This window comes from Saimiri boliviensis, chromosome 12 (assembly GCF_048565385.1).
Source record: "Saimiri boliviensis isolate mSaiBol1 chromosome 12, mSaiBol1.pri, whole genome shotgun sequence".
Taxonomy (NCBI): Eukaryota; Metazoa; Chordata; class Mammalia; order Primates; family Cebidae; genus Saimiri; species Saimiri boliviensis.
Window position 1 is genome coordinate 117,319,994 of NC_133460.1, and position 71,778 is coordinate 117,391,771.

The 71,778-nt window shown below is 44.6% G+C and overlaps 1 protein-coding gene across 2 annotated transcripts; it reads left to right on the forward strand.

Moving 5' to 3' along the window:
- The first annotated feature begins 4,262 nt into the window (after positions 1-4,262).
- Positions 4,263-51,663, forward strand: LOC141580672 (phospholipid phosphatase 2-like). Of its 2 annotated transcripts, XR_012512985.1 has the most exons (3): positions 4,263-6,915; positions 7,468-9,603; positions 49,255-51,663. XR_012512985.1 is itself a non-coding variant. In XM_074383160.1 (2 exons), exons 1-2 carry the CDS (start codon positions 6,613-6,615, stop codon positions 7,747-7,749), a joined length of 585 nt encoding a protein of 194 aa, XP_074239261.1. In that variant the 5' UTR covers positions 4,263-6,612; the 3' UTR covers positions 7,750-12,856. The 2 variants fall into 2 exon arrangements, 1 of the variants encoding a protein (XP_074239261.1); XM_074383160.1 differs by lacking the exon at positions 49,255-51,663 and having other exon boundaries at positions 7,468-12,856.
- Positions 51,664-71,778: the final 20,115 nt, after the last annotated feature.

The following is a 71,778-nucleotide window of genomic DNA, read 5'->3' on the forward strand; positions in this document are numbered from 1 at the left end:
CTCTCCTTTTGGGGGCAATGTCAGGGGATTTCCAGGATCTGGGAGTGGGCACCGAGCATGTGGCTGAGAATCCTGGACAGCTGCAACATCCAGATGTACTTAGCAGAGGAATCCGGGATGTGCCTGACTGGGGTATCAAAAAAGCCGTCAATTCCAGCTGGCTGTGGATGTTGTTGCTATACATCCTGTATATGAATTCTCCCATCAGAAGCTCTATCTAGTTAGAAATGCAAATAAGAAAGAAAATCATGCTCCCGTTCCCCAAAGGAAAGGGCAGGGAGGCGGGAAGGTGGAAGGGAACTTCCTGGTGTTGTGGCCTGAATCTCCACTTGTGCTGCTGTCTTCCCCACTAGACTCTGTACTTCGAGAAGGGGCTGGAGATGGGCACAATGTGAGCCCCTCCCTTCTCTTCAGAAGTGTTCCGCAACCCTGACATTCACAGTAATTGCTTCTTTCTGTTCGTCTTTTTTTTGAGGCAGGTTCTTGCTCAGTCACCCAGGCTGGAGTGCAGTGGTGTGATCATGGCTCACTGCAGCCTTGACCTCTTGGGCTCAAGTGATCGTCTCCCCTCAGCCTCCTGAGTAGCTGGGACTATAGGCATGCACCACCATTCCTGGTTAATTTTAAAAAAGCTTTTTTTTTTTTTTTTTTTTTTCCCTGTAGACACAGGGTCTTACTATGTTGCCAGGCTGGTCCCAAACTCCTGGGCACAAGCGATCCTCCCTTCTCGGCCTCCCAAAGTGTTTGGTGTTACAGGTGTGAGCCACCACACGTGGTGTCTTTGTGTTTCTTTAGAGTAGATGTCCTAGTATGCATCTCTAGCCCATAACTGTTCCCCAGCATTGTTATGTCTTTTAAGCCTCTTTCAATCTCCCAAGTTTGTTGGCTGGGTGAGTCCTCACACCTGTAATCCTGAAGTGATAGGATCATTTACGTTCAGAGGTTTGAAACCAACCTGGACAACACAGGGAGACTTCTGTCTCTACAAAACCTAATTTTCTTCTTTTTTTTTTTTTTTTTTTTTTTTTTTTTGAGATGGAGTTTCGCTCGTTACCCAGGCTAGAGTGCAATGGCGCGATTTCGGCTCACCGCAACCTCCGCCTCCTGGGTTCAAGCAATTCTCCTGCCTCAGCCTCCTGAGTAGCTGGAATTACAGGCATGTGCCACCATGCCCAGCTAATTTTTTTGTGTTTTTAGTAGAGACAGGGTTTCACCATGTTGACCAGGATGGTCTCAATCTCTCGACCTCGTGATCCACCCGCCTCAGCCTCCCAAAGTGCTGGGATTACAGGCTTGAGCCACCGCACCCGGCTTCTTTTTTTTTTTTAACTCTACCCAGGCTGCAGTACAGTGGTGTGATCTCACCTCACTGCAACCTTCGCCTCCTGGGTTCAAGTCATTCTTCTGTTTCATCCTCCCAAGTAGCTGAGATTACAGGCACATGGGACCATGCCCAGCATTTTTGTACTTTTAATAGAGCCGGGGTTTCACCATGTTGGCCTGGCTGTCCTCAAACTCCTGACCTCAGGTGATCTGCCCACCTCAGTCTCTCAAAGTGCAAAGATTGGGATCACAGGTGTGAACAACCGTGCTTGGCCAAAAACTAAAATTTTAAAAAAGACAAAATCTACAAGTTTCTCCTCTATTCCTTTTCCATTTTTTTTTTTTTTGAGACAGTCTTGCTCTGTCACCCAGGCCAGAGTGCAATGGCACAATCTCAGTTCACTGCAACCTCCGACTCCCAGGTTCAAGTGATTCTCTTGCTTCAGCCTCCTGAATAGCTGGTATTACAGGCATGTGCTACCACACCTGGCTAATTTTGGTATTTTTGGTAAAGATGGGGTTTCTCCATGTTGTCTGGCTGGTCTCAAACTCCTGACCTTGTGATCTGCCCACCTTGGCCTCCCAAAGTGCTGGGATTACAGGCGTGAGCCTCCTTGCCTGGCCTATCCCTTTTCTTTTCTATGGATTTTGGAAGACTCCACACTGTTGAGCCTGTAACATTTCTCAAAGTCTGGATTTCCCTGGTGCAGGTGAACCCATTTTCTGTCTTTTGTATTTGTGGCATATTTGCAGCTGGATTTATGCTCACCCCATTAGATTAGAGTTTGATCATGTTAGCAATATTCAGTGGGTGATGTGATTGATCTCTTATTGGTGATGAATACTATCCTATTGTCTCTCTTATTTTGTTAATTTTTTAAATTAGTTTTTTAGAAATAGGGGCCTCATTTTGTCACCCAGTCTGGAGTGCAGTGACTCCACCATAGCTCCCTGAAGCCTCAAATTTCTGGGCTCAAGTGATCTGCACACTGCAGCCTCCTAAGTAGCTGAGACCACACACCACCACACCCAACTTTTTTTCTTTTTTGAGATGAAGTCTTGCTCTGTCGCCCAGGCTGGAGTACAGTGGCATGATCTCAGCTCATTGCAAACTCTGCCTCCCAGGTTAATGCAATTCTCCTGCCTCAGCACTCTGAGTAGGTGGAATTATAGGCATCTGCCACCACACCCAGCTAATTTTCATATTTTTAGTAGAGATGGGCTTTCACCATGTAGGTCAGGCTGGTCTGGAACTCCTGACCTCAAGTGATCTGCCTGCCACAGCAGGCAGATGTGTGCCATCACACTGCACCTGGCCAATGCCCAGCATTTTCGTTTTTTAGACTGAGTGTTGTTTTGTCACCCAGGCTGGAGTGCAGTGGCGCAATCTCGGCTCACTGCAATCTCCACCTCCTGGGTTCGAATGATTCTGCTGCCTCAGCCTCCTGAGTAGCTGGAATTAGAAGCACCCACCACCAGGCCCAGCTAATTTTTGTAGTTTTAGTAGAGATGGGGTTTCACCATATTGGCCAGGCTGGTCTTGAACTGACCTAGTGATCCACCCACCTCAGCCTCCCAAAGTGCTGGGATTCCAGGCGTGAGCCACCACGCCTGGTACCTAATTCCTATCCACTGGTCATGGATGGGAGCTATGGAACCTTTCCCCAGAATACATGCTGGCCCCATCAGAACTTCAGGGTTCAGTCTCCTAAGAGATGTTCCTCTGTTTGTGCTACACACCCAAATAATCCATCTCAGTCCACTGTCAGACAACTTCCAGGAATGACAGTGGCTGTAGTCTAGCTGAAGAAACACTGAAGTAGGAGTCAGCAGACCCCAGGACTCTTTTGACTCAGCCGCTGACAACTTAATGTGGCCTTGGGAAAAAAAAAAAAGTTGGAGCGACCATGCCTGTAATCCCAGCACCTTGGGAGGTCGATGTGGGAGGATTGCTTGAGCCCAGGAGTTTGAGAGCAGCCTGGGCAACATAACAAGACCCCGTCTCTAAAAAAAATTTCAAAAATTTTTCCAGGTGTGGCAGCGTCCTCCTGTAGTCCCAGCTACTCAGGAGGCTAAAGTGGGAGGATCACTTGAGTCCTGGAGGTCAAGACTGCAGTGAGCCAAGGTCATGCCACTCAAGCTTGGGCTTCAAAGTGAGACACCGTCTCAGAAAAAAAAAAAAAGCTGGAGGTTTTGTTTCACATTTGTAAAAGGTAAATGATATTATCTCCTTTATGGAGTTACTGTGAGGATGGAAATGCAATTATTTCTTTTCCCTCTCCTTTTAGAAATACAATGAGATAGGCATAGTGGACAGGTGAGGTGGCTCATGCCTGTAATCCCAGCACTTTGGGAGGCTGAGGCGGGTGGATCACTTGAGGTCAGGAGTTCAAGACCAGCCTGACCAACATGCAGAAACCACACCTCTACTAAAAATACAAAATTAGACAAACATGGTGGCATGTGCCTACAATCTCAGCTACTTGGGAGGCCGAGGCAGAAGAATTGCTTCAACCTGGGAAGCAGAGGTTGCAGTGAGCTGAGATTGCACTCCAGCATGGACAACGAGAAGGAAACTCTGTCTCAAAAGTAATATAATAAATAGATAGGCATAGGCCCAGTGCGTCGGTGGGATTCGAACCCCTGCACCTTGGGCGGGGGAGTCACTTGGAGAGAAAAGCTGAGTCCCGGGCTTCGGGACCTCGGGAGTCCGAAACCTGTCCTGTGGGTTATTGGGCCAGATGGGGGAAGCAGCGCCCCAAGGCCTCCCGCCAGGGTCCCGGAAACAAAGGCCAAGTGTTTGCTCTGTGGCTGAAGGGACAATGGCCTCGCGGATCTGTCACCGTGGGGGGGGGGCGGGGGGGCGCTCCTCCTCAGCGCGTTTCCTGGTTCTCTGGCCAAGCCCTCTGAACTCCGAAGTAGACCCCTGTTGGGGGGGCTAAGGGACAGCACGAGGTCTCCGTGGGGTGTCTGTCAGCCCTGGGTGCCATGTCCTGAGCAGCTGTGCTGTCAGGTACTTAAACATGTGTGTGGCACTTTCTGGCAGCCAGGCCCTCAGCAGCATGCAGATAACCGAAACGGTTCCGTAAACGGCCTGTGAGGGAGGTGCAGCCTCACAGAGTCGCCTGCTGGAGGCCGCACAGCCGGGAGGTGCCGCCGGGGCGGGGTTGGGTGTGGCTGCTGCGTGCCAGGGGTGGTGGCCAGGCCGAGGGCATCTCCATCTGGAAGCTGCGGCCCGTCACAGTGCAGACCACAGGTTCCAGATGGGGCTGTGCGGGCAGTGTGAGGGCGGGAAGGCTCCCGGGGGTCAAAGGAAGAGAAGGTGCCTGTTCCGGGGACCCCAGGGTGAGCTTTCCAGGCAGAGGCAAGCCCGGGGCCGGTTGTCATGGGGGTGTCTGAGTATCTAGCTGGAGTTACTGGGGCAGGGAGGTCGGAAACGGAGGCCAACCGGTGTGAGCCTCCGCCTGCTGAGAGCTGCGGGGAGGGGCTGGTGTTCGCTGTCAGCGGCCTGTGACCCCAGCCGTCCACTGCGGTGCAATTGCAGGAGCCTCCTCCCTGGTCTCTGCCGTCACTCACAGCGGCGCCAGCCACGCCTGCGCCCCAGCAAAAGCCGGGCTCTTACAGCGCAGCCCCCTCTGCCCCAGCGCTCGCTTCTCCAGGCACCGTCCCGGCTCTGGGCACCTGCGCTGCCCGTTCTGTTCTGCATTCCCTCCGCCTTTTCTGCCCTGTGAGGCAGACCTCTGCTGTCTTCACTGCTTTATTTTTCCAGACTCAGCCAGCATCGAATGTGTGCTGTGTCCTAGGACCCTTGCAGCTGGCATGCAGAGAGGAGTGTGAGGCTCCCTGTCCCTCCTCAGACTCTCAGAATTCAGAAGAGCCACCCTTTTTTGTCCTTGCCCTGCTGGGCCAAAGACGCCCTGCCTTCGTTATTCTCTGGGGTAGACACCCTGTGCTTTTGCTGTGCAGCTGCTGCGTGGAACAGGGAGCTGCCCCGACCCCTGCCCTCTGTAGCTGACTCCGGCTTCCCTGGCCACCCTCAGCTCAGCAGGGCCCCGGGAGCCCCAGTGCTATGTGACACCTTCCGCAAGTGTGGAATTGACAAGAATGTGCCTTTTGTCCCTGAGTCACCGTGTGGCTGGCATGTGCCCTGGCACGAGGGTCAGTGGCGGGCAGGGGTGAGCATGAAGGCACCTCTGCTGTGCCCCTGCTTTTGCCTTTTCCTGACTTCTCTGGCCAGCTCTTAGGTTGAAATTAGTCCTGCCTGTTTTAACAGATGTTTATTAAACATCTGCCCTGGCCAGGCTCTGAGCAGCCTCCAGGGTCTCTGTCCTGAACACGATAGACTTCTGGTGCTGGCAGGTGGAGGCAGGGAGATTAAGTCCAGTGTCCCACAGGTGACTGCGTAATTCCACATGGGGCAATAGGGAGAAAGAGCAGACCTTCCCTTTTATTTTTATTTATTTATTTATTTATTTTCGTTTAATAAATTGAGACAGAGTCTCGCTCTGTTGCCAGGCTGGAGTGTAGTGGCACGATCCTGGCTCACTGCAACTTCCATTTTCCGGTTTCAAGCAATTTTTCTGCCTCAGCCTCCCAAGTAGCTGGATTACAGGCACGTGCCACCATGCACGGCTAAACAGACCTTTCCTTTTGTGAGAGGGACGCTGGTGGGGACAGCCGGGAGGGGAGATGAAACTGAGTGGAAGTGGGAGTCACTTTGGTGCCTGGCACGTTGTCTCACACCTGTAATCTCGGCACTTTGGGAGGCTGAGGCTGGGGGTCGCTCTAGCCTGGGAGTTTGTGACTGGCATCAGACCCCTGTCTCTACTTTTAAAAATAAAAATAAGATATTTTGGGCAGAGAGAAGTCCCTGTGCAAAGGCCCAGAGGTGAGTGTTTGCCTGTTTTTTTCTTTTCTTTTTTTTTTTTTGAGATGGAGTTTTGCTCTTGTTCCCCAGGCTGGAGTGCAATGGCAGGGTCTCTGCTCACTGTAACCTCCGCCTCCTGGGTTCAGGCAATTCTTCTGCCTCAGCCTCCTGAGTAGATGGGATTACAGGCACGCGCCACCATGCCCAGCTGATTTTTTTGTGTTTTTAGTCGAGATGAGGTTTCACCATGTTGACCAGGATGGTCTTGATCTCTTGACCTTGTGATCCACCCGCCTCGGCCTCCCAAAGTGCTGGGATTACAGGCTTGAGCCACCGCGCCCGGCCTTGCCCAGTTTTTTCAAGGAGCAGAGGGAGGGTGTGACGGGGAGAGGGCCTGGGGAGTTCGTGCTCATCTGAGGGTGATGGGAAAGGAGTGTCACTTGGGCCTCCCACGTGCTGTGAGAAAAGCTCTTCCTTGTTGGTGGGAGGCCTCGAGGCCAAGGCGGGTGTGGGGGCCCCATGGCCCAGCTGGTTTGAGAACCTCACAGCTCCCAGGCCCTTCTCCCCCTCCAGCCTTTCTGTCCTTCGCTGTCCTGTCGCTGGTGAACACCCTGTATAACCGAGGATTTGACTGTGGGGATGACTCCATCCGGTACCCCTGTCATCCAGACACCATCACCCTTGGGCTCATGGCTGGGGTCACCATCATGGCCACCATCATCCTTGTAAGGCAGGAGGGGTTCAGAGGGACAGGGAGGGAGGCGGGATGGGGCAGCCTAACCCTGGGTTCCTGATGGGGGTGGCCTGGAGGTCTGTAGGGGGCTGGGGGACACAGCCTTGCCCTGAGTGGTACTTGTGGGTAATAGGAACCCCCTTTTGTGTTTTGAGACGGAGTTTTGCTCTTGTTGCCCAGGCTGGAGTGCAATGGCAGGATCTCCGTTCACTGTAACCTCCGCCTCCTGGGTTCAAGTGATTCTCTTGCCTCACTCTCCCCAGTAGCTGGGACTACAAGCTGCTAATTTTCGTATTTTTAGTAGACACAGGTTTCACCATGTTGGTCAGGCTGGTCTTTAATGCCTGGCCTCAGGTGATCCTCCCGCCTCAGCCTCCCACAGTGCTGGGCTGGCAGGTGTGAGCCACCGAGCCCAGCTAGGGCACCTTTAGAGTCTCCAGCTCTGCAGCAGCCTTGGGGAGGCCCGTGGGGAGGACTGAGGCCCACTAAGGGCCCATGGGCTGACCAGGACCCCCTCTGGTCACTGTGGCTGCCCCACACGCAGGTCTCGGCAGGAGAAGCCTACCTGGTGCCCACAGACTGGCTCTATTCCTGCTCTGACTTCAATAATTACGTGGCTGCCGTGTACAAGGTGCTGGGAACCTTCCTCTTCGGGGCGGCTGTGAGCCAGTCTCTGACGGACCTGGCCAAGTACACGATCGGCCACCTGCACCCCAACTTCCTGGCCATCTGTGACCCCGAGTGGAGCTGGGTCAAGTGCTCGGTCTACGTGCAGCTGGAGAGCGTGTGCAGGGGAAACGCTGCTGGCATCACCGAGGCCAGGTGAGTGTGGACAAGCAGCCTTCACTCTGGGGGCAGTGGGAGCTGAAGAAGCCGGAGAAGCCAGATGGTTAGCAGCCAGCAGGCAGGTGGTCAGGCAGGAGCGAGGCCTCAGGGCTCCAGGCGCCCCGCAGATGGCAGGAGGCCGTGGGGAGCGTGCTGTCTCCCTTGAGTCTCAGCCCTGCCCTCTTCTGCACTGTCTTCTTCTTTTTTTTTTTTTTTTTAAAGATGGGTTTTCACCATGGTGGCCAGGCTGGTCTTGAATTCCTGACCACAGGTGATCCACCCACCTTGGCCTCCCAAAGGGCTAGGATTACAGGCGTGAGCCTCCGCGCCCAGCCATGCGCTGTCTTCTTACCATTTCTACTGATAGGTCCTTAAACGTTTCAACTCATCGTTGTCCTTTTAAAAAAAATCAAAATATTGACTGACAAGCCTAGGGTAATGTCAGACCAGAATAAATAAATAAATAAATCAAAATATAATTTGTATAAGTCACCATTTCTTCCATTTTAATGTGTACAGTTCATTTTTAGTACATTCACAATGCTGTACAGCCATCTCCTCTACCTAATTCCAGAATATTTTCATCTCATCAGAAGGAAACCCCGCAGCATTGGCAATATGGCAAAACCCCATGTCTACGACAAATCAAAAAATTAGGCCGAGCTAGGTGGCTCATGCCCATAATCCCCGCACTTTGGGAGGCTGGGGCGGGCAGATTACCTGAGGTTGGGAGTTCGAGACCAGCCTGGCCAACATGGAGAAATCCTGTCTCTACTAAAAATACAAAATTAGCCAGGCATGGTGGCACACGCTTGTAATCCCAGCGAATACCACACCATGAGCAAGAGAACCCTGCAGTGCTCTAGTTGCCATCACGGGAGTGTTGCCAGGACACTATGGGCAAGAGGGTCTTGCAGTGCCCCAGCGGCCAGCCGGGGGCGTGACCCCACTACACCGAGAGTAAGAGTGCCCAGCAGCACAGGCACCACACTGTGAGCAAGAGGATGTAGCACTGCCCTGTTTGCCAGCAGCGGGCATATTGCCACTATACTGAGCAAGAGGGCCCTGCAGGGCTCCAGCTGCCAGCAGGTGATGCCGGTCACCACACTGTCAGAGGGCCCTGCAGTGGACCTAGCCAGAAGGGGGCGTGGGCACAGCATCGTGAGCAAGAGGGCCCTGCAGTGCAGGCCCCCAGTAGGGGCCCCCACACCCACCTTTCAGATTCTTGAGGCTCCTCCACCGGTGTGCATCGTGTCACACCACCAGCGTGCATTGAGTCACAGCGGTCTGCAGAGGTGCGTTCTCCTCCTTATAGAACTGGGGGGCATTGTGAGGGTGGAACTGCGTCCTCCTCAGCACACACCTTGGGGCGGGGTTCTTACAGCAAGAGGGGCTTGTGGTGGCCCCAGCTGCCATCAGGGGGGTGCAGACACAGGACCATGAGCAAGAGGGCTCCCACCGCCTGGCCACCAGCCGGGGGCGCCCGAGCGTGCCTTTTCAGTGGGCGTCAGGTCGCCGGCGTGCATCGCGTCACGGCAATCTGCAGAGCTGCGTTCTCCATGGCACAGATGCAGTGGGCACAGCCTCGGTTTGGGACAACTCTGGGCCATGTCCAGGGTGAGTAAAATCCTTCCTGTTTGCATTCCTGACTGCTGAGGGTCAGAGACTAGTACGAAGAGCTCTGTGTGGGAAACTGGACACGAAAAGCCCCTCTGAACCCTGCGCACCTGGGTTCTCCCACCCAAGGCCAGGCGGCTGCGGTGTGAGGTGCACCCAGCAGCCTCAGAAGACAAATGGAGCGTTCCTGAGGCAGATATGGCCTCTGAAATACGGATACAATAAGCCCAGTGCTCAGGTAGGAAACACCTAATGCTAATGCAAGGCCTCAGTCCAAACATGTTACTATAAAATCCGCACTAGTCATGCGGCCCTGCCAGTACCGCAGTTTCAATACTCAACATGGACATATCAGTGCAAACGTAGAAACCAACGTATGGTTAGGGTTTAGGGTGAGGATTAGGGCTAGCGGATAGGGTTAGAGTTTGGGGTTACCAGTTAGGGGTTAGGATACAGGGGTTAGAAAAATTTTAGGCAAACTTGAAGGAAGGAATGATGCATGAATCACACCTGAAGCACCAGAACGGAAAACAGGGCTTGGGGCTTCGAGCTCTTAGCGGAGACAGCTGAGTGAGGTTTCTCATGGGCTCCAGCTGGGCGACCGCCGGTTGTGGGGATGGTTCCCTCAGTGTAAATAGTCATACAGCCAGCTGGCCGCTGGGCTTTTGGTTATTGACTAATTGGTTTATTCATGTTTTTAAGTCAGTTTGCATGCCTCGAAGTTTGGTTTCTGTTTGCTTAGGCAAGACCTCAGGCTAACGGCTTCCTCCTTTTTTGCTTTAACATATCAAAACCATAATTCATTTTCATTTTATTTTCCTGGCATTAATAAAAGTAAGTTCACATTTTTGTTGTCATTCAGAAAGTCAGTTTAATTGGCAGCCTATTTGTGATGTTGCATAAAATAATGTCTGTTAATTATTAGCATCTTAGATTAGATGAAATATGTTAACTCTATTAAGCTTTGTTATGAAACCATCACAGGAGTTCAGTTGCTTTTTTTTTCCTCCTAGGCTTTAACCAATTAAAATACACTCAAGTATCTCCTAACAATGTGGATACTGTCTGAGAAATGTGTCCTTAGTGATTTCATCTTTGTGCAAACACCATCGAGTGTCCTTATAAAACCTGGATGGTGTAGCCCCCTTCACACATAAGTGATATGGTATAGCTTCTTGCTTTCAGACTACATACCATACCTGTATAGCTCATCTCTGTACTGAATGCTGTAGTCAAATGTCACACCATGGTGATTGTGGATTGTGATCCCAAAATATCTGAGTCAGGTCTCAGTCAAGTAGAAAGCTTATTTCGCCAAGGTTAAGGACATGCCCATGACACAGCCTCAGGAGGTCCTGACAACATGGGCCCAAGGTGGTCAGGGTAGAGCTTGCTTTTATATATTTTAGAGAGACAAGAGACACCAATCAATATGTGCAAGATGTAAAGTCATTTGGTTCAGTGAGGTGGAACAACTGGAAGTAGGAACGCGGGGTAGGGGGTGGTTCTAGGTCAGAAGTAGATAAAACAAAAGTTGCATTCTTCTGAATTTTTTGATCAGCCTTCCACTGAATACAATTTAGTCTGGTTCAGTGAAGTTGCATTTTTACATAGACAGTAGGGCAGAGGAATGGTGTGATCTTGGCCCAGCACACCCGCCTCCTCCCTGGTTTAAGCGATTGTCTTGCCGCATCCTCCCCAGTAGCTGGGATTACCGGCAGGCACCACCAAGCCTGGGTAATTTTTGTATTTTTAGTAGAGATGGGGTTTCTCCGTGTTTGTCAGGCGGGTCTGGAGCTCCCGACCTCTGGTGATCCACCTGCTTTGGCCTCTCAAAGTCTTGGGATTACAGGCATGAGCCACCATGCCTGGTCAGGAAACTTATTTTGATTCTGATATTGTCAACTGTATTTCAGGTATAACTTGTTTTCCTTGGAGCGTTAAATACTGCATTGGTATTGTATTACACAAATAAAACAGAGATCCCTTTTTATCACATTCATTGCTAGTGATATTGACAACTAAATTTAGATACATTCCAGAGTCTGGGCTTCCAGTAATTCTTAGCGATCCTCTAAAGGTAAATTACTTTTTCTCACAAGACACGGTGACATCTAAAGTCGCATTGATTGTCCTGCCACTTTTGTTTCTCTAGTTTCATCGATTTCTTCAAAGCATCTTTGGGGGAATAACTTTGACTATCCCTTTAAATTTTTCAGTATTAGAAAGCATTGTCATGAAACATTGAATAATTGTGGTCACAAATTCCCTTTACAGTCTTCCTTTGAATATTTTTTTCCAATGGCAAATATTTGCTTTTGTTGTATTGTAGCTAAAAGAAATGCTGGGAAACAAAACAAAGAGAAGCATTCATTATAATAAGTGATTCAGTCACAATCAATTGCTATTTTAATTTTTTTTATTTAATATATATAAATTAAATTAATAAACCGGTCGCCCCTCATTGGGCCACCCATGGAGGTAGGTGCTCAGGGACACCTGGGAAAGGGAGGGGTGGTCTTTGGCAAGAGGAGGAAAACCAGACGCGCCCCTTACCCTGCGCGGGAGGGGCACACCTTGCTTGACCACCTCGACGACCCCCCCCTGACGAGCTGAGCTCCTCCTCAGGACCCACACGCAGACCCCATGGCAGCAACCGGAGGAGGGGGCCCCAGGGGCTGGAACAGCACCACCGCTCGGCCTCGGGCACCTGAGGGACAGCCCGGAGCGCTCCAGGGGCACCGCAAAGGCCCAAGCGGAGCCAACGCTCACACCACCCCGGCAAGGGCAGCACTGGGGGCTGGCGGGACAGCCCCCCACCGCCGCGGAGAGGGGCCCGCCCCCGCAAGGCAACAACCACAGGAGGCAAGAGCGAGGGATGCCTGCCGCGTCAGATGACCCCGCTGCCCCCGCCCCCGCCAGGCAGAGGATCGGGGAAGCACAGCGAGGTCAAGCCGGATTCTGTACCCCTACGCCTCTCCCAAGGCAAACCCTACAGGCAGGGAGAAGAGAGGCAAGGGGCCCGCGCGGGCAGGGCGAGAAGAGCGGTCCCATTCACCATGAATGGCCTTCCCTCGCCCGCCACGGATCGGTCACGGCCCGGGAGAGCATGACGTCACCACATCGATTGGAAGAAATTTTTTTTTTTAAAGTTGTATTTTTGAAAACGTCCTGCTGTAATTGAAATAGTCTCCAAAATCTGAATTCTTTCCTTGGTTCTAAGGTGACCAGATTTCCTAGAGAGTGAACCATACCACAAGAAAAAAGATACGATAGGGCCGGGCGCGGTGGCTCAAGCCTGTAATCCCAGCACTTTGGGAGGCCGAGGTGGGTGGATCATGAGGTCGAGAGATCGAGACCATCCTGGTCAACATGGTGAAACACCGTCTCTACTAAAAAAAATACAAAAAATTAGCTGGGCATGGTGGTGCGTGCCTGTAATCCCAGCTACTCAGGAGGCTGAGGCAGGAGAATTGCCTGAACCCAGGAGGCGGAGGTTGCGGTGAGCCGAGATCGTGCCATTGCACTCCAGCCTGGGTAACAAGAGCGAAACTCCGCCTCAAAAAAAAAAAAAAAAAAGAAAAAAGATACGATAAATATGTTTACATGGATGTGTTATTTTAACATAAATCTTGTAAAATAGGTATTTCATTGAAATTATATATGTTTGCATAAATTACTTTGCAGCATCATGAATGCCCTTGTTTTGAAAAGTAGTAGTTAGTGTCAATTACTACTTATTATTAGTACAAATAAGTAAGCAGATATTTAAAAAAATTTATAATTTTTAAATAATGGTTTTATTTTAAATTGGTTTTAGATTCACACTGAAATTGGGAGGAAAATGCAGATTTCCTGTGTAGACCCAAACTAGTTTCCCCTCGTATTAACATATCAACATGTGTCAGATATGTTATTAACATTTTTTTTTTTGAGATGGAGTCTTTCTTGCTCTGTAACCTAGGTTGGAGTGCAATGGCACGACACTGGCTCATTGCACCCTCTAGCTCCCATGTTTAAGTGATTCTCCTGCTTCAGCCTCCCAAGTAGCTGGGATTACAGGTGCCCACCAGCACGCTTGGCTAATTTTTTGTATTTTTAGTAAAGATGGGGTTTCGCCATGTTGGCCAGGCTGGTCTGGAACTCCTGACCTCAGATTATTTACCCATCTAAGCCTTCGAAAGTTGCGGGATGACAGGCATGAGCCACCATGCCCAGCCTACTATCGGTATATTTGCTTTGGTTAGGTATCTGTTCAGATATTTACCCAGTTTTAAAATCACGTATGTATTTTGTAATTATCTTCTCACATCTCTCTTGTCTTTTTGTTCTCTGAATAGTTTTGCACGGTAGAATACTTAGTTTTATAAAGTCTGTGTTATCAATATTTTCATGAATTGGCATTTGATGTTTTATGTTACAAGTCAACACCAAACTCAATGTCATATAGATTTTCTTTTAGATTTTTTATAGTTTTGCATTTAAAATTACAGTCTCTGGGCCGGGCGCGGTGGCTCAAGCCTGTAATCCCAGCACTTTGGGAGGCCGAGGTGGGTGGATCACGAGGTGGAGAGATCGAGACCAACCTGGTCAACATGGTGAAACCCCGTCTCTACTAAAAATACAAAAAATTAGCTGGGCATGGTGGTGCGTGCCTATAATCCCAGCTACTCAGGAGGCTGAGGCAGGAGAATTGCCTGAACCCAGGAGGCGGAGGTTGCGGTGAGCCGAGATAGCACCATTGTACTCCAGCCTGGGTAACAAGAGTGAAACTCCGTCTCAAAAAAAAAAAAAAAATTACAGTCTCTGGACTATTTTGAGTAGGTTTTTGTTTTTCTTAATTTGTGTGTTTATTCATTTTATTCTACATGGCTTCCAAAGTCTTCCATCACCGTCTTTGGGAAGGAATGGCTATAGCGGGCTTCATTTTGGTTTGAATTTCTAAAATTATTACATTGTGTAAACTCAATATTGAATTTTATAGGTATTTCAGGACAGCCAGGTGGGGTTGCACGTCCACCTAGAAACTGAGCAAGAGTGTCTGTGCTGAGCTCTGGCATCACCAGAGGGTGCACAAACCCACCCCTGACCAACTTCCCTCTGAGGTGCTAGAAGTGGCAAGGAGCTTTATCTTCCTCAGGGCAGCATGAAGGTCGTGTCAACTTGGTGTTATTCATTGGTGAGTAACAAACTTCCTGTCCAAAGCCCTGACTGCAGAGGAGAGAGTCTTTAGAGAGTACTCAGCAGAGGAAGGAATTCAGCTAGACAAAGGAAACCATCAAATCCACTGTTTTGACTACACTCTGATCTTGTCAGTGTCCAAGACACAGTGGCTGCTAATAAGTATTCTCACAGTGGTCTGTAATATAGTAATCACACCGTGCCCTAACACCAGTATAATATTCACACGATGTCCTAACACTAATATCCATATCATGCCATAACACTAATATATCCACACAGTAGCTTCTAATACTAGTAAATACAGTAGTATCTACTAAGTGGACTCTGTTGACATGGAGACTTTTATAAGGATTTCACAGCTTTGGTTGAACTATAGCCTCTATAATGGATTTTGATGAGGTCTTTGCTTTCCTGGCATGGTATTGATATGGTTGTTCTAAAAAGTAGTTTGCTTTCCAATAATGTCATACTTCTAAGAATCTTCCAATAGCAGTACAAAGTATAACCTGTTTCTTCTCTTAGATTTTGCAGCAGTTGTTGCTGTACCAGATTTACAATGTCCCAGAAAATACTTCAGTATATTTTGCCCAAAGTACACTCTCCCAGGTAACCACCACATAACCCCTAGATCAGGAAATCAGCACGGTTTCTACATGATAATTCAGTCTACAAACTCATTTCACTTTTACCTTCTGCACCACCTGGGAGTATGATGTGTTTTTCATTGTTCTGATCCAGTTTTCTTTTCCTGGCACTGTGACCCAGACTTTCCTGCATATTTGTCACCTTGACACACTTAAAGAGCATACAAGTTTTTGTTTGAACACCTGTCTTCAGTTCTTTACAGTATATGCCGAGGAATGGAATCATTGAGTCATATGGCAAATCTATTTGCAAGTGTTTGAAGAAACACCAAATGATTTTACACATAGGCTGGACTGTTTAATACTGTCAGAAGCAGTGTTTATGGGTTCAAGTTTCTGCACATCTTTGTCAACTCTTTGTTTTGTTTTTTAGTATAACTATTCTAGTGTGAAATTATTTGAATTTTTTTTTTTTTTTTAGACGGAGACTTTCTCTGTCACCCAGGCTGGAGTGCAGTAGCACCACCTCAGCTCACTGCAAACTTCACCTCCCAGGTTGAAGTGATCTTCCTTCCTCATCCAGCTGAGGAGCTGGGATTATAGGCACATGCCACTATGCCCAGCTAATTTTTTTATTTTCCATAGAGACAGGTGTTCTTCATGTTGGTCAGGCTGGTCTTGAACTGCTAATGTCAGGTGCTCTGCTCGCCTCAGCCTCCCAAATTGCTGGGATTACAGAAGTGAGCCACTGCACCCTGCCACTCCCAGACATTTTGGTTTTCTTTCTTTTTTTCTTTTCCAGATGGAATCTTGCCGTTTCAGCCAGGCTGGTGTGCAGTGGCTCGATATCAGCTTACTGCAGCCTCCACCTTTTGGGTTCAAGCAGTTCTTCTGCCTCAGCCTCCCAAGTAGCTAGGATTCCAAGTGCATGCTAGCAGGCCCGGGTAATTTTTGTATTTTTAGTAGAGACAGGGTTTTGCCACATTGGCCAAGCTGGTCTAGAACTCCTAACCTCAGGTGATCTGTCTGCCTCGGCTTCCGAGGTGGGTGGATTACGAGGTCGAGAGATCGAGACCATCCTGGTCAACATGGTGAAACCCTGTCTCTACTAAAAACACAAAAAATTAGCTGGGCATGGTGGCACGTGCCTGTAATCCCAGCTACTCAGGAGGCTGAGGCAGGAGAATTGCCTGAACCCAGGAGGCGGAGGCTGCGGTGAGCCGAGATCGCGCCATTGCACTTCAGCCTGGGTAACAAGAGTGAAACTCCACCTCAAAAAAAAAAAAAAATTCAAGTATAACTTAATCCGTTATTACTAAAAGAATGCTCAACTCAAGGGGACACAGGTCACTCATGTTGACTTTATCAGCTGTGGCACTTACAGACAACTTTTTGAAAATACACAGCTTAAACTGTCCGTGCTTTAAGTGCTAGATAAGTTTTTAAGAATACACAGCTAAAATGGTCCCCGCTTTAAGTGCTTTAGGAAAATGGATTTCAGGCAAGGCCAGGCACGTCGATTTCAGAAAAGTCGATTTCAGACAAGGCACGTCGATTCCAGAGAAATTGATTTCAGGCAAGGCCAAGCAAGTCGATTCCCAAAAAAATCTATTTCAGGCAAGGAAAGTCAATTCCAGAAAAATCGATTTCAGACAAGGGGAGGCAAGCAGATTTCAGAAAAATCGATTACAGGCAAGGCTAGGCAAGTCCATTTCAGAAAAATCGATTTCCGACCAGACAAGTGGATTCCAGAAAAGTCGATTTCAAAAAAAAGGCAAGGCAAGTCAAATCCAGGAAAATGGATTCCAGGCAAGGCCAAACAAGTCGATTCCAGAAAAATCAATTTCAGGCAAGACAGGTCGATTTCAGAAAAGTCGATTTCAGACAAGGCACGTCGATTCCAGAGACATCGATTTCAGGCAAGGCAGGTCGATTCCAGAAAAGTCGATGTCAGGCAAGGCCAGGCAAGTCGATTTCAGACCAGAGAAGTAAATTTCAGAAAAACGGATTTCACTCAAGGCCAGGCAAGTTGATTCCAGAAAAGTCGATTTCAAAAAAGGCAAGGCAAGTCGAATCCAGGAAAATGGATTTCAGGCAAGGCCAAACAAGTTGATTTCAGAACAATCGATTTCAGGCAAGGCCTGGCAAGTCGATTTCAGACCAGAGAAGTAAATTTCAGAAAAATCGATTGCAGGCAAGGCCAGGCAAGTCGATTTCGGAAAAGTCGATTTCAGATCAAGTAAGTAGATTCCAGAAAAATCGATTTCAGACAAGACATGTCGATTCCAGAGAAATGGATTTCAGGCAAGATCAAACAAGTCCTTCCAAAAAAAAAATCGATTTCAGGCAAGGCAAGGAAAGTCAATTCCAGAAAAATCGATTTAAGACAAGGGGAGGCAAGCTGATTTCAGAAAAGTCGATTTCAGGCAAGGCCAAACAAGTCGATTCCAAAAAAAAAAAAAAAAAATTGATTTCAGGCAAGGCCAGGCAAGTCAATTTCAGAAAAGGTCGATTTCAGACCAAACAAGTAGATTTCAGAAAAATCGATTTCAGACAAGGCAAGTCAATTCCAGAAAAGTCGATTTGAGACAAGGCCAGGCAAGTCGATTCCAGAGAAGTCGATTTCAGACAAGGCCAAACAAGTTGATTCCAGAAAAGTCAATTTGAGAAAAGGCCAGGCAAGTTGATTCCAGAAAAGTCGATTTCAAAAAATGGTTAGGGTTAGGGTTAGGGTTCGGGTTCGGGTTCGGGATTAGGGTTAGGTTTAGGGCTAGGGCTAGGGCTAGGGCTAGGACTATAGCACTTAAAGCAGGAACAGTTTTAGCTGTGTATTTTGAAAAAGTTGTGTGCTCTACAAAGAAAAAACAACTTTTGTTGTTCCTTTTGGTCCCCAGGAGAAATGGGAGTCTTTTTCAGAGAGCACAGGTGACACGTGAGTCCTTTGCAGTCCTCTTGTCTGCCTCTAAGGGTGAAATGAGAGTGTGAAGCACTTTGGGAGGTGGCCAGGCACACAGCTTGGATGGCTGCAGAGCAGAGCTTCTCCCTGGAGGCGTGGTCCCAGTCATCATGAGCCATGTCTGAAAGAATTAATCACATTTTATATGCAAGCATGCTCTCCATTTGACTGTGCTGTTATTTTTAATGAGAGCATCATTGACAATGCTTTAACCTGATAGCCCTGCCTAATTTTGTTCTACGTAGTAATGAGTGGGCTTGAGGGGGAGGCAGCATTGGGGGAGAAGGAGGGAGAATGGACATGTGAATTAGGGAAAGGTGTCTTTTCCTTTGCAGCATGGATGACTTCAAAGCCCTCCTCATACTGCTAAGTATCTGGCAAGTATCTGGCTGGACACTACCAGTTGTGTGTTTAGACTGTGTGTGTGTGTGTGTGTGTGTGTGTGTGTGTGTGTGTGTCTGTGTGTCTGTGTGTCTGTCTTCAGGAGTGAACAGCATCTCCTTCCTGTGGTAGCATGTTACTCAGAATCTTGGATAACCCCCAGCCCTCCGAAAAACACAATACATGTATGTTTTAAGAAATTTTATCTTGATGATTAGTGAGAGGGTGGTAATTGAAACGAGCTCATTTCCTATTGACCACTGAGGTCAGCTCACCTTTGCTGAAAATGGTTCTTGACTCTTACTTTGTAGCAGTAACTCCTAAGTTAATCAATTCTTTTCAAGAGTTTCAGGCTGAAAGTCCAGATCTCTCAGGTTAGACCCAGTGTTAAAATATTACCTGGGCAAATTCTCGTTAGAGACAAGGGGCCAAAGACTGTTCCGATGTCTTTTAATGTTGACTTCAATCCAGTAAAGCCCTTGTTAAGCTATTTACCTGTGAAACTGGGCCTTGGGGAGGCAGTGCACCCTTTGAAATTAGAGGTCAGGAGATTTGGATTTGATTTCCAGCCCTCTGCTAGTCAGTCAGCCACTCACTTTCAAGTGACAAGCCTTAGGTGAGTCCCTTTCTGTCTCTGTTTCTCGATTTCTGTGCAGGGATTTATGTGGGCCGGAAAAGATCCCTCTTCCAGCTCAGTGCCTGGTTTGTTGAGTATACTTGTCAATCTGGACTTTAATACACCTATGGTTTTGGATTAACTCTATTACCTCTGCTAGAAATTAAGAATGAGAGTCAGTTCTAAAGAATTCAAATAGAACTTAATCCTTTATTACTAAAAGAAAGCTCAACTCAAGTAGACACAGATCACTCATTCTAATTTCATCAGCTATAGCACTTAGAGACAACTTTTTCAAAATACACAGCTAAAACCGTAGCAGCCCCCCAGGCCACCCTGGCTGCTAGGGATTCCTTGGCTAGGAGGCTGTGCCCACACACAGCCCCTGGCCTACCCTGGCTACTAGGGACCCCCTGGCTAGGAGGCTGTGCCCGCACCCCTCGCCAGAGGGCCCATAGCAGCCCCTGGCCCACCCTGGCTATTAGGGACCTCCTGGCTAGGGGGCTGTGCCCACAGCCCCATCCAGAGTGCCCGTAGCAGCCCCCCGGCCCACCCTGGCTCCTAGGGACCATCTGTTTTGAAAATGTTGTGTAATATGATACTCAGAACCATATCATAGGGAAATCATAATGTTATTCTGGTTTTTTTTTTTTAATATTAAGCACAATAACACTAGTTCTAGTTACATCTCTTTGATATTGACAAAAATGTCATCCTTACCTTCCCCTTGACATTAGGATTGACAGCACAGGGGGTTTTCACCCCTTGCAATGTTTAATTCAATATAATTTTTTTTTTGTGGACATTAGTGACCGTATCAGAGCTTGATGTACACCTCTTGCCATACAGAGAGTATTTCTCTATGGGCAGTAACATCATCCTCTCCTTCCCTGGATATTAGGAACAACATCACAGGACGGGTGTACAGCCCCAGTCACATTGTGAGTATTATTATCTGTAATCCCTTAGTTATTAGGAACAATATCACTGGGGGTTTGTGCGCTTCCTGAGATACTTGGAGTAATATCCTCTCCGTTTTTGGATGTGTTAGAAACAATATTACAGTGGTGGTGTACACTTCCTGTGATATTCAGGGTACTCTCCCCAGGATATTAGTAACTACATCACAGAAGCATTGTACACCGCCTGTGATAATGGAACAGTCACAGAGTGTACACTTGCTTTCACAATGAGAGTAATACCTACTTAGGATATGATGGATAATATCACAAGATATACACACATGGGTGTATACCCACCCTGATACTAGGAATAATTTTTTATCTAATATACTAAAAATAATATCCCAGAATATACTCATAATGTGTACGTTTATTGGGATATTACAATAAATGTATATAATATGTACCATATGTACCTTTACTGTGATGTACATATGTGTACACAAGACATATGTACAATAAATGTACATAATCTGTACAATATGTACATTTATATGCACATGTGTATGATATATACATTATTGTAATATCACAATGATATATGTAATTACAATTATATATACAATATGTAATATCATGGTAAATATACAGATTGTACACATTATGTACTTTTTATTTTGGTATTACAATATGTAACCGTGTACATAATGTACATATGTACTATATGTACATGTGTACATATGTGTGCACATTATGTACATTATGTACAGCTGTACAATATATACACGTTTACATAATGTGCACATTATGTACGGATGTGCAATATGTACACATATGCGTAATGTACACATTTTCACGTATACATAATGTACACATTATGTGCATATGTACTATATATACACTGTACCTAATGTGCACATTAGGTAGAGATGTACAGTATGTGCACATTTACATAATGTTTACATTATGTACAGATGTACAGTATGTATGCATGTACATATAGGCGCACATTGTGTACATATGCACAGCCCCCTAGCTCAGTGAGCCAGAGGATGCTGCATTGCCCTAGTTGCCAGCAGGGAGCATGTTGCCACTGCAGTGTGAGCAAGAGGGCCCTGCATCGGTCTGCCGCCAGGAGAGGGTGCCCAAGCCCACCTTTTCAGAGTCCTGAGGCTCCGCCCCCCGAGGTGCATCATCGCCGCCCACGTGGTCTCAGAGTTGTGTTCTCCTCAGTGTTGACCTGGGGGCACTTGGAGGTGGAGCTCCGACCTCCTCAGCACAGACCCCGGGGCTCCGGTCTCACTGTGGGAGGGCCCGCAGTGGCCCTCGTCGCCGGAAGAGGGCGCAGGCACATCACCGGGAGCGAGAGGGCCCCGCACTGCCCGGCGGCCGCCAGCAGGGGGCGCCCGAGCCGCCTTTTCGGACGGCGTCACAGTCCCGGCGTGCCTTGCGTCATGGCGGCCTGCAGAGTTCCGTTGTCCTCAGTGCAGACCTGCGGGGCCCCGTGAGGGCGGAGCTGCGTTCTCCACAGCACAGACCTAGCGGGCACAGCCTCACCTGGGGACCACTCTGGGCCGCGTCCACAGTGAGTAAAATCCTTCCTGTTTGCAGCCTGACTGCTTAGGGTCGGAGACTAGTAGGAAGATCTCGGTGTGGAAACCTGGACACCAAAAGCCCCTCGGAGTCCTGCGCGCCGAGGTTCTCCCGAGCCAAGGCCACGTGGCGGCAGTGCGAGGTGCACACCGCAGCCTCGGAACGCAGTGGCGCGTTCCTAAGGCAGCTGTGACATCCGGAATGTGAATACGACACCTGCAGTGCTCGTGTAGAAAACAGCTGTGATGCTGATGCAAGGCCTCCGTCCGCACGTTACTGTAAAGTCCGCGCTGCTCCTGCGGCCGCCATACAGCAGTTTGAATCATCAACAGTGACGTATCAGTGCAAACGCAGAAACCAATGTATGCTCAGGGCTTTGGGTGAGGATCAGGGTTAGGGTTAGAGTTTGGGGTTACCGGTTAGTTGTTAGGATTTAGGGGTTAGAGAATTTTAGGCAAAATAAATTTAGTTTATTTAAGCAAAGAATGATTCGTGCATCACACCTGAAGCACCAGAACGGAAAACAGGGCTTGGAACTTCGAGCTGTTAGTGGTGGCAGCTAAGTGAGGTTTCTCCTTGGCTCCAGCTAGGCGACTGCCTGTTGTGGGGATGGTTCCCTCAGCATCAATAGTCATAAAGCCAACTAGCAGCTGGGTTTATTGTCATTGACTGGTTGGTTTGCTCATGTTTTAAAGTCAGTTTTAATGCCTCCAATTCGGTTTCCATTTGCTTTGCAAGACCTCAGGCTAACGGCTTCCTCCTGTTTTGCTTTAACATGTCAAAACTGTAATTCATTTTCATTTTACTTTACTGGCATGAATAGCAGTAAATTCACATTTTTGTTGTTATTCAGAAAGTCAGTTTAATTGGCAACCTATTTGTGATGGTGCATAAAATAATGTTTGTTAATCATTAGCATCTTAGATTAGATGAAATATGTTAACTCTATTATGCTTTGTTATTAAACCAAAACAGGAGTTGACTTTCTATTTTTTTCTTCTAGGCCTTAACCATTTAAAATACACTCAAGCATCTTCTATTGATGTGAATTCTTTCTGAGAAATTTGTCCTTGGTGATTTCATCCTTGTCTGAACACCATAGAGTGTCTTTTTAAATCCTAGATGGTATAGCCCACTCCACACATAAGTTATATGGTATAGCCTATTGCTCCCATGCTACAAACCTGTATAGCACGTCTCTGTACTGAATGCTGTAGTCAACTGTCACACCATGGTGACTGTGGATTGTGATCCCAAAATATCTGAGTCAGGTCTCAGTCAAGTAGAAATCTTATTTCACCAAGCTTAAGGACACGCCCATGACACAGCCTCAGGAGGTCCTGACAACATGGGCCCAAGGTGGTCAGGGTAGAGCTTGCTCTTATACATTTTAGAGAGACAGGAGACACCAATCAATATGCATAAGATGTACAGTCATTTGGTTCAGTGAGGAGGAACAACTGGAAGTAGGAAGTGGGGGTGCTTCTAGGTCAGAAGTAGATAAAACACAAGGTTTCATTCTTTTGAATCCTTGATCAGCCTTCCAGTGAATGCAATTTAGTCTGGTTCAGTGAATCTGCATTTTTACATATACAGTAGGGCAGAGGAATAGTGTGATCTTGGCCCACCACAACCTCCGCCTCCAAGGTTCAAGCGATTGTCTTGCCTCAGCCTCCCGAGCAGCTAGGATTACAGGCATGCACCACCATGCCTGGGTAGTTTTTGCATTTTTAGTAGAGATGGGCATCCACCATGCCCAGCCTACTATCGGTATATTTGCTGTGGTTGAGTATCTGTTCAGATATTTAACCAGTTTTAAAATCACCTATGTATTGTGTAAATATCTTCTCACATCTGTCTTGTCTTTTTATTCTCTGAATACAATTTTCCACAGTAGAATATTTAGCTTTATAAAGTCTGTTATCAATATTTTCATGAATTGGCATTTGATGTTGTGTGTTAAAACTCAACACCAAACCCCATGTCATCTAGATTTTCTTTTAGATTTTTTATAGTTTTGCATTTCATATTACCATCTCTGGACTATTTTGAGTAGGTTTTTTGTTTTTTTTTTTTAATTTTGTGTATATATTCATTTCATTCTACATGGCTTCCAAAGTCTTCCATCACTATTTTTGGGAAGGATATGGCTACAGTGGGCTTCATTTTGGCTTGAGTTTCCAAAATTATTACATTGAATAAACTGAATATTGAATTTTATAGGTATTTCAGGACAGCCAGGCGGGGGTGAACATCTGCTGAGAAACTGAGTAAGAGTGTCTGTGCTGAGTTCTGGCGCCACCAGAGGGTGCGTGAACCCCCCCCGACCAACTTCCCTCTGAGGTGCCAGGGCAGCACGAGGGTTGTGTCAACTTAGTCTTGTTCATTGATGAGTAAAAAGCTTCCTTTCCATGGCCCTGAGTGCAGAGAAGAGAGTCTTTAGAGTACTCAGCAAAGGAAGAAATTCATCTAGAAAAATGAAATCCCCAAATCTCATCATTATGACTACACCCTGATATCATTGTCAATATCCAGACACAGTGGCTGCTAAGATATGTTCTCACAGTGGCCTCTAATATAATAATCACACCGTGCCCTAACATTACTATGATATCCATACCGTGCCCTAACACCAATATATTCACACCATACCCTAACGCTAATCTGATATCCACACCATTGCTTCTAATACTAATGTAATACTATCCACATGGTTCCCTGATGTTAATGTAATATCTGCACTGTTCGCCAACACCAATATAGTATGTACACCATGTCCTAACACTAATATCCACACTGTGCCGTAACACTAATGTATCCACACGGTAGCCTCTAATACTAATAAGTATAATAATATCTACTAAGTGGAGTCTGTTGATGTTGAGGCTTTTATAAGGGTTCACAGCTTTGGATGAAGCATAGCCTCTATAGTGGATTTTGGTGATGTCTCTGCTTTTCTGGCGTAGTATTGATATGGTTGTTTTAAAAAGTAATTTACTTTTTTTTTTGTTTTTTTTTTTTTTTTTTTGAGATGGAGTTTCGCTCTTGTTACCCAGGCTGGAGTGCAATGGCGCGATCTCGGCTCACCGCAACCTCCGCCTCCTGGGTTCAGGCAATTCTCCTGCCTCAGCCTTCTGAGTAGCTGGGATTACAGGCACATGCCACCATGCCCAGCTAATTTTTTGTATTTTTAGTAGAGATGGGGTTTCACCATGTTGACCAGGGTGGTCTCGATCTCTTGACTTCGTGATCCACCCGCTTTGGCCTCCCAAAGTGCTGGGATTACAGGCTTGAGCTACCATGCCTGGCAGTAATTTACTTTTTAATAATGTGATACTTCTAGGAAACTTCCAGTAGCAGTGCAAAATATGTTTCTTTTCTTAGAGTCCCCAGCAGTTATCACTGTACTAGATTTGCAGCGTCCCACAAAATAGTCCGATATACTTTATCCAGAGCATGGAAACTCTCCTAGGTTACCACCACATAACCCCTAGATCAGGAAATCAGCATGGTTCCTACGTGATAATTCAGTTCACAAACTCATTTCACTTTTACCTCCTGCCCCGCTTGGGAGTATAATGTGTTTTTTCATTTTGATCCAGTTTTCCTGTCAGTGTTCCCAAGACTTTCCTGCATGTTTATGATCTTGACACATTTAAAGAGCATACGAGTTTTTGTTTGAACACCTGTTTTCAGGTCTTTGGGGTATATAGCTAGGAATGGAATCACTGAGTCATATGGTAAATCTACTTGCAACTGTTTGAAGAAACTCCAAATTATTTGACACATATGCTGCACCATTTCATATTGTCACAAGCAGTGTTAAATAGTTCACGTTTCCGCACATATTTGTCAACACTTGTTTTTTTTTTTAGTATGATTATTTTAGTATGAGTTAAGGGGTATCTGTTTCTGGTTTGAATTAGGACTAATGTTAAGCATCTCTCAAGTGCTTGCTGGTGAAGTGTGTATTAAAGTGCTTCATTAGTTTTTAGATTGGATTGTCTTTGTTGTTGAATTGTAAAAGTTATTTATACATTCTGGATAACAGACGCTTATGAAGAATCTACTGTGCAGATTTTTTCTTCCATTCTGTGGGTTACTGGAACATAATAAGAGTTTGTGTGTGGTCTCTGCCCCAGTGTCCTGAGTGTAATGTATGAAATGATGTGTCTTTTGTATGCTAATGAGACGACTGATGGCTGGGGGCACCTGGACAGCCTCAGTGGGGCTGGTTGCCAAAGAAACCAACCTTGCCATTAGAAGATTTGAAATTTCAGCCTCCCTCCCATCTCTGTGAAAGTTAGAGGTGCTGATGGTTGAGTAGAATACCTGAGGCACTGTTGGGAACATGCTAACACAGTGGTCTGCAAGCTTTTTGGCACCAGGGACTGGTTTTCTGGAAGACAGTTTTTCTATGGCCCAGGGTGGGGTGCATGGATTTGGGATGATTCAAACACATTACGTTTATTGTACATTTATTACACTGTAACATGTAATGAAATAATGATTTCAGATTGTCTTCTTGCAACTGGACGGTCCCATCTGGGGGTGATGGAAGACAGTGACAGATCATCAGACATGAGATTCTCATAAGGAGCATGCAGCCCAGATATCCCACATGTGCAGTTCACAATAGGGTTCATGATTCTATGAGAATCTAATGCCACTGCTGATCTGTCAGGAGGCGGAGATCAAGTGGGGACGCATGTGATATGGAATGGATATGAACACAGGTGACACAATGCTCGCCTTTCCTCCTCTCACCTCCTGCTGTATGGTCCAGTTCCTGAGGCTGCAGACTGGTACCAGTCTGTGAGCTGGGGGTTGGGGGGACTCCTCTTCGAACAGACCAGGTCTTGTCCTCATGCAGAAAGTCCAAGATTATAAGCATGGCAACATTTTGGTCAAGCTAGAAAAAAGTATCACTGCAAGCTCAGCACGGTGACTCATGCTTGTCATCCCAGCACTTTGGGAGGCCGAGGTGGCTAGATCATGAGGTCAGGAGTTTGAGACCAGCCTGGCCAAACTAAAATACAAGCATTAGCCAGGTGTGATAGCGTGCACTATAATCCCAGCTACTCAGGAGGCTGAGGCAGAATAATCACTTGAAGCTGGGAGGCGCAGGTTGCAGTAATCCAAGACCATGCCACTGCACTCCAGCCTGTGCTACAGAGTGAGATTCCATCTCAGAAAAAAAAAAAAGAAAGAAAGAAAGGAGAAAAGAAAATAGCATCATTGCAAGCATTATTGCATGATGAGACTCTCCAAACTCAAGTTACTCGGGCTTGCCCCTCCAGCCCATCCTTTCGTCACCCCACAGACCAAGCCACCCTCCCCCTTGTTGTACTGAAGCAACTGGGCAAACCGTGTACCTGAAAAACACTCACCTAGTGGTAAAAACCTAGCCGATGGCATTGGACTGCCCAGGTCCAAATCCCAGCCCCAGCACTGACTAGCTGGTTGATCCTGACAAGTAGATCATCTCTCTCAGCCTCTGTGTTTCCATCTGCAAAATGGGCATATTGATCATCACAGCAGCTGGTTGTGAGAATGGATTTAATGGGTCTGGGCTGAGCCATGAGAGCTTTGATTTTTAGAAAATCTTTCAGGAGATTCTATTTGTTAAGGATCAAGAACCACTAATCTAATTACACTTGTCACAGTGAAATATTTATTACCGATTATAATGGTTATGATAATTATTGTAGTTATGTAATTAAAAATAAATATATAATATATATTCTAATAAGTATTTGCTATTATTTGAGATGGAGTCTCGCTCTGTCTTCCAGGCTGGAGTGCGGTGAATGGTGCAATCTTGGCTCACTGCAACCTCCCGGGTTCGAGCAATTCTCCTGCCTTAGCTTCTTGAGTAGCTGTGATTACAGGCACCCACCACCACACCTGGCTACTTTTCATACTTTTTGGTAGAGATGGGGTTTTGCCAAGTTACCAGGCTGGTCTGCAACTCCTGGTCTCAAGTGATCCACCCACCTCAGCTTCCCAAAGTGCTGAGATTACAGGTGTGAGACACGTGCCCTACCCCTGCAGGGTCACACAGGAGCCAGCGAACAGCAGGATGGTTTGTTCAGTAGGAGAGATTTCCTGTTGCTGCTTCTGCCTCTGGCCTCCCCGATGCAGAGGCTGGCCAGGTCAGGGGGCTTCTGTAACTGGCCTCTTGTGCCCTGCAGCTGCCAAAAAGGATTGCATCATGATACACGGTGCTACCTCTGCCTGGTTCCAGGAAAGCCCTCCCTGCCTCCACAGCTACAGAATGACACCCATGGAAACCAGCCTCATGTTTTTAGGGAGAAGCTGTGTAGGGCTCCAGCTGACTTCCACCTGAGGGGTGGTGCAGGTTTCCAGCCTGGGATGGGAGGGTAGGTTAGGTTGGGCTGGTTCTCTGCCAGGAAGATTCCCAGGATGCTCCTGTACCTCCTGCAGGTGGGGACCTGGACAGCATAGACCTGCACTTCCTGCAGATGGGGACAATGGCATTTGCTTAATCGGCTTTGCTCAATTCTGTGCCACATATATCAGTCCCAGATCATTATCATCTACAGCCCCCAATTCCATGGCTTGGTCTTTGTGGCCAAAAAATCTCAGCCAGGCCTGAAACTCCATAAGAAGGGAGAGAATATGTCCTGGGCAGTATTTGCATTGGCTGTCACTCACTCACTTCATTGATGGAGCACTAGCTCTGGGCCATGCTCTGTTCTAGGTACTGGGGATTGGGTGAAAGAAACAGACAAGGGCCCTGCTCTCTTGGGGTGATGTGCTGGTAGAGGTGAGGCCCAAACAGGAATCCAGGGCAAGGGGACAGAGCACGATGGCATGCCTAGTGAGGGAAGGCTTGGCATTCAAGCTGAGACCATAAGGAAAGACAGTGAGCCGTGCAGGTGTCTGGGAGAACAGTTTTGGATTTTTTTTGGAAACAGTCTTGCTCTGTCACCCAGGCTGGGGTGCAATGGCATGATCTTGGCTCACTGCAACTTCCACCTTTGGGGTTTAAGCAATTCTCTTGCTTCAGCCTCCCAAGTAGCTGGGATTACAGGTGTGCCCCACCACACCCAGCTCATTTTTGTATTTTTAGTAGAGATGGGGTTTCACTATGTTGGCTGTGCTGGTCTCCAACTCCCAACTTCAAGTGATCCACCTGCCTCATCTCCCATAGTGCTGGGATTACAGGCATAAGCCACCATGGCTGGCATGGGAGAAGAGCCTTCTAGGCAGTGGGAATGGCATATGCAAAGGCCCTGGGTCAGGACTATGCCTGGACTTGGGTTTTCCAACCTCAGCATGGTTGATATTTTGGGCTGAAACTTCATTGTTGGGTTCTGTCCTGTGCATTATGGGATGTTTAGCAGACTCCCAGTCTCTACCCACTAGATGCCAGCAGCACCCCCTACCAGTTGTGACATCCAAAAATATCTAGAACTTGCCAAATGACTCTTGGGGGATGCAGTAATCCGCAGTTGAGAACCACTGACCTATTTTGTTCAAGAAACAGCAAGGAGGTCAGCATGGCCAAGAAAGAGCAGCTGAGGCACAGAGTGGACGGAGACAGGATGTCGTTCATGATCATCAGGACTTTAGCTTTGACCCTGAGTGAAATGGGAGTGCTGACGGGTTTACCTGGGAAGTGTTAAGAGCTGACTTGCGTTTTTTGTTTGTTTGTTTTTTGAGATGGAGTCTCTGTTGCCAGGCTGGAATGAAGTGGTGTGATCTGAGCTCACTGCAACCTCCACCTCCTGGTTCAAGCAATTCTCCTGCCTCAGCCTCCCAAGTAGCTGGGACTACAGGCATCCACCACCACACCCAGCTAATTTTTGTATTTTTTAGTAGAGATGAAATTCCTCCATATTGGTCAGGTTGCTCTCAGACTCCCAACCTCAGGTGATCCACTCACCGCAGCCTCCCAAAGTCCTGGGATTACAGGCATGAGCCACTGCCGACTTGGGTTTTAACAGATCCCTCTGGTCACAGGGTGGAGGATGGGCTGTGGGACATGGACAGGAGTGGGGCAGGACCAAGAGCAGGGGCAGGAAGGGGAGGAAAGAGCCTATTTATTGCAGGAGCCAAGGCAGGAGGCCAGGCTGGTGAAACCCTCAGGCGACTGCCAACTCTGTGCACGTGGGTGGACATGCATGCATGTGTGTGCATGGTGTGAGTGTGTGCACAGATGTATGCATGTGAGCATGGATTGCTTGAGTATGCTCATGTGCTTGTGTGTGTAGATGTGTGCCTACATTGTGTGTATTGCTGTGCATGCTAACATGCTTGTATGAGTGTGCAAATGAGTGTACATGCATGTGTACACACTTTGTATGTGTGTATGCGTGTGCACATGCACAGATGTGCACAGGATGGTTGCTCAAATAGCCAGACAAGGACTGGGAAAGGAACAGCCCCACAGGTGCTCTTAGAGTCCTGGAGCAGGAAAGCTCATCTCCATCTGAGGCTCACCCTTCCTCAAAGATGAGGGCTGGGCCCTAACCAATGTCATGTCTCCTTTCTTGCACTCAAAGAATAAACCTAACCATGCCCCAGGGCTGTTTCCTGGCTTTAGTCAGTTCAGTGGGGACAGGGAAGTCCTCCCTGCTGTCCATCCTCTTTGGGGCGCTGTCAAAGGTGGAGGGGTTTGTGAGCATCACAGTAAGGCCACCCCCTTCCTGTGCGCTAGGATGTCCCCATCATCCTGAAAGTCCCCCTTCCTCACTGCCTTTCACCCCTCCCCATCTCAGCCAAGCTCACTTTCATTCTCTCAACCACCCACCCACCCACCGAGAGCCCAGCTCCCACTGCTCCTCAAAACCTGTCATAAGTCTTTCCCCATCATCCTTCTGTGACCAAAGTAAGTTGTGTTTTAGTGTTCAGTGGCCTACATGCTCCAGGAGGCCTGGGTGCAGAACACCTCTGTGGTGGAGAAAGTGTGCCTCAGGCAGTAGCTGGACCCAGCCTGGCTGGGGAGAGCCCTAGAAGTCTGTGCCCTGTGGGCCAGATGTGGATAGCTTTCCTGGGGGAGTCCACACTTCAATTAGGGAGCAGGTGAGAGCCTCAGGGTCTTTTGGGTCAGGGAGGCATTGCAGTTAGGGGTCATTTGGATCTCTGATTCATCATGGGCACTATGATGGAGAAATGCAGGGAGTGGTCAGGGAAGTGGGAAAGAAGAAGGGCTGAGCTCATGGTCAAGCACATACTAGGTGCTCAGTGAATAATCACTAATCAATAAATAGAAATGGACCCAAAGAGAGACTCAAGGAGTCGTGGTAGGGATTGGCTGTGAGGGTCTGTTCAACAACTGAGAGTGAGATGACTAGAGTCCTGTCTTACTCTGCCCTGCCTTGCTGGGTGATGTTGATCTAATTGCTTCCCCTCTCTGGGCCTCACCAAAGGGTCTGGACAGAGATGTCCAAGACACAGAATATATGCATCTGGAGCTATGGCTTGGGCAGGAGCTGGCAAACTGTGACCCCCAGGCCAAATCCACTCCTCCACTTTTGTGTGCGTGTGCGTGTGTGTGTGTGTGTGTGTGTTTGAGATGGAGTCTCACTCTGTTGCACAGGCTGGGGTGGTGCAATCTTGGCTCACTGCAACCTCCCCCTCCCACATTCAAGAAATTCTCCCGCCTCAGCTTCTTGAGTAGCTGGGATTATAGGCGCATGCCACCACACTTGGCTAATTTTTACATTTTTAGTAGAGACAGTGTTTCACCATGTTGGCCAGGCTCATCTCGAACTCCTGACCTCAGGTCATCTTCCCATTTTCCTCAGAGTCAAAGCCCAAGTCGTGATGATCCCTGGCAAGGTCCCTGTCACCTTGCTCTGGTATCTGTCATCCCCATCTTCCTTCATCATCTGGCTTCACTCCAGCCTCCAGAGTCTGTGATGTTCCCTGATCCCCTGCAGCACACTCTGTCCCCAGGGTCTTTACAACTGCTGTTCCCACTGTGGGAAATCTCTCCCCAGGAGTTCCCAGGACTCATCCCTCACTTCTGTCACATTCGCAGAGAAGGCTTCCCAGATTACCTTATCCACCTCCACCACTGCAACCCTGCTCATGCTAGTGTGCCTTACACCCACACCTGCTTTTCCTTTCCTTTTTCCTTTCCTTTCCCCTTTCCTTTCCTTTCCTTTCCTTTCCCTTCCCTTCCCTTCCCTTCCTTCCCTTCCTTCCCTCCCCTCCCCTTCCCCCTCCCCTCCCCTCCCCTCCCCTCTCCCCTCCCCTCCCCTCCCCTTCCCCCTCCCCTCCCCTCCCCTCCCCTCTCCCCTCCCCTCCCCTCCCCTTCCCTCCCCTCTCCCCTCCCCTCCCCTCCCCTCCCCTCCCCTCTCCTCTCCTTTCTTCTTGAGACAGAGTCTTGCTGTCTTCCCCAGGCTGGAGTGCAGTTGTGCAATCTCGGCTCACTGCAACCTCTGCCTCTCAAGTTCAAGCAATACTCCCGCCTGAGTAACTAGGATTAAAGGCAGGTGCCACTATTTTTGTACTTTTAGTAAAAATGGGGTTTCACCATGTTGGTCAGGCTGATCTCGAACTCCTAATCTCAAGCGATCCACTCACCTTGGCCTCCCAAGGTGCTGAGATTACAGGCATGAGCCACCGCACCTGGCTGCACCTACTTTAGTATTTATTCTTCATAGAGCTTTCCACTTAATGTGCTGTCTGTCTTACTGGTTTGTTTGTGGATTGCCTGTCTTTCTCCCTCTCATTAGAGTGATGGATCCATTCAGATAGCAGAAACTTTGTTTCATTCACTGCTGTTTCCCCAAAGACTAGATCCCTGACAGGGATATGATAACCAGGCAGTAGTTCTTAATGGAATAAATTAATGTAAGAATGAATGAATGTGTCATCTGAGTCTAGATTACAGAGAGAAAAAAAAAGAATGAATGAATGGCCGGTTGCAGTGGCTCATGCCTGTAGTCCCAGCACTTGGGGAGGCTGAGGTGGGCAGATTGCTTGAAGTCAGGAGTTCAAGACCAGCCTGACCATCTCTACTAAAAATACAAAAATTGGCCAGGCATGGTGGCACACCTGTAATCCCAGCTACACAGGAGGCTGAGGCAGGGGAATCGATTGAACCCAGGAGGTGGAGGTTGGAGTGAGTTGAGATCATGCCACTGCACTCCAGCATGGATGGAAGAGCGAGACTGTCTCAAAAATAAATAAAAATAATTTTAAAAAGCAATGCATGAAAGACAAGAAGTCCTAGATAGAAGGAATAAGTGATAGTAATCAATACTACACAAGGGAAATCATAGTGAATGAGAATTTATTTGTAAATTTCAAGATAGCTAGAAGACAAGGATTGTGGTGTACTCAATTCAGAAGATAAATATTTGAGGTGATGACTATCTCAGTTACCCTGATATGATCATTACATACTCTCTACATCAGGGGTCCCCACACCCTCTGGCCACGAATCAGTACCAGTCTGAGGCCGGTTAGGAACTGGTCAGGCAGCACAGCAGTTGAGTAGGGGGCAGGTGTGTGAGGCTTCATCTGTGTTTACAGCCACTCCTTATTGTTTGCATCACCACTTAAGCTCCACCTCTAGATCAGTGGCAGTGTTAGATTCTCATAAGAGCACAAACCCTAGTGTAAAGAGCACATGTGAGGAATCTCGGCTGCGTGCTTCTTCTTCTTCTTCTTCTTCTTTTTTTTTTTGAGATGCAGTCTCACTCTTTGCCAGGCTAGAGTACAGTGGCACATGCTTGGGTCACTGCAACCTCTGTTTTTTGGGTTCAAGCCATTCTCCTGCGTCAGTCTCCTGAGTAGCTGGGATTACAGATACATACCATCATGCAAGGCTAATTTTTGTATTTTTTTAGTAGAGACAGGGTTTCACCATGTTGGCCAGGCTGGTATCAAACTACTGACCTTGTGATCCACCCACTTTGGCCTCTCAAAGTGCTGGGATTACAGGCATGAGCCACCATGCCCTGCAGTTGCATGCTTCTTATAAAAATCTAATGCCCGATAATCTATCACAGTCTCCCAGTCTCCCATTGCCCCCAGAGGGACCATCTAGTTTCAGCAAAACTAGCTGAGGCTCTCAATGATTTTACATTATGGTGAGTTGTGTAAGTATTTTGTCATATTTTACAATGTAATAATAATAGGAGCAGGCCAGGCACAATGGCTTATGCCTATCATCCCAGCAATTTGGGGGGGGTGAGGCAGGAGATAATCTGAGGTCAGGGATTCGAGACCAGCCTGGCCAACATGGCGAAATGCCATCTCTACTAAAAATACAAAAAATCAGCCAGATGTGGTGGCAGGCACCTGTAATCCCAGCTACTTTGGAGGCTGAGGCAGGAGAATTGCTTGAACTCAGCAGGCAGAGGTTGCGGTGAGCCCAGATCATGCCATTCCACTCTAGCCTGGGTGACGAGAGCAAAAATCCATCTCAATTAATAATAATAATAATAGAAGTAAAGTGCACAATAAATGTAATGTGGAGCACCCCCCTGCCCCCAGGCCCATGGAAAAGTTGTCTTCTACAAAACCGATCCCTGGTGCCAAAAAGGTTGAGGACCACTGCTCTACAGGTCTCAAAATATCACCTGTGCCCCTCAAATAGGTACAACTATTACATATCAATAAAAACTAAAAGAAATCAATTAAAATTTAAAATAAAAATAAGTAGGACTGAAAAGTTACCACTGGATCATCGAATAGGGAAATAAGTGGTGTCCTCATTAAAGGTAGTCTCAGTGGAGAAATGGAACAGAAGTTGGACTCAAATGGATACAGAGAGTGAGTAGGAGACAGAGTAGCTTGGGAAGCATAGGTAACCCCTCCAGGAAGTGTGCTGGGAAGGGGAGAAGCGAGGCCGGTAAGGATGCAGGGAATGCTGGCTTGGGAGTGAGTGCCTTTGAAGCTGAGCATGTCCCCAGGGGACAGACATGGGGAGCTACACCTCACCCTGATGGGCAGTTGCACCCCAACCTGCTTCTGCGTGGGCTCCCCTGTCTCACCCTGTAGATGTCCCTTTTGTGGCCACAGGGCATGAATCTCTCAGGGGCCCGAAGCAGCAGCTGAGCCTCGCCCAGGCTGTGTACAGAAAGGCAACTGTGTACCTGCTGGATGACCCCCTGGTGGGTTTGGATGCCCACCTCACTTAGCACATCTTTAACCAGGTCATCAGGCCTGGTGGGCTACTCCAGGGAACAGTAAGTTTGGGAACATGTGTCAGGGGGCACAGGGCAAAGGCAGAGGATGCCCTCAGCATTCTGTCCTAACCCAAGTTTCTCTCACCGCCACCTTCCACTTGAGTCCAATTTTCCTCTTTATTGGTCAGCTTTTGCTGTGATGATGCTACATAACAAACAACCCCTCAGATTCCATCAGCTTACAACAACAGCTGTTTCTTGCTTATGCATCTGTGGTTTAACTACTACAGCTCTGCCTTGGATGATTGTCCTGGGTCAGATGGACTCCTTGTTTTCTTGAGGTAGGCTGAAGGAGTCCCCTCTGTTTCTCTATTTGGAAATGCTGTTTTCAAGAAAGATAGCAGGAGCACAAGAAGGGGAGCTCTCCCCACTCGGAGTCCAGGGACAATACTCCCACCCCTACCCACTGCTCCAGAGGCTGGCCAAGCACATGTTTATGACTTTTCTTTTCTTACTTTCTTTCCCCTTCCCTTCATTCCTCTTTCCCTTCCTCTCTCTTCCTCTTTCTCTCTCTTCCTCTCTCCTCTCTCCCTCCCTTCCTTCCTTTCTTTTTGATGGAGTCTTGCTCCATCACCTAGGATGGAATGCAGTGGTGCAATTTTAGCCCACTGCAACCTCCACCTCCTAGTTTCAAGTGATTCTCATGCCTCTGTTTCCCAAGTAGCTGTGACTACAGGTGTGTGCCACCATACCAAGCTCATTTTAGTATTTTTAGTAGATACAGGGCTTAGCCACAGTGACCTGGCTGGTCTTGAACTCCTGACCTCAAGTGATCCACCTGCCTTGGCCTCTCAAAGTGCTGGGATTACAGGCATGAGCCATGGAACGTGGCCACACGTGTGTTAACTCCTAACCCTTCCCTGCCCAGACACAGACTCTTGTGACCCACGCACTCCACATCCTGCCCCAGGCTGATTGGATTGTGGTGCTGGTGGGTGGGGCCATTGTAGAGATGGGTTCCAACTAGGAGTTTCTTCACAAGAAGGGGGCCCTCATAAGTCTTCTGGATCAAGCCAGACAGCTAGGAGATAGAGGAGAAGGAGGTACTAGGTGTGCTCTGCTGATTCTCTGTGACTGGCTTTTGCCAACCTTCAGGAAAAAGACTCAAAGGGTCCTACTGGCAAGAGTGGATTGCTCTGGTCACACCCTCCCTGCAAACTGATGCCCAGAAGCAGATGGCTCTCCAATAGTGTCACCTCTCTCCAAGAAAAGCCAATAACACCGTCTGTGAGCCAGGGGCTGTGCTAAGTACTTCTGTAAAAAATACACTATTTGCATTTGATTCTCACCATACCCTCAGAGGCATGTGAAATTACTGCTATCATTTTATGAGCAAAGAGTGTTAAATCAGTTGCCCAAGGTCACCAGATTAGAACTTGAGTGTGTCCGACTCCAGAGTCTATGCTTGCAGTTGCTATGGAGACAGCACAAGAAGGTTTTGGTGCCTAGAAAGCTACAACATGCCAGCTAGAGTTTCTAATAATCCAAAGAACACAAAGTGCACTGGATACATGACAAGGTTCTAGAAGTAAAGTTGCCAAGCCAAGCTCACCCACAATGACTGAAAAGTAGCGACTCATAGCACATCACATATATTAGCTTACTGAATCAACTTAATGCCCTCATGAGGCTGGTACTTGAATCATTTCCATTTCACAGATGAGGAAACTGAGGCCCAAAAGTTAAGAAACTGGTACCAGGTTACATAGCTTATAAGCGGCAGCACTGGGATTTGCACCGAAGCAACTTGATTCCAGAGAATGTGTTTTTTAATCAATAGGCTTTTTACTACCCCTGCATGACAAAGCAAAGACTCACACCCAGATTTCTCTCAATCTCAGATGTTGTCTCTTCTGAGAACATCTGCTTAGCATTGGCCCACCCTGTCTAAAAACACTAAGTGTTGATTCACAGTGTCCCAGTCCTGAAAGTTGAAGCTAGAATTTGCCTGTTTGTATTGGTCAGCTTTTGCTGCAATGATGCTGTGTAACAAATAGCCCCCCAACTCTCAACAGCTTACACTAGCAATTATTTCTTGCTTACAGGCCTGTAGTTAAACTTCTATAGCTCTGCCTTCAGTTATTGGCCATATCTGGGGGATAGTCGTGGGCAGGTGCCCTTCCTGGCAGAGATGGTACCTGAGGGTTGGTGGGAGTTAGCCAGAAAAGAGCATTCCGGACACAAGGAACTGCTTGAGCAATGCCGTCAAGAGAAACAGAGATAACGTTATACAGTGTTCACTACTGTTTTTCCAACCTCAAGTTCACAGCAGGTGCTCCATTATATTCACTGATTGAAAAAATGAATGAGTGAGTGAATAGCCTGAATGATGTTCCTGGAAGAACTCAGAGTGGGGTGTTGAGGTTGCTGGAGAGGTGGCAGGAGGCAGGACAGGGAAAATGGATGGTCAGAGCAGTTAAGGCCACATGGTCAGTGGGTGTCAAAGTGAGTATCTGGACCATGTTGTGTGACAGGACTCTCTTGACCTTTTATCAGATTGTGAAAACAATCTGATAAAAAGAGATGACAAGATAAAATTTAAAGTGATATGCAGAAAGAAATCAGCATGAGGCAATTTAGTTGGGAAGGCCTAAGCCTTAGCTTTTTGGATATGGACTGATTCAAAAGAAATATGCAACTACCCTTTGACCCCAAATTCCTCAAACATATTGTTGAGAGTAATTGATTTTCACTCATTCTCTTTAATATGGCTCCTAGTCCTTGTACTTTACTGTAAATGTCTTTCCTGAGCTTATCAGTGACTTCTTTCTTGCCAAATTTAAGAGACCTTTTTTTTTCAGTCTTCCTATTGCCCAATCATTTAATTATATTTTGGAAGGGTTATCTTACATTTCTCTCATTTTACTTTTGGTGTTATAAATATTCCAAAGGTAATATGTGTTATTTGCAGTGAAATAGAACATACAGATTTGTTGATTTGTGATCATCCAGGCTAAGGTGTTAGTAGAATTTTTCCTGGCTTTTAAGTACATTTTTATATATTGTATATGTATTCTAAATAAAGTCAATTGAGAACCGAGACAGGAATCATTATTACATTAATACTCAGATGTCAGTGGCTTTTGCTCCCCGTGCTTGCAGATGACATTAGCTACTTCTACAATGTTTCTCAAGTTTTTCTGGGGATCCCTGGAGGTGTATCTTGTTTACTTATAAATAAGTCTTATCTTAAAGGTACTGTTACTGCTCTGTCAAATATCTACCTCCACCAGACATCATAGACACTGCTCAACACCAGCACTAGCTCTCTAGAGCCCCTTAATTGTAAAGGCAAGGTTGATCTCTCAAAGCAAAAAGCTGGGGAAAAGATATACCAACAAAATTAAAAGAATGTCATGTTAGTTATATTTATGTCAGGTAACACTGACAACCAAAAAGCATTACTAAAGATAAAGAGATTATTACATAATAATTAAAAAGTTCATTTCACCAGCATTTAAACCTTGTTTCCTTCTATCACATTTTCATTCTTAGATGTACATTTTTTTCACATTTTAATGTATCTGAAGTCAGAAAGCATCTTATAGTCATGTAAGCAGCAAAAGTAATATGATCACCATTGCTTGAACATTTACATCAAAACTTGTAGAATGGGTGTTAGAGGCATGGAAGAAAATTCTGGAGAAAATAGTGATGCACTTTTAATAAAGGCTGAACAACAGTTGATGATACAGGAAACTACTGTATGAAGAAGGGTGGACATGGATGACTCAGTCAAAAAATGACTCAAGTAAGTCAAACTGAATTCAAGGAAGGTTGAGGAATAATTTAGCCAATTCACTTTTCCCTAGTTTGATTGAGGAATAATTTCCATGCAATAAAATTTACCTATTTTAAGTGTAACATTTAGTAAGCTTTGGAGTTTACACACAGTCATGTATCCATGACCATAATCAAGATATAGATCATTGCCAGAAGTTCCTCATGGCCCTTTGCACTGAGTGCCTTCCTCCAATTCCCAGTTCTAGGCAACCATCTATCTAGTTTCAGTCACTATGGTTTTACCTTTTCCAGAATTTAGTATTACTGAAATAATACAGTATATGGTCTTTTGTGTTTGTCACAGTCTTCCATTTGTTTGGGTAATTACCTGGATTGCTGTGTTGTACTGTAAGTATATGTCTATGAGAAAGTGTCAAATTACTTTCTATATGGTGTGATATATGGATCAAGATTAGCTTTTTAAAAATATGGATTTACAATTATCCCAGCAGTATTTGTAAAATACCTATTCTTTCTCCATTTAATTATATTAAAAATTTCGGGTCCACATCTGGACTGTCTCTGATTTATCTGTCTGCATTTTTTTTTTTATCAGCAGTACACTGTCTTAAATACAGTACTATTGAAATTGGATATTGTGAATTCTTCAACATTGCTATTATTATTCTTTCTCGAAATTCTTTTGGCTAGTTTTAATCTATTGTCTTTCCACCTAATTTTGGAATCAGCTGATAAATTTCTAATTTTGCTCAGATATTGATTGGAGAGAACTGACACCTTAAGAATATTGAGTTCACCAATCCATGAACACAGTATATCTTTCTGTTTATTTAGTTATCTGTGATATTTTCTGATAATGTTTTGCAGTTTTCAGCATACAGATTTTGTACATGTTTTGATTGATTTATACTTAAGCATTTCATATTTTGGTGCTATTGTAAATAGTGCTTCATGTTAAAATTTGATTTCCAATTGCTCATACTAATTATGAATGTACTAATTATGAACAATTGTAAATCAGATTCTATAGCATATAAAGCTACGATTAATTTTATAGAACAGAATTTTATAGTATAGTATATAGAACTATAATTAATTTTTGTATATTGACCTTGCATCCCAAAACTTTGCTAAACTCACCAAATAGTTTCATTAACTTTTTGCAGAGTCTTTGGTATTTTCCAAGTACAAATTATGTCATCTATGAAGAGAATGTTTTATTTCTTCATTTCCAAGATTATTTATTGAATGATTGACCTCATTATACAAGGTGGAACCTTCAGTTCTTCAGTATAATTATAAATTCTGGTGACAGTGGAAATGCCTGTCTTGTTTCTGACATTAAGAGAAAAGCATTTTATTTTTTTATCATTAAATATGATGTTTGATATAGGGTTTTTTGAGATGCCCTTTATTAGGTTGAAGAAGTTCTATTCTGTTCTAAGGTGGATGAGAATCCAATGTTTTAGTCTTCCTTTTTGATAAACTCCACAAACTAGACATTATTATTAGTAGGACTTTTAGAAAAAATTTTTTTCCTTTTTTTATTGCATTTTAGGTTTTGGGGTACATGTGAAGAACATGCAAGATTGTTGCATAGGTACACACATGGCAGTGTGATTTGCTGCCTTCCTCCCCATCACCTAGATCTGACATTTCTCCCCATGCTATCCCTCCCAACTCCCCAATCCCCACTGTCCCTCCTCTATTTGCCCTGACAGACCCCAGTATGTGATACTTCCCTCCCTGTGTCCATGTGTTCTCATTGTTCAACACCTGCCTGTGAATGAGAACAGGTGGTGTTTGATTTTTTGTTCTTGTGTCAGCTTGCTGAGAATTATGTTTTCCAGGTTCATCCATGTCACTGCAAAGGACACGAACTCATCATTTTTAATGGCTGCATAGTATTCCATGGTGTATATGTGCCACATTTTCCCTGTCCAGTCTATCATCGATGGGCATTTGGGTTGGTTCCAGGTCTTTGCTATTGTAAACAGTGCTGCAATGAACATTCATGTGCATGTGTCCTTATAGTAGAATGATTTATAATCCTTTCACTATATACGCAGTAATGGGATTGCTGGGTTAAATGGAATTTCTATGTCTAGGTCCTTGAGGAATCGCCACACTGTCTTCCACAGTGGTTGAACTAGTTTACACTCCCACCAACAGTGTAAAAGTGTTCCTATTTCTCAACATCCTCTCCAGCATCTGTTGTCTCCAGATTTTTTAATGATCGCCATTCTAACTGGTGTGAGATGGTATCTCAATGTAGTTTTGATTTGCATTTCTCTAATGACCAGTGATGATGAGCATTTTTTCATCTGTTTGTTGGCCTCCTGTATGTCTTCTTTTGTAAAGAGTCTGTTCATATCATTCACCCACTTTTTTTTTTTAAGACGGAGTTTCGCTCATTACCCAGGCTGGAGTGCAATGGCGTGATCTCGGCTCACCACAACCTCCACCTCCTGGGTTCAGGCAATTCTCCTGCCTCAGCCTCGTGAGTAGCTGGGATCACAGGCACGCGCCACCATGGCCAGCTAATTTTTTGTATATTTAGTAGAGACGGGGTTTCACCATGTTGACCAGGATGGTCTCGATCTCTTGACCTCGTGATCCACCCACCTCGGCCTCCCAAAGTGCTGGGATTACAGGCTTGAGCCACCGCGCCCGGCCTTTTTTTTTTTTTTTTTTTTTTTAGACAGAGTTTCACTCTTGTTACCCAGGCTGGAGTGCAATGGCATGATCTTGGCTCACCGCAACCTCCGCCTCCTGGGTTCAAGCAATTCTCCTGCCTCAGCCTCCTGAGTAGCTGGGACTACAGGCACGTGCCACCATGCCCAGCTGATTTTTAGTATTTTTAGTAGAGATGCGGTTTCACCATGTTGACCAGGATGGTCTCGATCTCTTGACCTCGTGATCCACCCGCCTCAGCCTCCCAAAGTGCTGGGATTACAGGCTTGAGCCACCGCTCCCAGCATTCACCCACTTTTGAATGGGCTTGTTTTTTTCTTGTGAATCTGTTTTAGTTCTTTGTAGATTCTGGATATTAGCCCTTTGTCAGATGGGTAGATTGCAAAAATTTTTTTCCCATTCTGTTGGTTGCCGATTCACTCTAATGACTGTTTCTTTTGCCGTGCAGAAGCTTTGGAGTTTGATTGGGTCACATTTATCTGTTTTGGCCTTTGTTGCCAATGCTTTTGGTGTTTTGGTCATGAAGTCCTTGTCTATGCCTATGTCCTGGATGGTTTTGCCTAGATTTTCTTCTATGGTTTTTATGGTATTAGGTCTTCTGTTTAAGTCTTTAATCCATCTGGAGTTAATATTAGTGTAAGGTGTCAGGAAGGGGTCCAGTTTCTGCTTTCTGCACATGGCTAGCCTGTTTTCCCAATACCATTTATTAAATAGGGAATCTTTTCCCCATTGCTTGTTTTTGTCAGGTTTGTCAAAGATCGGATGGTTGTAGATAGGTTGTGTTGCCTCCGAGGCCTCTGTTCTGTTCCATTGTTCTATATCTCTGTTTTGGTACCAGTACCATGCTGTTTTGATTACTATAGCCTTGTAGTATAGTTTGAAGTCCAGTACTGTGATGCCTCCTGCTTTGTTCTTTTTGCTTAGAATTGACTTGGCTATGCGGGCTCTCTTTTGGTTCCATATGAAGTTTAAGGTGTTTTTTTCCAGTTCTGTGAAGAAGGTCACTGTTAGCTTGATGGGGATAGCATTGAATCTGTAAATTACTTTGGGCAGTATGGCCATTTTCACGATGTTGATTCTTCCTAACCATGAACATGGAATGTTTCTCCATCTGTTTGTGTCCTCTCTTATTTCATTGAGCAGTGGTTTGTAGTTCTCCTTAAAGAGGTCCTTTATGTTCCTCGTTAGTTATATTCCTAGGAATTTTATTCTGTTTGTAGCAATTGTGAATGGCAGTTCGTTCTTGATTTGGCTCTCTTTCAGTCTGTTATTGATGTATAGGAATGCTTGTGATTTATGCACATTGATTTTGTTTCCTGAGATTTTGCTGAAGTTGCTTATCAGTTTCAGGAGATTTTGGGCTGAGACGATGGGGTCTTCTAGATATACAATCATGTCGTCTGCGAATAGAGACAATTTGACTTCCTCCTTTCCTATTTGAATACCCTTTATTTCTTTTTCTTGCCTGATTGCTCTGGCTAGAACTTCCAATACTATATAGAATAGGAGTGGTGAGAGAGGGCATCCTTGTCTAGTGCCAAATTTCAAAGGGAATGCTTCCAGTTTTTGCCCATTCAGTATGATATTGGCTGTTGGTTTGTCGTCAATAGCTTTTATTATTTTGAGATACATTCCATCAATACCTAGTTTATTCAGAGTTTTTAGCATAAAGGCCTGTTGAATTTTGTTAAAGACCTTCTCTGCATCAATTGAGATAATCATGTGGTTTTTGTCTTGGTTCTGTTTATGTGGTAAATTATGTTTATAGACATGCATATATTGAATCAGCCTTGCATCCCCAGGATGAATACTACTTGATCGTGGTGGATAAGCTTTTTGATGTGCTGTTGCAATTGGTTTGCCAGTATTTTATTGAAGATTTTTGCATCTATGTTCATCGTGGATATTGGCCTGAAGTTTTCTTTCTTTCTTTCTTTCTTTTTTTTTTTTTTTTGAGATGAAGGTTCGCTCTTGTTACCCAGGCTGGAGTGCAATGGCGTGATCTCAGCTCACCGCAACCTCTGCCTCCCGGGTTCAGACAATTCTCCTGCCTCAGCCTCCTGAGTAGCTGGGATTACAGGCATGTGCCACCATGTCCAGCTTATTTTTTGTATTTTTAGTAGAGATGGGGTTTCACCATGTTGACCAGGATGGTCTCGATCTCTCGACCTCGTGATCCACCCGCCTCAGCCTCCCAAAGTGCTGGAATTACATGAAGCTTTATTTTCTTGCTGAGTCTCTGCTGGGTTTTGGTATCAGGGTGATGTTGGTCTCATAAAATGATTTGGGAAGGATTCCCTCTTTTTGCATAGCTTGGAATAGTTTCAGAAGGAATGATACCAGCTCCTCTTTGTATGTCTGATAGAATTCAGCTGTGAATCCATCTGGACCTGGACTTTTTTTGGGTTGTAGACTCTTAATTGCTGCTTCAACTTCAGATCTTGTTATTGGTCTCTTCAGGGTTTTGACTTCTTCCTGCTTTAGGCTTGGGAGGATGCAAGTGTCCAGGAATTTATCCATTTCTTCCAGGTTTACTAATTTTTGTGCATAGAGTTGTTTGTAATAATCTCTGATGATGGTTTGTATTTCTGTGGAATCTGTGATAATATCCCCTTTATCGTTTGTTATTGAATTTATTTGATTATTCTCTCTTTTCTTTTTTATTTATCTGGCTAGTGGTCTATTTTGCTGATGTTTTCGAGAAACCAACTCCTAGATTTGTTGATTTTATGAAGGGTTTTTTGTGTCTCTATCTCCTTCGATTCTGCTCTGATCTTAGTTATTTCTTGTCTTCTGCTAGGTTTTGAGTTTTTTCTTAGCTTGCTCCTCTAGCTTTTTCAATTTTGCCTATAGGGCGTCGATTTTAGATCTCTCCTTGCTTCTCATATGGGCACTTATTGCTATATATTTTCCTCTAGAGACTGCTTTAAATATGTCCCAGAGATTCTGGTATGTTGTGTCTTTGTTCTCATTGGTTTCAAAGAACATCTTTATTTCTGCCTTCATTTCATTGTTTATCCAGTCAACATTCAAGAGCCAGCTGTTCAGTTTCCATGAAGCTGTGTGGTTCTGTTAGTTTCTGCATTCTGGGTTCTAACTTGATTGCACTGTGATCTGAGAGACTGTTTCTTATGATTTCTGTTCTTTTGCATTTGCTGAGGGTGATTTACTTCCAATTATTTGGTCAATTTTAGAGTAGGTGCAATGTGATGCTGAGAAGAATGTATATTTTTTGGATTTGGGGTGGAGCATTCTGTAAATGTCTATTAGGTTAGCTTGGTCCAGGTCTGAGTTCAAGTCCTGGATATCCTTATTAATTTTCTGTCTCGTTGATCTAATATTGACAATGGGGTCTTAAAGTCTCCCACTATTATAGTGTGGAAGTCTAAGTCTCTTTGTAAGTCATTAATGACTTGTCTTATGTATCTGGGTGCTCCTGTATTGGGTGCATATATATTTAGGATCTTTAGCTCTTCTTGTTGCATTGATCCTTTTACCATTATGTAATGTCCTTCTTTGTCTCTTTTGATCTTTGTTGGTTTAAATCCTATTTTATCAGAGATGAGAATTGCAACTCCTGCTTTTTTTTTTTTTTTTTTTTCCTCTCCATTTGCTTGGTAAATGTTCTTCTGTCCCTTTATTTTGAGACTTTGTGTATCCTTACATGTGAGATTGGTTTCCTGGATACAGCACACCAATGGGTTTTGGCTTTTTATCCAGTTTACCAGTCTGTGTCTTTTGATTGGAGCATTTAGCCCATTTACATTTAGGGTTAATATTGTTATGTGTGAATTTGATCCTGCCATTTTGATGCTAGCTGGCTGTTTTGCCTGTTAGATGATGCACATTCTTCATTGTGTTGATGCTCTTTACCCTTTGATATGTTTTTGGAGTGGCTGGTACTGGTTGTTCTTTTCTATGTTCAGTGCCTCCTTCAGGACCTCTTGTAAAGCAGGCCTGGTGGTGATGAAATCTCTGAGTACTTGCTTGTTCACAAAGGATTTTATTTTTTCTTCACTTATGAAGCTTAGTTTGGCTGGATATGAAATTCTGGGTTGAAAGTTCTTTTCTTTAAGGATGTTGAATATTGGTCCCCACTCTCTTCTGGCTTGTAGGGTTTCTGCTGAGAGATCTGCTGTGAGTCTGATGGGCTTCCCTTTGTGGGTAACCCAACCTTTCTTTCTGGCTGCCCTTAGCATTTTCTCCTTCATTTCAGCCCTTGCATATCTGATGATTATGTGCCTTGGGGTTGCTCTTCTTGAGGAATATCTCTGTGGTGTTCTATGTATTTCCTGGATTTGGATATTGGCCTGCCTTGCTAGGTTGGGGAAGTTTTCCTGGACAATATCCTGAAGAGTATTTTCCATCTTGGATTCATTCTCTCCATCACATTCAGGTACACCTATCAAATGTAGATTAGGTCTTTTCACATAGTCCCATATTTTTTGGAGACTTTGTTCATTCCTTTCTACCCTTTTTTTCTCTATTCTTGTCTTCTCATTTTATTTCTTTGAGTTGATCTTCGACCTCTGATATCCTTTCTTCTGCTTGGTCAATTCAGCTGTTGAAACTTGTGTATGCTTCATGAAATTCTCTTGTTGTGTTTTTCAGCTCCATCTATTCACTTATATTCCTCTCTAAGTGTTTATTCTTGTTAGCATTTCGTCAAATCTTTTTTCAAAGTTCTTAGTTTCTTTGCATTGAGTTAGAACATGTTCTTTTAGCTCACAGAACTTTCTAATTACCCACCTTCTGAAGCCTGATTCTGTCAATTCATCATATGTATTCTCCTCATCCAGCCTTGTTCCTTTGCTGGTGAGGAGTTGTGATCCTTTGTAGGAGGAGAGGCATTCTGGTTTTGGGTGTTTTCATCCTTTTTGCACTGGCTTCTTCCCATCTTTGTGGATATATCCACCTGTTGTCTTTGTAGCTGTTGACTTTCAGATTGGGTCTCTGAGTGGATGTCCCATTTGTTGATAATGAAGTTATTTCTTTCTGTTTCTTAGTTTTCCTTCTAACAGTCTGCCTTCTCTGCTGTAGGACTGCTGAGGTCCACTCCAGGCTCTGCTTGCCTGGGGGTCACCTGCAGCAGCTGCAGAACAGTAAGGGTTGCTGCCAGTTTCTTTTTCTGCTATCTTTGTCCCAGAAGGATACTTGCCAGATGTCAGTCTTATCTCTCCTTTATGAGGTGACTCTTGGCATATACCGGGGTCAGGGAGCTGCTTGAGGAGACAGTCTTTCCTTTATAGGAACTCAAGTGCTGAGCTGTGAGCTCCACTGTTCATTCAGAGCTGCTAGGCAGGTACATTTAAGTCTGCTGCAGCAGAACTCATAAACCTCACCCTTTTTTTTTCTTCCCAGGTTCTTTGTCCCAAGGAGTTAGGGCTTTATTTATGAGTTTCTGTTGTGCTGCTGGCTTTTTTTCAGGGCTGCCCTACCCAGGGAGGAGGCAGCCTCGTCACTGTCTGCCTGCCGAGGCTTTGCTGAGCTGCTGTGGGCTCTGCCCAGCTGCCGTGTGAACTTCCCTGCAGTCCTGTTTCTATGGGTGTAGTTAGAACTTCCTTGGCATTTGTGGCCCACCTCTATAATGGCCGACTCTCTCTGTAATGGTGGACTGCCTCAGGAATGGCAAACTACCTCCGTAGTGGTGGACTGCCTCAGTAATGGCAGATGCCCCTCCCCCACAGAGCTGGACCTTCCCAGGTTCAGCTGTGCTTGCTGTGAAACTCTCAATCCAGAGTGTTTCGGGTTGCTTTTTTTTTTTTTGTGGAGGTGGGACCAGCTGAGCCTGATCACCTGGCTCCCTGCCTCAGAGCCCCTTAAAATAAATTTTTTTTCTTTAGTTAATGGTAGACTGTCTCCCAGGTGTTCCAGTCACCTGTTGAAAAGGCGCCGGGATCTGTGTGATTTCCCATGTGGTGACCCACTGCGCCAGCTGAAACAGCGGCACTGAGATTTGTGGTGCTTTTTTGCCTGAGACTCTCCTGGCCTGGCTCCCTGTTTCAGTACCCTTTTTAATCAGATGAATGGGTGACTTTGCCTTCCCAGAGCTCCAATCACCAGCTAAAATGGCATCTGGACCTGTGTATTTTGTATAGAGAACCGCCATGCTGGGGTACCAGCAAAACAGTTGCACTGGCAAAAACAGCCATGCCGGCCAAAACAACTGCGGGGGCCAAACCAGGCATGCTGGCCACCCATGGGGCTCCTCCGCTTGGGAATCTCCTGGTCTGTGGGCAATAAAAATACATCTGGAAATGCAGCATCCACTCACCCTCCATGCTTTTGCTGAGAGCTGCAATCCTGAGCTGCTCCTAATTGGCCATCTTGGATGCCCTCTCTAGATAACAGTTGAGAAGAGATTTGATTGTTTACCCTTGGGTAGATGAAGCGTTACTGAAACATACTGTCATTCACTCCAAGTTTCAAAACCTCTTTGTAGTGCTTCAGTTTCTTGTCATGAAGGAGGTTCAATAAGTTTTTATTAAGAATTAGGTTTGAGGCTGGGTGCGGTGGCTCAAGCCTGTAATCCCGGTACTTTGGGAGGCCAAGGTGGGTGGATCATGAGGTCAAGAGATCAAGACCATCCTGGTCAGCATGGTGAAACCCGTCTCTACTAAAAATACAAAAAAATTAGCTGGGCATGGTGGCACATGCCTTTGGTCCCAGCTACTCAGGAGGCTGAGGCAGGAGAATTGCCTGAACCCAGGAGGCGGGGGTTGCAGCTGAGATCACGCCCTTGCACTCCAGCCTGGGTAACAAGAGTGAAACTCCGTCTCAAGAAAAAAAAAAAAAAAAAAGGTTTGATATGAATAATGCACTAATACAAAGGTGAGATTTAGCTTTTCCCTGTGAACAAGATTTTCATGTATTATTTTAAAAATGAAAGATTTTTGTCTGACCTTTTGAATAAACTGGAGCAACAGGAAAGGGAAAAAATATATTATTTGGAAAGTGAAGTCATCCCTCTATTAATGAGTAAAAGTTTTTGCCTTTTTGCAATTTTTGAGTTATCACTTTGGTTAATGAGTGACTTAAGATAACCTGGGATTTGATATCTGACAAACTTGTAAAAATCAAATTATAAATTACTTATTTTTCTCACATACATATCTTTTAGATATTATATCCCCTAAAGTACATAAGTGACATTTGGCTTATTTGGTATAAAAACCATAGAGGAAGAATTGTCAGAAAGCATTGTAAGGTCAGATACAGTGGCTCCCATCTGTCATCCCAGCACTTTGGGAGGCAAGGGAGGGTGGATCATCTGATGTCAGGAGTTAGAGATCAGCTTGGCCAATATGGTGAAACCCCATCTCTACTAAAAATACTAAAAGTTAGCCAGGTATTGTGGCAAGCACCTATAATCCCAGCTACTCAGGAAGCTGAGGCCGGAGAATCACTTGAACCCAGGAGGTGAAGGTTTCAGTGAGCAGAGATTGCAGCATTGCACTCCAGTCTGGGCAACAAGAACAAAACTCTATCTCAGGAAAAAAAAGAAAGCACTGCCAAATGTGAAATGGTGTTTCATTTTCCTTGGACTGTATTTGCATAAATATGTTATCCTAAGACTTCTTTGTCATCCGCAGACATTTGTTGTCTTGTTTTAATCCTCTTTGAAAGGTGATTCATAATCTGCTATAGGACATTGACAGGTGCTCTTAAATGCAGGTTTCTGATAACTTTGGAAATTTTATCATTAGCATAAAGAAAAAACTTTCAGGACTCTCATGGAGACCTGAAATGTTCAAGAATATAAAGCAGAACAGGAGATAACTGCATGGAGTGAACTAATATAGACTGAAGTAATCTTTTTGGCTTTGCTTAAAATATTACTGATCCTTTGTTTTGTTTTTCAGAGTTCAGGAAGCTTATTTTGAGCTATTTACAGCTTTTAGCAATTGAGTAAAATATACTCCAATTGACTAAACAAAATTAGGAGCATATTTGTTTCTCTCTATCTGTTTTCTCCAGAATTTAGAATCTATTTGTGAGTATTCTTAACTTACAGAAATATGATTTGCATAAGTGCAAAAGAGTGTTTTCTTCTGCAACAGGTCACAATTGGAGAAATTAGTTATTTTGGCAAGGCTTTGACTGGAATGGCATGCTTTCCCTAAGGAATCAAACTTGATGTATAGAGTCAATAAAAACCCTTTGGGAAAACTGGCTTCATACCTTGTCTACACATTCCCTGTAAGTAACTTGTGGTAAGTAAATAATGTCACTTCCTGACAGGCTTATGAGACCCAAGTTATCCTGTGACCTCAAAAGAGAAATTTATGCAACTCATGTAGTTATTTGAGGGGACAGACCCATAGCTGGGTTCAGCTTTAAAAAGTCTTATCTGAGATTCACTTTATGGAACCAAGTTTTATGAAATCCGATTTTGAAAACCTATGTAAAAATAATTATTCTTGCTATACTTTATACAAATATTCAGGCCAGGTATAATAGAGACATTTGGTCATATCATGATTTTTCTTTAGTAAAAATGGGAGACTGGAGAGAGAAAAAAATTATACTTTAAGAACTAAGGGCCGGTAGCGGTAGCTCACACCTGTAATCCCAGCACTTTGGGAGGCTGAGGTGGGCGGATCACAAGGTCAGGAGATTGAGACCCTTCTGGCCAATATGGGGAAACCCCATCTCTCCTAAAAATACCAAAAAATTAGTTGGATATGGTGGCATACACCTGTAGTCCCAGCTACACTGGCGGCTGATGCAGGAAAATCGCTTGAACCCAGGAGGTGGAGATTTCAGTGAGCCAAGATTGCACCGCTGACAGTGTGAGACTCCATCTAAAAAAAAAAAGGTCCAGGTTCAACCTCCAAGGGTTGGCCTCTGTCTGCAGGAAACCTGGAACCCCCATCTAACAGAGGAGTCCCCAGGCTGGAATCAGGAAGCCTTCAGAGTCACCAGGTGAGTGGATCAGAGCTGGAAACATAGAGCAGGTGGAAGCCCTGGACTCTTCTAGTGAGGGCTGAGAAGCTGGGGTAGGAACACATTCCATGGGCAAATGCACACAAGGGGTCTCTGGGCCCCTTCCCCTGCCCAGTGACTGCCCAGTTCCTAAGGAACTTCTGAGGCCTGAGACCCAGGGACATACTACCTGATCATCACACCCACACCTTTCTGCCAAGATGAGACAATGCCCATTGCAGGCAGGTGGTCTGGGATTGGGGTCTGGGGTGGGGTACATGTTCCTAACTAGCAGGTGCCCTTACATAAAGCTGCCTGAGCTGGTTGCACCATCGTTTGTTAGTCTGCCTATGTGTGGCCTAGATTCAAAGGCCCAGTTGTCCATTCTGACTATACCATTCCCTGGATCCTCTGCCAGGCCCAATTGTGTATAAGGAGTTTGAATAACTTTGCTTTTAGATACTGAATAAGAAGCTTTATTGTTACTAGATTTTATCTGTAAAAACATTTTCTGCATTTTCAATGAGATTTGACTTAGTAATTTTGGATAAAATCCAATTGGTTAATTTTAAAAATTCAAAAATTTTTGTTTTTTAGATAATGATTTTCTAAAGTGCCCACAAAACTTGTCAAATAGGTTTGCCATGTTACACTATTAGTATAGGCTTGCTGAATTTGAATTTTTGTAAGAGGCACTATTATTCTTATGGTATTAAATCCATGCACTTTTACAACTTGAGACCTCCCCATTCCAATCAAAGTTGCAATTCAGTCCAAATACAGAGTAAGAGTGTGAGTGCTATTATGAAGTAAAAACAGCCACTCCACTAAGTCCTGATTTTGAATAATAACTCCTAAGAGATTATTACTAAGAGAGTGTAAGACAGTGTTAAATAGGGAAAATTAATAATGTTAAAGGCTTGTTATGATTAATTTTACTTACTTGAGCCTTATGAATTTTTTTCTCCAATTACTTGCAATTCCATTTTAGCTTTTTAAGTTAATTCTTGAGGACTATGCAGACTGGAATCTTCTCAAAGAATAGAAAACCAATTACTCAGCATAAGTTGAAATGGCTAAAGTAGGTCTTATCTAATTGATATTTCAAAGTAACTTCTGGAAATTATTTAGAGTTTTTAAATTATCTCTTCTGATGAACACCTTTTGAAGTGACATAGTGGTTTTTTTTTGTTGTTGTTGTTTTTTGTTTGTTTGTTTGTTTTTTCCAACATGCACAAATACAAATAAGGAGTTGTAGATCGAATTTTATCTGGAGCTACTATTAACCTAGTACATTGAATGGATTTCTTTTTATAAATGGTTATAGCATTGTATAAGTAACTCTTTATTTGGTGCAGTACAAAGAATATTATATAATGAATAATATAACACTGAGGAAATTTTTTTCTAGTGGACTTAATAGCTGTGTCCACATAAGTTTGACAAACTGTGGAACTGTTTAACATCCCTTGGGGAAGCACTTTTCAATAATATTTTTAGGCAAGTTTTTGATTAGTATAAAAGGAAAAGTGAAGGCAAATTGCTTACAGTTCTTTTCTGCCAAAGGAATTGTTAAAAAAAAAAAAAGTCCTTCAAATCAATAATAGTTAGTAGTGTGCGACCCGCAGAGACCCTTCCCAAAGCAAATGAGAGCGAGGAGTTGTTAAGCCGAGTCCAGGTTTATTGGGGTTTGCGGGCAACTCGAGCGGGAGAGGGAAGAGCTGCACCCAGCAGCTGCCGGAGAGGGTTTTTATAGGGGCGGCGGCCTGTTTAGGCAAGGTGTTGTGAAGTGATTGGTGGCGGTTGGGCATGGGCGAAGGGGGAATATTGTGGAGTGCAGGGATTGGCTTAGCTTTGGCGGGCTAAGGTGGGGAGTACAGGTGAGGTGTTATGGAGTGATTGATGGAGGTTAAACAAAGAAGAAGGAAGAGCCATGTGGCAAGAGGGGATGGGCTCCGGAGGCGGTCCGCTGGATGTGGGTCCCGGGCATGGGGAATGGGCCCTTTCTACCTAACATTCCCGACTCCATAAAAAGGGAAAAAGGGCGACGAGGTCGTTCTGGCTACTTCCTGCTGAAAATGGGCGGCGGAGGGATCTGATTTTCTTTAGGGGGTTTGGGAAGTGGGCAGAAGGGCGTAGCTTTCCATGGAGGTTGGTGGGGAAGTGACGTGATTGTTTCGGGGGGCTGGTGTGTTGGTATGGTGTTATCGTGGAAGACTGGTTGTAGCATCATCTGGTTGATGGTAACTCGGGTTAGTTCTTGGAACCGCCGTTGGAGAAACTGGAAAAAACAAGGAGCAATGAGTAGAACAAGACAGATAACCAGTAAGGGACCGAGTAATGGGGATAGGAGGGTGTACATGGAAGACGACCACTATGCGGAGGCTTCTGTTGAGAACTTGTAATTCTGGAGGCTGGTTTTGATTTTTTTGGAGATTTTCGATTCGCGTTTCTACCAGTCCAGATTTGTTGACATAGTAGCAGCATTCCTCTTGTAGGAAGATGCAGGTTTCTTCACGCTCCGCCATAAGTAGATCCAGCGCTTTCCGATTTTGTAGGGCTACCTGGGCGACCGAGGTGATCTGTCGTTGGAAAGATGTTAGAGACGCCGCTGAGTCCTCGATGGCTGCCTGAAGTTGTGAGGAAAGGCGAGCCAGAGCTTGGTGAGAATGGAACAATGCCCCTCCTCCTAACCCCACGGCCAGCGCGGAGCCTGTAAGGGACAGGCCCACAGCCACCGGGGGGAAGGCCGCCCTTTGGGTGCGATGAGATGGAGCCTGTGGAACCTGTAGTAGGAGGAACTTGGCCGGAGAGTAGACAGTGAGTCGAGGTACTAAGGTGACTGGAAGGCATAAGAGGGTTGGAGGTTGGCTAGAGGACAGGTTTTTGGTTAGGGTGCGATTGCACTAGAAGAAAATGCCTCGTGGAGCGGTTAGGTCGGTCGAAACCTGTCTGGTGTAGTTACAATGGGAATAATTGTGGCCTAGGGAGTAGCAGGCTGGGAGCTGAGACTCAGGTAAGGCATAGAGTTGTACGTTAGGAATGGGAGTAAAGGGGTTAGATGATTTCGGAGCATTACGCGGAAAGGGAACCGGTACCGCAACGAGAGGAGTCTGCCCAAGAGTGGCACACAGAAGGCAGGAGGTTAAATTAGTAAGTCCGGACTGGTTAGCAAGTGCTAATCCCTCCCTGAGGAGGGTGATTCATGAAAAGGGGTGTTGTGGGGTTGGAGCTGAGTGTTTAGGATTTGCTCCTGGATTTGTATGGAGGAACGAATCTGTGAAGAGGTGAGGACGTAGGCGTGCCATATGTACAGGTGTGAGGACGGGTACGATTGTTTTGGGAAGTCATAAAGGGCTGCCTTTTGAGGACTGGTCTATATTTGGTCCCAAGGGTCGGAAATGGTTAGAGTGAATTGGTTTTTTCCCTCAGTGGTGGGAGTTTTGGATAAAAGTGAGTGATGGGTTTGACCGCTTGGGCTTGGGTATGGCGTTGTTTTTCTAAGTTACAGGTTGACCAGACACAGCCCAGACAAGAGTACCAGGAAGAGGTTTGACAGGTTGAAGGCTGTCTGTAATGGAAGCAGAGTACAGGGTGGGTGACTTTGGAATTATGAAAACTAGAAAAGTTGAGTTGTAGGGGATGTGAGCCCCCCGTTGCGGGACAGTCAGAGGTGGCTAAAAGACGGTTGTGAGAGTAAGGGGAGGAGTTACAGATATGATGTGTTTTGGTATAGTTTTCAGTAAGGAAGAATCTCCAGACATACTGAGAGGAGCTAAGTTTTGGTAAGTTTGAGAGATAGAGGGCCAGTAGGAGTACACTCCCAGCAGGGAGAGAGGGAGCCATCAGGGCACCTCTTTACTCGGGACAGGTGGACCCACAACGGAATTTGTGCGACCTTAATGGCTGAAGGGGTGGCGAGGATGACCGTGTAAGGGCCCTTCCCACTTGGGGGCGAGAGGCTTTGGGGAGAGAGATTTAATAAGGACTGAGTTACCCGGAGATACCCTTTGGGTGGTTTCGGATGGTTGAGTGGGCTGTGGAAGAGAAGCGTTGGCGTGTTCCCTAAGGAGATTTTGAAGGAGAGTGAAGTATGGGAGGTAATTACTTAAAGGAGTGGCTTCGGGTGATGGAGGAGTTGAAAGTAAGAAGGGGCGACCATACAGTAGCTTAAACGGGCTAAGCTGTGCTGGGCCTTGAGGACTTGCTCTTAACCTGGCAAGGGCGATGGGGAGCAGTGTAACCGAGGACTGGCGGAGTTTGAGCATAAGTTTGGTTAAATGCTCCTTGATGAGGCCATTGGCCCGTTCTACCTTACCAGAAGACTGGGGATGATAGGCAGCGTGTAATTTCCACTGGATTCCTAAGGAAGTGGAGACAGCGTTAGTAATCTTTAGAGATGAAAGCTGGGCCGTTATCTGACTGTACGGTGGCCGGGAGTCCAAACCGGGGGATGATGTCTTGAGATGAGTGGCTACTGTTCCCGCCGACTCGGAGGCTGTGGGATAAGCTTGAATCCGGCCTGAAAAAGTGCCGACAATGGTTAGTAGATAGCGGTATTGTTTGTGTTTTGGCATGTGGGTAAAGCTAATCTGCCAATCTTGGCCAGGCAGAAACCCACGTAGTTGATGAAGTTGACGCCGAGGATGACAGGAACGTTGGGGGTTGGCTTTTGCACAGATAGTACAGGAGGACTGGACCTTCTGTATGGTGTTTGAGGAGGTTGTGGGGGTGAAAAAGTGGACTGAGGAAGTGGTACAAGGCTTTGGGTCCAATGTGGAGTGAGTTGTGAATGTCTTGAATTATTTGGTATCTTTGTTTTTCAGGGAGTATAAGGAGATTGTGCTTAAAAACTCAGTTGTCCCTGAATTGAACATTGGGTAAAGATTGAAGGTTAGCTAACTCTGTGGGAGAGTATTGGGGGTCGTATGTTTTGGAAAGGAAATAGAGAGTGGTGGGGGGGGGCTTTTCTTTGGCTGTTGTTTTTGTAACGGAGTCAGTAAAGGCACTTCCTTTAGCTACAGGAGTACGTGAGGATTGGTGTCCCCTGCAATGGATGATAGCTACCTTACTGGGGAGCTGGATTGCCTGAATAAGCTGAGAGATGAGTTTTCCATTGAGAACGGGGGTGCCTTTAGTGGTAAGGAAGCCCCATTCTTTCCATATCATGTAGTGGGAGTGAGCGATTAGGAAGGCATATTTGGAGTTTGTGTAAATGTTGACTACTTTTCCGGTTGCCCAGATTAATGCCCGAGTAAGGGCAATTAACTCAGCTTGTTGAGAGGTAGTTTGTGGGGGCAGAGGCTGAGCTTCAATGACGTCAGTGTCTGTAACAATGGCATAGGCAGCTTTCCGCGGTCCTGGGGTGGTGAGGGCTGAACTACCGTCAACGTAGAGAGTGATTGAGGCTGCTGGAATAGGCTGGTCAGCCAGATCTGGGCGCGGGGACTGACTGAGCTCAAGAATTTCGGAGCAGGAGTGCTGTGTTGAAGGCTCCGAGGGGAGAGGAAGGAGGGTAGCCAGGTTTAAAGGGGAGCAATGTGAAAGAGTGATTGCAGGGTTTTCGATGAATAGTACGTGTAGAAGTTGAAGTCGGGAGGGCTCGAGATGAGTTAAAGCTTGGTGAATAAGTAGGTCAGTGAGCCGACGTGGGGAGAAAACTTGGAGGGGTTGGTGCAGATTGAGTTTTAGGGCCTCAGTAGTGAGGTTGACTGCCGCTGCGAGGGCCCGTAGGCATGGTTGCCATCCCTGTACAGTGGGGTCTAATTGTTTGGACAGATAAGCTATTGGCAGGAGGGTGGATCCTATTGGCTGAGTAAGGACACCTACTGCTGTGTGCTGCTTCTCGTCTGTATATAGGTGGAAGGGCTTGTTTGGGTTAGGTAGAGCTAGACTGGTAGTTGTGGATAAGGCTTTTAGGAGAGCATTAAAGGCCTGGTTAACAGTTTCCTGGGAGGTTAGGGGTCCTTTAAGCGAATGCGAACAGGCTGATGATGGGAGGCCACGGAGGGAGTACTGGTATCCCATGCCTGTGGGCAAATGCTAGGAAGGAGTTGGACGGCCTGGTGGGGGGCTGGCGGATTGGTAACCAGAGAAAGAAGGAAGATACTGGCATTAGTATGTGGGAAGACGATAGTTGCCTGCAGTTTGGTTAGAATGCGCCGTCCTAAAAGGGGCACGGGGCATGAGGGGATGACTAGGAAGGAGTGGGTGGGAATGGAGGAGTTAAAAGAGCATGTGAGTGGAGGGGTTTTGCGCGGTGTGGATGGAGACCCGTCAATTCCCACAACAGAGACCTGGGAAGGAAGAGTTTGTCCTGAATAGGAGGGAAGCACAGAGTAGGTAGCCCCCTTGTCGACTAAGAAGGAGACACTTTTACCCGCTACCTTGAACACAACCCTGGGCTCGGCAAGGGTAACCGGGGTTGGGGAGCCAGGGCTCCTCTAGTCGTCTAACAGCCCTAGAAGTTCTGGGAACGGAGAGTTCTGGGCGCCTGGTCCCTGGGCGGCACGACCAGGTTCCAGGCCTCCAGTGACAGCCCCTTGCTGTCCAGGATGTCGGTCCGGAGAGACCGGGACCCTGGGCAAACTGGGGCAGTCAGACTTCCAGTGTCCCATAAGCTGACAGATGGGGCAGGGCTTGGTGGGTGGACGAGGTTGGGGACAGGCCTTGGACCAGTGTCCTTCCTTTCCACATTTAAAACAAGCACCTGGAGGGGTGCGAGCGGTATTTTGTGGGCCCCGGTTTCCTGCCGGCCGCAGGGCCGCTACTAGAGCCTGGGTTTGTAAAGTGACCTTCTGTTTCATTTGGGCTTGGCGGGCAGCCTCGGCTGTGTCCTCCCTTGCGTTAAATACTTTAAAGGCCATTTTTACCAGGTCCTGTATAGGGGTTTCCGGACCATCCTCAACCTTTTTTAGTTTTTTTTCGGATATCAGGGGCAGACTGTGAGATGAAATGAGAGGCGAGAACAGTTGCCCCGTTTTGGGACGCGGGGTCTAGCCGGGTGAAACGGACAAGGGCATCTTGCAAGCGGCTGAGAAAGAGAGCGGGATTTTCATCTGGCTTCTGAGTTATTTCTCTGAGTTTGTCATAGTTTACTACCTTATTGGAGACAGTATCCATGCCCCGTAGGAGATATTGGAGCATGCGATCGCGAGCTGGGATGTGGGATCCTGGCCCCTCCTGATAATTCCACTGGGGGTCTGTGCTAGGGAGAGCTTCAGCTCCAACGGGGACCTGGTTGGGGTTTATAGCATGGTCCCTGTCAGCTGCATGCCTAGCTGCTACTAGGATGCATTCATGTTTTTCTGCGGTGAGAGTGGAAGTGCAGATAACACGGATATCATGCCAGGTAAGACTATAAGCCTGAGTGAGGTACTGAAATTCCTTAATACAGGTGGAGGGGTCGGCTGAGAAAGATCCAAGCCAGCGTTCAATTTGAGCCAGGTCTTGGAGAGAGAAAGGAACGTGAACTCTGACGAGTCCCTCCGTCCCGGCCACCTCGCGGAGCGGAGCCAAGACAGCTGGTGGGTGGGATCTAGTACGGGCCGAAACTGGAGAACTTAAAGGGGGCGGCGCCGCAACAGTTGGAAGGGAGGAGGAGGACGAGGAAGCAGGAGGAGGAGCTGTGGGAGTGGGGGCAGGGTCTGCAACTGGCGGAGGAAGGGAGTTGGAGTGAGCAGGAGGGGGATGGGATAGGTGGTCAGGCAGCTCCTCCTGCTGTTCGTAAGGAGGGGGAGAGCTGACCTTGGGAGGGGTGCGAGCTAAGAGAACTTGATGAGTGGAACAGGAGGAGCAGAGGTCGGGGTGGGGACGCAAATCCCAAAAAGCCTGGACGTACGGCACCTCGCGATCCTTGCCAGTACGGCGACAAAAATTGTTTAAGTCTCGTAGGACGTTAAAATCGAAAGTACCAGTCGGAGGCCAATGTGACTGGTTATTAAGCTGGTATTGGGGCCAGGCCACTTGGGACAGGAGGATTTGGGAGTAGCCCAGCTGAGAAAAGTTGAGGAGTAAGCACCTGAGAGGGGTGTTGTTAGGAATTTGAGAGTCCGTGTTCCCCATGGCGCGTGTGGCAGGACCTTTCCTTTAGCGGGATTGGGCTAGAGCGGTGTGGGAAGAGGCGTCCCGTCTGTCCCACAGCCCCTCTAGAGGACGGTAGGAAGAGTCAGGAAGGGCGTCCCCTTGTCTGACCGTTCCTATTGTGGAAGTGGAAGTGGGGGAAGGACCAGAGGAGGCGTCCCTCGTCTGATCACTTCCAAGGCTCCTGGAGCCTGGTTGGAGGATCTGACTCTCGGGCCGGCCGGCGCTTGGCGAGGGATCCGTGGAAGGGGAGACGCAAAAGGAAAAGAGGCCACCACACGCACCGCGGGGAAGATAGGCAAGTAAATGGACTTACCTTATCCGGAGTGTGGAGGCCAATTCAGAGGAAGGGGGTCGCCAAAGGGAGGGGGCCGCTGGTGGACCAGCCGCCCACACCTCCCGGGTTTCGGCACCAAATGTGCGACCCGCAGAGACCCTTCCCAAAGCAAATGAGAGCGAGGAGTTGTTAAGCCGAGTCCAGGTTTATTGGGGTTTGCGGGCAACTCGAGCGGGAGAGGGAAGAGCTGCACCCAGCAGCTGCCGGAGAGGGTTTTTATAGGGGCGGCGGCCTGTTTAGGCAAGGTGTTGTGAAGTGATTGGTGGCGGTTGGGCATGGGCGAAGGGGGAATATTGTGGAGTGCAGGGATTGGCTTAGCTTTGGCGGGCTAAGGTGGGGAGTACAGGTGAGGTGTTATGGAGTGATTGATGGAGGTTAAACAAAGAAGAAGGAAGAGCCATGTGGCAAGAGGGGATGGGCTCCGGAGGCGGTCCGCTGGATGTGGGTCCCGGGCATGGGGAATGGGCCCTTTCTACCTAACAAGTAGTAGACAATTTTTTTGAATCATGTGTGTAAAAGTAGTATAGCTGCATTAATTGCTCTAAGATCTGTTAACATTTTTTATTTTTTAGATTTCCTTTTTATTACAAAAATAGGACAGTTTTAAGCTAAAAATATGGGAACTATATGTTCTTTTTCTAATCGTTTAGCAACTACATTTTTAAAAACTTCCAGTTTTTGTAAGTGGCCATTGTTCTATCAAAATTAGTTTATTATCTAACCATTTTCAAGCTATTGGTTTTGGAGGTTTAACAATGGCTGTCATTAAAAATGATATTCTAACCATGTTGAGAACTTTGTCCCTTAACTTCTAATGATTCTTTTAGACCCTGTAAATTTTTTTCTATTCCCATTTCAGGCACACAGCCCACGGCCTCCATTATTTGTTGATTTTGGGAGCTATACGATTGTTCAGGTATTAAGACTTTGGTTCCCCACTGCTGTAATAAGTTTCTTCCCCACAAGTTAATAGGAATCTGAATTACAATAGACTGAATGGGTCCAGGCTGTCCTTCCGGCCCTTTACATGGTAAGATAAGACTGCTTTGATAAACTTCTGAGGCCTGCCCCACTCTGACTATATTAGAGTGAGCATTTTATACAGGCCAAGAAAAGGGTCAGTGCTGAACAGAAATAATTGAGACATTTGTGCTAGTATTAACTAAACCTTAAAAATTTTTTTCTATGAATAGTGACTTTACATGCTGGGTGTTTATTTGTAATTTGATATATCCAGTATGCAGCTTTGCCCTGCTTATTTGTACTTCCAAATCCTCCAATTCTTTCATCTTTGCTTTGACCTAATTTGATGTAAGGTAAAAGTAAGATTTGTGCTATGCGTTTTTTAGGTTTAGCACTGCAAGTATTGGAAAATGACATACAATTTGCATTTCCCCTGTAAAATTACTATTAAATAGCTTCTGTATGAAATTTTATCCCTTTAGTATTAAGGCTAGGTTTTCCTAAAAGCAAAACCACTGTTTCTGTAGGTAAGGGCTTACAAACTCCTGCTGGTATTTTTTCGTGGAGGCTCCCCAGGTAAAATATTTACTTTCTGAGTGCTACACAAATTTGCTGCTGTGCTTTTATTGGTGGCAGGGGACAAACATTGTACGGAGATAAGAGAGTAACTTAAGTAGGATAGGCCCCAGTTGGAATCGGGTTCCCTTCCTTATTAAATTTTGAATGACATTGATTAGCCCAATTATTTTTCTTTCTTTATTTTTTTACACTTAGGGCAAATGCCTGGTTTAGTATTTTTTTATTGTTATCCTCAGCTGAGGTCCTGTTCTTAGATTTTGTCTGCAGTCCTTTAGGTGTGTTCCTTTTTTCCAGAATGGAAACAAGCTCCAGGAAATGCAGCAGTCCCGTTGTTTACCCTCAATCCTGCCATAGTTTGCACTAATAATGTAGCCTTATGTAAATTTCCTCCATTGCCATCATCAGCCTTAATATAGTCCATTAAATGAGCTCTCCCTTTAAAAGGCTGCTTAGCAACATGACATTTTGTATTAGCATTATTGATTGCTTGTTTAAGTTTCTTTAGAAATTTAAATGGAATTTAAATGGAAAAGGCTTCAATGTTACCTAAAACTGTCCCTGCTCATTTTGAGGGTGCATTATAATTGGAAACTGCTATCCCTCTAAATTTTCATCTTTACCAGCCTGCTGAATCCCAGCCTGAATAGACAATTACTGCTGTGGAAGGCTGGTATAGAGCCACTGGAGCAGCAAGCTTTGCTTTTTGAACAACGTTTAAGTTTTCCAACAGGGAAATATCAGGTAGGTTTGGCCATTTTACTTTTTGAGAATGGGCTTAACAGTTTTACTTTTTAACTTAACTGATAGTAATTCCATTTGGTTTAAAGCTTTTCTTTAAAGGGTGTAGTTTTACATGCTTAGCTTCTACTTGCTTTTTAACTAATTCATGGGCTAGATGTAATTTCTTCCCCTTTAGAGGCTACTGCTTTACTTAGATCAGATTTTAAAAGAGTTGGGGCCGGGCGCGGTGGCTCAAGCCTGTAATCCCAGCACTTTGGGAGGCCGAGGTGGGTGGATCACGAGGTCGAGATATCGAGACCATCCTGGTCAACATGGTGAAACCCCGTCTCTACTAAAAATACAAAACATTAGCTGGGCATGGTGGCGCGTGCCTGTAATCCCAGCTACTCAGGAGGCTGAGGCAGGAGAATTGCCTGAACCCAGGAGGCGGAGGTTGTGGTGAGCCAAGATTGCGCCATTGCACTCCAGCCTGGGTAACAAGAGCGAAACTCCGTCTCAAAAAAAAAAAAAAAAAAAAAAAGAGTTACCTCAGAGATAACAAAGAAATTATTATTACAATTTTGGATAATTTTGGATGTTACTTGTTTACAAAGAACACACAAAATTTTGCTGTGGAACACCTGCGGAGAGCAGCACGCAGCTATTTGGACCTGGCCCCACACGGCTGCTACTTGCTGCGTTCTGCTTGTGTTCTGCTTGTGGTACTCACTACCGAGCCTGGGCCACCTTTGTGGCCTTGGGCTGAGTCTGTTTGCTTGAACGCTGCTTTGACCTTTCTTTGCTGCTGAGCTGTTTCCATTTTTTTCTTTTTCTTCCCCGCCCCCATCCCTGTAATGCTATTAAGGTTAGAAATATAGCATATGAAAGGTTAGAAATATAGGTTAGCATATTAAGGTTAGAAATATAGCATATGAAAATCTGTTGATTCTTAAAAATGTATTTTAAATTTCTGGGCTTAAATGTGTAACAACATAAACATTTGACTAATTCTGCTGCCGTAATTAATATGGAAGTTTCAGTTTAATACAGTTACACAGATCTGAAAAAACAATTGCTCTAAAGCTAACAACGACAATGAGAAAAATTATCAGAATAATTACCGTCGCGTTAATATCTGCACACAAAATGTTTAGAATAGTAAGCTAGGATTCGAACCTAGGCAATTTGGTCTCAGAGAGAAAAAGTGTTCTGTTCCCAGTGAGTTCATAGTCAAATAGGTGCTGGGAGAGGAGGAAAACAAAAATGGAGTCACACAGATGAATGCATGCTGTAATTCTGGACAATTTTAGGAAGGAGTGGTATATGCTACTAAAAAAGCCTGAGGTTGCAAGATTTGACTTATCTAGAGGAAGATGAAGGCTTGGCTGTTGCCTGACTTGTGAAGAATGCATAGGCCTTTTTAACTAGATAAAGCTGTAGGGTGGGGGCCTGGAAGAGCTTTCCAAGCAGAGGACTGAGCTTCTGCAAATGGCCTGTGGCAGTCTGTTTGCTTAGCCTGTATGAACAGAGGGAAAGAAGGCTATCCTGGCCAGATGACAGGAAGTAAAGGGAGCTGAGTCCTGAATGAGGTGGGAAAAGGTGGAAGCCAGACCAAGGTGTGAATGTGTTGTACTGTATTTACATAAGAGCTCTGGGCAATATGTTAAGCTCTGGGTGATTTGATAAGATTGATGTTCCAAATGATAAGTCTGGCTCTAATGGAGAAAACAAGTTGGAGTAGGCAAGAGTAGAAGCCTGTGACCTGGGTGTGAGAATGAGATACTGGAGTAGACTGAGGTTTGTTGTTGGGCTCTTAGGTGACAGGTGTGATGAGGGGTAATGGAGGTAAGTAGAGATATTTCACATGTATTTAGGAGGTAAAAGTTTTAAAAATGATGCTGCATTGAATGTTGGTATGAGAAGGCAGGAGATTGAAAGACCCCAATGTGTCTATATATTCTTTATCTTTTCCAACCTCTGGGATTGATTATAATGTCTTTGGAGTCTTGTGAAATAGTGCTTCTTAAGCTGAAGCTCTTGATTCTCCTTACTTCTGTGGAGATCCTGACTCAGGAGGTTTTGATTGAGGATCTAAAATTTGGAAATTCAGAGCCATTTGTCTTGTTTTGGATTTTTGAGGTATCTTGTTTGAACATTCTTACGTTCAAGCACATTTGGAAAATGCTGATATAGACAGTGTGTAAGATAGTGATTCTTAATATTGGCTACACATTAGAGTTGCCAGGGATGTTTTTAAAAATATTTATGCCAGGGCCCTACCTGAAACAATTAAATCAGAATCTGTGAGTTGAGCCTGGATGTTGGTATTTTAACAGGTAATTGGGATATGCAGCCAGTATGAACCTCTGAGTTAAATTATAATTCTAGAAAGCATGTGGAAAAAAAAACTGGGATAATATGAAGATAGAAGCATGCCAGGTATATATTAAAAATGATTTGTAAAGCACAACATGGACAAATTACTCAAAATAAAATCAATAAAGTAGTAAAGGTACTGAATTATGCTGTATCCACTGGGATATTTTCAACCTTTTCCAAAAGACTATATAAAATTGTTCTTCTATCTTCCAGCAGGAATTATTAAATAGTGTATATAGTACTTTATATACTTCTCTAAATTGGACATAAAGCAAATGTCTTAAATTGAGAGAAACTTTTCATGAAAAGAATCAAAGTATTCAAATGAAGATAAAGTAACTTTGGCCATTTAGCATGATCTGAGGTTATTTATAAAATAAACCAGGCAGAACTATCATTTCTGTACTCATAAGCTTTGTATTTTTATTTCTCAGTAAATTTTATGTTAAAAGACATTAATACTTGCTCTTTGTTATTGGATACTTATGTCCATTGTTGAGAATGCTTTGCATTTAAAAGCAAAGCACAGGGGCTGGGCGCGGTAGCTCAAGCCTGTAATCCCAGCACTTTGGGAGGCCGAGGCGGGTGGATCACAAGGTCAAGAGATCGAGACCATCCTGGTCAACATGGTGAAACCCCGTCTCTACTAAAAATACAAAAAAATTAGCTGGGCATGGTGGCACGTGCCTGTAATCCCAGCTACTCAGGAGGCTGAGGCAGGCGAATTGCCTGAACCCAGGAGGCGGAGGTTGCGGTGAGCCGTGATCACGCCATTGCACTCCAGCCTGGGTAACAAGAGCGAAACTCTGTCTCAAAAAAAAAAAAAAAAAAAAAAGCAAAGCACAAATAAAAATATAACTACAAAAATGATTTCTATAATAATTAAGTTAAAAAATTAGAATGCCCGAGACCTAAAAGTTATTCTCATTCACAGGTGATATAAAGAGAACAACTTAGTTAGGTGACCCAAGCTTTAGAAATGCAAAGGTCTCTAGAGGAATTCCTGGCTTTACATTTCTATCAGTCAATCAATCTAGCTATCATTCATCTATCAAACAATCAAGTTATACTCAATCCTCAAAAACTGCATATTTAAAAGTTAAATTTATGTTTAAATCATAGAATGTAATGTTTTGATATATTTATAAACTTGTGAACCCCTTGCAACAAAAATAATGAACATATCCTTCAGCTTCCAGAGTTTACTCACTTATCTCTGCAATCCTTTGCTCCCACATTTCCTCATTCCCCATTCTTCATATATACAGAATATACTCCTTTTTTGTTCTGTTTTTTGTTTCATCCAGAAAAAATATTTTGAGATTCATCCATATTGTTGCTTATACTAATAATTCATTTCTTTTCTTTTCTTTTTTTTTTTTTTGAGACGGAGTTTCGCTCTTGTTACCCAGGCTGGAGTGCAATGGCGCTATCTCGGCTCACCGCAACCTCCGCCTCCTGGGTTCAGGCAATTCTCCTGCCTCAGCCTCCTGAGTAGCTGGGATTACAGGCACGTGCCACCATGCCCAGCTAATTTTTTGTACTTTTAGTAGAGACGGGGTTTCACCATGTTGACCAGGATGGTCTTGATCTCTCGACCTCATGATCCACCCGCCTCGGCCTCCCAAAGTGCTGAGATTACAGGCTTGAGCCACCGCGCCCGGCCCAATAATTCATTTCTTGTTATTGCTAAGTAGTAGTCCATTACATATAATCACCTCAGATTTTCTATATTTCTTGATGGATATTCAAAGCATTCCTAGTTTTTGGCTATTACAAATAGAACTGCTATGAACATCCATATACAACGTTATAAGGTTAAAGGAGAGCAGTTTCAGAAAGAATATTTTCTTTCAGAACTTTGGAGTAGAATGGCTGAATCAAATGATAAGTGTATGTTTGACGATTTAAGAAAATGCCGGCTGGGCACGGTGGCTCAAGCCTGTAATCCCAGCACTTTGGGAGGCCGAGGTGGGTGGATCACGAGGTCAAGAGATCGAGACCATCCTGGTCAACATGGTGAAACCCCGTCTCTACTAAAAATACAAAAAAGTAGCTGGGCATGGTGGCACATGCCTGTAATCCCAGCTACTCAGGAGGCTGAGGAAGGAGAATTGCCTGAGCCCAGGAGGCGGAGGTTGCGGTGAGCCAAGATTGCGCCATTGCACTCCAGCCTGGGTAACAAGAGCGAAACTCCGTCTCAAAAAAAAAAAAAAAGAAAATGCCAAAATATTTCATGAAGCAACTGTATCATTGCACATTCCCACCAATGTTTTCTCCATAGACAAACCCTCCAAAGGCCTGGATGGATAAACCTGTCTGTAAATATTTCAGAATTCATGTGAGGGAGGGAGACTGGATCTGGTACTCTCAGTAAACCCTGTTTCTAGCATGGCACCTCACTTTAGCTTTTACTGTGCCTTCACAACCTGGATTCTGACACTCTTTGACGCAGTTTCTACAGAGAATAAATTAATTATCTCCTGAGACATAAAAAAGAGGAAATTACTTGGTTGCATGAAGTCAGAGAAAGAGACACAGAATCCAGTTGTCCTTTTACAGACACCTAGGCAATGCTTCATTTTCAGTGTCATGATCCCTAACCCCCTATAACTTCAGAAATACCTGGCACCTCCGATGTCTAAAATTTTCCAGGATTCTAAAAGATAAGTTAGCTTATTTCTCATTGGAATCTTGCTTAGCTTCCACTTAGGCAACACCTTTCTCCTTTCTGTAAAGTCAGCTATCACCTAGCAATTTTTCTTCTTCCAAAAGTTGGTTAACATCTCTTGCTCTGTCACTTAATATGGTATTATATTTCTCTTATTGCTTAGCTGACACTTCAGCAATGTTTGGAGAGGGAGCAGACATAAACAACTGTATTGTTACATCTATGCAAAGTAAAACAGCGAAAACCTTTCATGCATGTTGGTTATTAGACTTGGCTACTCCAAGTCTCCTGCCCCTTCTAAGATCTCTGAATGTCTCCCATGATTTAGCAATGAATGAGGTAATGTCTTATGTAATAGGGGGGCTTCTAGGCCCCTCCTCTAGCACTTAGCTGTTTATTTTGATTGGGTGGCATGTGTTCTGATTGATCTGTAAGTTTCTTGAGTAGTTGGCATCTGGTTCTGATTGATCCTGTCCATAATATACTCTGCTAAATAATTTTGATATCACTCTTGAATAAAGGAACTCTAACCCATATCATCTGAGGAGGAATTGAATGAAATGAAGTATGAGGTTAAGATAGTAGAGTTAGGAAGGATATTTTAATTATTTTAAAATACAGTAGGACTTAGTGACATGTTCAAAATAAACCATAGATTTAGATCTAGGGAAGAATTAATTTCAATATGAACATGAAACCTTATCAAAATTCAAATGAGCAGTTCTATTTTTTCCCTAACTTTGGGAAGAATAATGTAGCTACAATTATATTTATCTCTAATATGTTATATACAACATAATACATGATTTTAAAATATAACATGTATTTTACGTTTAGACTATAAGAGCAATGCAGCCTTTTACAGCAGCACGTCCTGAAAAACTTAGCATAGGAAAGTCTGAGTAAGAGGCTGGGCATGGTGGCTTATGCTTGTAATCCCAGCACTTTGGGAAGCTGGGGTGGGTAGATTACTTTAGCCCATGATTTCAAGTGGGCAACGTGGTAAATCCCCGTCTCTACTAAAATACAAAATAATAATAATAATAATAAATAACAAGTAGCTGGGTGTGGCAACCTGCACCTATAATCAGAGCTACTCAGGAGGCTGAGGTACAAGAATTGCTTGAGCCTGGGAGGTGGAGGTTGCAGTGAGCTGAGATCATGCCACTGCACTCCAGCCTGGGCGACAGAGTGAGACTTTCAAACAACAACAACAACCAAAAAAAAAAAAAAAAAAAAAAAGAAAAAAAAAAGGAAAGAAAGAAAGAAAGAAAGAAAAAAATAGGAATAAGAAAACAGAAAACTGTCATTTTATAACTGAGAAATGATGATGATATATTATTTCCATGTAATCAATTCTTTTTAGTAAAATAAATAAATTTGTCCTTTGAGGTTTTCCTACCTTATGTATTTGACATTTGAGACCTTATTTAAAATGTCTATATTATAATGATTTTCAATCACAGGAGGCAGTACATTCTTTTATCCAAGAAAATTCTGGAAATCCCTAAAATGTATGTATACAATATGCATAACATGTACTGCAAATTGACCCATTGGCTGTGTTTGGGAGTTGTTTTGTTGGATTGTATTCTGATTTTGTTTTAAATCTGTGGAATTCTTAGAGTACTTCACTAAATCCAGTGGTTTCTCTGGGTCATACTCTTCCTCCATCAGTTTACTTACAGGATGATTATAAACCCCTCATTTAATTTCCCCAAATTATATTTCAGGCAAGGCTATGCTGTGTCATAGAACTTGAGTAAATGCAGATACATAGAGCACAATAGAGGAAGTATATTGCACTGCTATTAGAAATAGTTTCTCTTAGCGTGTAGATACTAAACAAACCAGAGAGTTCATGCCTTCCTCCTGGTAGGTTGCTGCTCAGTCAGGGACATCTCAGCTCCATCAGAAAGTAACTTCTGCCATCTGGTACCACGTATACCAGGAGATAATCTTCCTGGATGCCAGAAAGAATAGCAGGTCTCCTCCCCTGTTGTCCAAGGAAGTCGTGCTTATTTAATGATCTTGTATGTTTGACAGTGATAGTAGCCATTCCTTCATAAAAACCGCATATCCCACCTATGATGATGTGGTTAGGCTTTCCTGACCCAAGAAACACATTCACGATAGTTGCTATACATTTCTAAAAGATAAAACTATTTAGTCTTAACTTCATACGTAATACCAACATATGACTAAACATAGTTCATACTATGTTTAGTTTGGACTGAATATATTTATATGGGGATGGGGGGAAGAGGATCTAACTTTCCAAAGGCAAGTGATCCTAAAAGTAAAAATACTCAATTTACATTCACATACAGGATATATAATATTTCAACCTGCAGCTTCTGCACTGAAAATTGTTGAGATTCCATAGTTTTTCAAAGTCAATATACTTGCTTTATATTTGTGTAACTAAAGAATCTAGTCCTGTGAGTTTTTTTTTTCTAAAACACTCTATTACAGAAGTAAATTAAAGTTTTTTCCAAGGAAAAGAAAGCTGCTAGAAATGTGTTATTTTTTATTTTTTTAAAATATGTTTATTGAGTTATAATTCATATATCATGCAATTAATTCATTTAAAGCATACAGTAATAGCTTCTAGTATATTAATAGATGTGTACAACTATCACTACAGTCAACTGTAGTTTTCATAATCTGAAAAAAGTTTCCATGCCCTTTATTTATACACTCCCATTGCCCAATGCCTCTATCCCTAAGCAATCCCTGATATATTCTCTGTCTCTGTAGAATTGCCTATGCGAAACATTTCAGTAAAAATATTGTATAGTGATGTATATTAGTTCATTCTCACATCTCTATGAAGAACTGCCCAAGACTGGGTTATTTATAAAGAAAAGATTTAATTGACTCACAGTTCTGCATGGCTTGGGGAACCTCAGGAAACTTAGAATCATGGTTGAAGGGGAAGCAAACACGTGCTTCTTCACACGATAGCAGGAAAAAGACTTGTCAAGCAAAAGGTGAAAAAGCTCCTTATAAAACCTTCAGATCTCATGAGAATTCACTCACTATCACTAGGACAGCATGAGAGTAACCACCCTTATGATTAAATTACCTCCCACCAGATCCCTCCTACCACAGAGAGGGATTATAAGAACTACAATTTAAAATGAGATTTGGGTGGGGACACAGCCAAACCATATCACAATGTAAGGGCTACTTGAGTGACTCCTTTCACTTGGCATTATGTTTTCAAGGTTAAATAATTGTGTGGTGTGTATCACTACTTTTTTATGGCTGATAACCATTGTATGGCTACCACATTTTAAAATTCATCAAGGTGACATGTGGATGGTTTCTACCTTTTGACTACTGTTAGTAATGTTGCTATATAAATGTAGGTACAAATATTTGTGTGATCACAGATTTTTATTCTTTTGGGTACATACATAGGAGTGAAATTTCTGGGTCATATGTAAGTGGTAGCATAAGTTTCATTTTTCTTAAAAGTAAAATTATGATATGTACTTTGGTGGAAATTTTATACATATGGATATATACACACATGTATCTCACATGAGATATACGCTATTTATAGTTAAAGAGAAAAGAGAGAAAAGGATAGAGATAAAAAGCACTGATAAGCCTACCTTTTTGTAAAATACACTTTTGGCTCTTTGGTGTACATATCAATAATACATCCAAGTTTCTGTCATAATGTAGATAGTTTCAGGTGCTTCCTTTGATGCTTAACATGATCATGGAAATTGGATTCATTATTACATCATGCAAATGTATCATAGTTTATTTAACCGATTTCCTGCTACCGGACATTGTGGTCATTTCAAAACCTGGTATTATTAATACTTATTTTAATATATAGAGTTGGTGCATACATTTTGGTCCTTGGAATAAATTCTCAAGAGTGGGATTGGTGGATCAAAGATTAACATATTGCTACATATTGCCCATTTGAATCACATAATTTTAAGGTTTTGTAAAACAAGTTTTTATAAAACTTGAATGAGAAAACATATGAAAGGGCACTATCTAAACCAGGGTAGTCCTCATGTAATTATTTGAGCAATTCGAGTTGTGGGGAGAGAGTGGTATTGTGATAGAAATTTAAAAAAAGAAAAGAAAAGAAAAGAAAAGAAAAGAAAAGAAAAGAAAAGAAACGATGTGAAGCACCAAAGAGAAATGCTGAATAATGGAAGCAATGCTGATAGTTTGACTCAGAATGGTAGAAACTAAATGGCAAGAGAGATGATGTGGAGTTGGCTGTAGTCATCTTTTTCTAATCTTGGTTTTCTAACAAAACATCTGTGCTATTTTTTCTTTTTTTTTTTTTTGAGACGGAGTTTCGCTCTTGTTACCCAGGCTGGAGTGCAATGGCGCGATCTCGGCTCACCGCAACCTCCGCCTCCTGGGTTCAGGCAATTCTCCTGCCTCAGCCTCCTGAGTAGCTGGGATTACAGGCACACGCCACCATGCCCAGCTAATTTTTAGTATTTTAGTAGAGATGGGGTTTCACCATGTTGACCAGGATGGTCTCGATCTCTCGACCTCGTGATCCACCCGCCTCAGCCTCCCAAAGTGCTGGGATTACAGGCTTGAGCCACCACGCCTGGCCAGCTGTTCCAACTTTTAAAATTATCCAGCATGTTCCTGAATTTAACAGGTTTTAATTTCGAAGTTACTCTCTACTTTTCCATGCATTGCAACCTGGAAACAAATATGAAATCCATGAATACACAGTAATATTTTCAACCATTTATTTGTTTACTGACTAACTTGTTCTCTGATTGGTAACATATTAAAGTAATATATTTAAAAATACTTGTACAGTTTGGTAAATGAATTAGTATGAATATATCTGACCCCAGGGATATTCTTACAAACGTCCAGCAGGCTAGGAAGAAATAGGCTGAGAGAAAAGTATGCTGGTATAAGTTATCTGGTTATGATTTCTTACAACCTTCTTGTCTGGATTAATTATAGTGTGAACAAATTTTAAAATGTCACATAAGTAATGTGTCATGATGAAACTGTATAATTAAAATATGGTTTACCAGTTCCTTTTCTCAGATTATAAATTACTGACCTTGTGATTGTATTAGTGCAGCTTTGTTAATTTTTCTCATGTTTAATGTCTGCCCAGAGGAATAGATTTGTTTATAATATTAATGAACCAAAAGATGGATGGTGAGAGTTCATTTTCATGGTCGATCTGATTTGTAAAAGGCTAATACAGTTATGTGAATTCAATGTTATGTTTATTTCTCTATTCTGTATCATCATCTAGTAGCTAAACAGATTGGAAGTCCCTTTTGGGGTCATCGCTCACATAGAATAGCAAAGCTGAAAATCAGTCGTGCAGTGAGATTAAAATGGAGTGGTTAGGAACATGAAAGTGGGGGGAAATATGTAAACAGAAAGAGTATGAAAGAGTGGAAACAGAGTTAGTCATATGAAAGTAGTTCTGGAGGAAGGGTTCAGGAAGATATGGCATTTGCATAAGTCAGGTCCTGCCACTTCCCAGGGTTAGTCGATCTCATAGTTATCATATCCATGCCTAACTGACTGGGTTGTATTGTATGTGTGTTTTTAATTCATAAGAATTAAAGTATAAATGGCCAACAGGTCTATAAAAATATTCTCAGCATCACTAATAATCAGGGTTGTCATCTTCCCCAGTTAGGAGCACTATTATTAAAAAGACCATAAATTCTTGCAAGCATGCTGAGAAAAGGGAACTCTTACATACTGTTGATGGGAGTGTAATTTAGTACAGCTATGAAGGTAAACAGTACAGAGATTTCTCAAACAACTAAAAATGGAACAACCATATGATCCAGAAATCATATGGTTATAACTCCTGGTTATTTCTCCAAAGAAAAGGGAATCAGTATATCAAAGGGAGACCTGCAACCCCATGTTTATTGCAGCACTGTT

What these genes read in the sequence shown, in the direction of transcription:
- LOC141580672 (XM_074383160.1), top strand. Translation starts at nt 6,613, where the DNA reads ATGGGAAAGGAGTGTCACTTGGGCCTCCCACGTGCTGTGAGAAAAGCT. An exon ending in TCATGGCCACCATCATCCTT is followed by an intron (nt 6,916 to 7,467) that starts GTAAGGCAGGAG and finishes CCCCACACGCAG; the next exon opens with GTCTCGGCAGGAGAAGCCTA.